We start from the raw sequence: 60,948 nt of genomic DNA on the forward strand, positions 1-60,948 counted from the left end.
TAAAGATGAATACCAGTGGCGGATCCAGAACTTTTTGTAAGGGGGGGGGGGGGGGGGGGGGGGGGGGGGGGGCTGACTGACCTAAGGGGGCGGGCCGCTCCAGTGATGCTTCACTTATTCCCTATATAATCAACCAAATTTTTCCCACAAAAGGGGGGGGGTGGCCCCCCAGGGTCCCTCCCCCCCTGGATCCGCCTATGAATACTAGTATTTAATATTGACAAATTTACTACAATAGACAAATGTGATTATAAATGTTTTATATTTCATACTTGGAAAAAAATACTATACATATCATCACTTTTATTCTTAGCTGTATGTTTATGCGCATTTAATTAGTGGACTTATTAAGAATCAAATACTTCTTTTTTGTTACTGGGGTGTTAAAGCGATGACCGAAGCACATTTTGGATGAAGATCGGAGGTTACAACAGAGGCATTCAAAGCGTTATTACATTTAAATGCTTCTTATGGGACAAACGTGTAATGTAATTATTGATAATAAAAAGTTTAGAGAACCAAATGTAATTATTGATAATAAAAAGTTTAGAGAACCAAATGTCATTCTATAACAACTTTTGAAATTGTGCGATTTGATAAAACATTAAACATGTTAAATGTGCAGTCAGTTTTTGACATTATTTTGTATAGTTTTAATTCGTTTATTCTATTTATTTAATTGTACAATGACTAAATGAAGGGTGCTGCTAGTGAGAATCCTTCTTATTAGTATAAATCCTCGCTTAAACATACGCATCCACCCAAAAGAATTGAATACTTCTGCAATCATATGCTCTTATTTGTAACTTGCAGGTTCAAGTATAATTGTTCATTTTGATAAACAAATCATAAAAACAAAAAAGAAACAAAAAAAAAACAAAAATGCAAAATAAACACAAACTATGAATTTTACATGATATTTAACGAATCATTCGACAACGACAGGAAAGAGAAACCATTTTTCGTCATCGCTAGTATCCATATCATAATTACAGATGAAAAAAAAAATGTTCCATATTTCATTTCACCGTGAAAGAACCAGCAGTTTATTCAGTACTCAGTCCTAACTTTTTTTAATCATGTTTCCCTGGCTTCCAAGAGGAAATGAATGAATACATCATGTTTAACTTAAGTATTCTTCTTCTTCTTCTTTTTATGGATTTTGTTCTCATACACACTTGTCCGAGCCGACACTTATTTAATTTTTTGACATTGACTTATAATATTTGGCATAAAGTGTATAGCCATGAGATATCAGTTTAATATCATTATGACCTTTACCGTTGATCTCAAGGTCAAAATAATCGATGTTTTGTTCTTGACCTATGACTTTAAAGGTAAATAATCGTGTTTTATATGTCCAACCCTAAAACCATATATATATTCTTACAGGCTACGTCAAATCCTCGTTATATAGTGAATCGTTAATTATCTCCAAAATGGTTTATATCCCCACCCATTGCCTTAATAAGATATTTCTAATTCACCATAGGTTTTGTACCCAGGGGACACATTCACATCCCCACCCCTACATCATATTAATGATTAATTATAAAAAAGAAGATGTGGTATGATTGCCAATGAGACAACTCTTCACAATAGACCAAATGACACAGAAATGAACAACAATAGGTAACCGTACGGCCTTCAACAATGAGCAAAGCCCATACCGTATAGTCAGCTATAAAAGGCCCCGTAATGACAAATGTAAAACAATTCAAACGAGAAAATCAACGGCCTAATTAATGTACACAATGTGAACGAAAAACAAATATGTAACACAGCAACAAACGACAACCCCTAAATAACAGGCTCCTGACTTGGGACAGGCGCATACATACAAAATGTGGTGGGGTTAAACATGTTAGCGGGATCCATACCCTCCTCCTAACCTGGGCCAGTGGTGTAACAGTACAACATAAGAACCAACTATAAAAATCAGTGGACTAGACATTTTTATTCCGAACGAGGTCTGTTTGTGATACAAGCCACGTCTCTTTCATTTCATTAACTGTTGAATATCTTTAAAAACTGTTCAGACCCACCTCTAATTAGTAAATCCTCTATCATGTCTATATTCTTGTTTTCATGAAAAGATCTTCACATTGATACATATGTTTTGTAGTTGTCTTTAATTTTAAAAAAATTGCTGTTGCTAAGCAATATTTGGGTTTATATGCTCGATATGGACTTCGTCAAAAAATATTAAATGTACTCTAGATGTTTGTATTATAGTGTTACGCCATACGAGGAAGTACATTCTTCCAAAATCACTAAACTCATACTTCAGATAACATTAGGAACCCATTATTGAACGGTTGCTATGCACTTGTTATGTTGTTAAGTTGTTCACCATCTAATGAACAGAGGTATACTACTGTTGCCTTTATTTTTGTTGATAAGCATTAAGTGAACTACAATTGAACTAACTTTGCATTTCTAACTAAAAGTTGTTCATCAACAGACTTTCTGCAGTACATTTAATTTAATTTGTTCAATAAAATGAATAATTGATTTGTAGTTGTCTTTAATTTGAACAATTTTTGCCGTTGCTAAGCAAAAATATTGTTGATATGCTCAATACGGAATTTGTTAAGAATAAAGATATATATGAGAGTATATGGGAATGAAACACCATATGGAAAAGAAAAATCTTCAAACAACTGCTAAATGCATACTTCAGAGGGGAAAGCATTCATTTTTTAACCGTTGCTAGGCAACATTTCTGTTGCTAGGCTGTTTTCAAGCATATGGTAAACGAAATCAAAGGGACTTTTCATTTGTGACTTTAAATTCTTCTTGGACAAACAATATTATTAGGATTTATTTAAATTTGTACTGATGAAGCAATTAATATGTGATATTTTTGATACATAATAAAACCCGTTGCTAGTCAACCTTCATTTCACCGGAACACAATATAATTATTATGTTTTTTAAGGTTCTATACTATGAACATCAATGATATTAATATAAACTTATTTGGAGAGGGGGCCAAAAACACCCCTTATCATACCTTGTATTTTGCGGAAGCAAATTTTTGTTCTTCCCTCGCCGGGATTCGAACTCCTGCTATTGGGATATCGAGACAACACCGCCTGCACCGTGTCCAGCGCTCTAGACCACACGGCCACCTAGACTGAACTAATAATTCAGCTTTCGGTGGCCTAGTGTTACCTTTCCTCGTTAGTAGAATCTAGTGTTGTAACACATTACATGATATATTAGGCATGAAGATGGAATTGATTGCAGATTAGCTAAATATCTATCGTAAAGGATCGTAAGATACAGTCACAGAAATAATTATTTTGATAAGTACGTCTAAACAAGTGACAACTCTACGACAGATCCATCCATCGGTCACCAGTGAAGTTGATACACGGCTGAAAACACATATCATATTCATAATTACTCTAAATATCAGCACAACAATGTTAAATCTGCAAATTTGCGGAAGCAAATGTTTGTTCTTCCCTCGCCGGGATTCGAACTCATGCTATTGAGATAACGAGACAACACCGCCTGCACTGTGTCCAGCGCTCTAGATCACATATATATGTAACACTCAGAAACGTGTCCTTCCCCCCAAACGTGTCCGATTCCCCCAAACGTGTCCACATGACGTCACTGAACTGCAAAACAAGTCTTAATGTAAAAGGGCGCCAAAGCGTGTCATTTGTATGAACGCCCAAACGTGTCCATTTTTTAATAAACACCTAAACGTGTCCAATCCCCCAAACGTGTCCATATCAACCTTCATTTTTTTTCTTTAAATGAACTATCATTCGTGTCCATATTATAAATACGTACGTTATTTGGTTATTGCTTTTTCATTAACGTAAACTCATTTTACTATTTCATTAAAAAAAAAAAATTACTATAGGTCTTTTTTTAACATATAACGGTTAAAGTGGGGCGTCTGCTAATCTATGTAGGATGTAAATGTAAGCAGCCACGCTCAGTTAATTTCTGGATATTAAATCAGATACTTCGTGTAGGTAGAAAGTCCCTTTCTCTGCAGATTAAAACCTTTCTGACAACTCTTTCATGGTGCCATCCGTTGTATTTCGGAAGGCAACAATTTTGTCCCTATTGATTTTTTTCTAGTGGCAGTTAAGATTTCCGCAACTTTTATTTAAAACGGCCTCTAATACAAAACTGAGATTGAAGAAGTGTTTTACTGAAGTGATAAAAAAAACGGTCTTTACTCGCTCTTAAATATTATTAATATCCAAACTAGTGTTAATCCCGAATACCCGTAAAAATTAAGGCCCAATCATAAATTCCCTGTATAATAATAGAACCTATTTACAGTATTAATTGATTGTTAATTGATTGATTGATTGATTGCTTAACGTCCAGTTGCAAATATTTCATGCATATTCAGGACAAGAACAAATTAACAATAAATAAAATAGGCAGGTTCTGTAATAGAGGCGTCCGGGAAACGTTATGTCTCTCGTTTGTGTGTCTTTAGTGATGCTCGAAACCTAAAAAAAACCCCGAAAACCAGTTAATGATTTGGAGAGCTTTTAAAATATCAGAACTGTTGAAAAAAGGGAAGTCAATTTTGCAAAAAGCCCGCCGTATAACACAGGATTATTATGAAAATGCATCGTCTTAGATTTTATTTGTACAAAATAATTCACTTAGTAAACGATTAATTCAACTGTACTAAAATGATTTGTATGTTCGCTTTAAATATGCATGAATTACTTGCAACTGGACAATAAACAATTATAGTCAAAAGTTAATTTATGTGTTACTGATTAAATTTGCAATTATGATAATCATTAACAAACGACGTTGAACAAACTAATGCTAATAAATAAGCACTTCATCAAATGTGTCCCCCATCATGGAATTGCCGTTAACATGTACATACATGTATTAGCGCTAATAGACGTGAGACGTTCTGGCGTTTAACAGTGGACACGTTTTTTGGCGCATAACAATTATCGGACACGTTTTGGGGGTTATAAAATCGGACACGTTTGGCCAACATTTAATATTACGGACACGTATAAACCAATGAATTGCAATGTTTATGTTTTTTTTCTAATTACGCATGACATATTTGCCACTGGACATTAAGCAATCAACATTCAATAGTTAATTATGTGTTGCAAATTTAGCTTGCAATTATGCTTAATAAAAAATAACTGGCGTTGAACAAATTAATGCTAATAAATTAACACTTTATTAACAGTGAAGCACCGTGAAAATTTACGGACCGTGCGATGGCTGTATAGCCAGTCAAGGTCGTTAAAAACTCCCATCAACAAAATTTACAAGATAAAATGTATTAAATTTTTAATTGTGAAATTAAAATTATCTGAACTTTATATAAAAAATTATTAATTCCGCTGCAAGTAAAAAATAACTTTTTATTGTGGGATTCTTTTTTAACCTGATGTCTATTTATATGAAAGCAGAAATGACTGTGCACAGTGTAGCTTGTCTTGGACATTTATCGATACGGATTACTAAACTTTCCTCAAGATTTCTTTTGGTAGCTACTTTGATTTTTTAAGAATTCAACCGAACTCGACGTCTTTTATCGTATATAATTGCCGTAAACGTTTTTGACTTCACGGAGTTATATTGGCGCTAAGAGTTTTGAGACGTTGTGACGTTTTTATCTGGACACGTTTTGGCGAATAACAATTATCGGACACGTTTGGGGATGTGAAATCGGACACGTTTGGGCGATTTATGATTTGAAGGACACGTTTGGGGAGAATAGACACGTTTGGGGAGAATAGACACGTTTGGGGGAATCGGACACGTTTGGGGGGAAGGACACGTTTGGGAGTGTTACATATATATATATATATATATATATATATTTGATTTTCAAAATTAAATGCAAGACGTCAAAGTTGTATGCATTTTTTTTCCAAAATCTGTGACATAACTCATTTTCTGTATCTTGACTTAAAGTATTTTCAGGCTGCAGTGTCCATATTTCTGTGGTACTTCAAATGTAAGATTTTTTCATCCGAAACCTGAATTAATGACGACAAACTCTTGATTGCACACCTTTTTTTTCTCTGTCAATGTAGTCCCTGTTTTTAACACAAAGTTCTATTTTACCCAGAGAAAAGATAATATATTTTTGGCGGAGACTGAATTAAACCATCGGTTTGTTTTCTCAAATATTAAGATATACAGATAACAACTGGATTAGTTTGTATGTAGATGGTTTCTCCAATGATACTTTTTAATATACTTTTCTCGGGTTTGTCTATTTTTCTTTACATTTAAGTATAAAGTGTTATTCATTTTCAATAGAGCTAGTGTTACTGTTTGATAATCTAATATTTTTATCAACATTATAATATATGCCTGCTTCTATGCTTATAGTTTAAGCTGATATACGATACTTACAAATGTATGAGTTGTATATATAGTTTACAGGTCTTATCTAATTACAATTGCAAAGCATCTGTACTATACATATATCTATAAAAATAACATTTACTTGAATTCTAAAAAAAAAAAACAAAAAAAAAAAACGCCTATACTTCACTAATGAATGCACCAAACACTCCTTCTTTCAATTGTAATAGAAAAATATCTGTACAAACTACACTTTGGCTTAACCAAACACAAGTAAATCATTTGAACAAAATATATCTTATCTTACAACACCAGATTTGTTAATCATTCTTTAACTACAACGTCTTTCAAACATCTCATCATGGCAGTTCCATAATGTACAATTTTATGTTCTCACAATTTTCAACCAATATTTCACCATTTTAATCTACCCAATTCACAACAAATCATATTAGTTACAGTACCCATTTTTACTTATAGAATACGTATCAAATAATACGAATGAAGTTTTTCGATATTTTGTACCAAATGAAATCCCCATACTTCCGAGAAGCAGTTTAGTATGCTTGTTCCATAAGTATCAAATATGCCACAACAAAGTTTCTTGGTTATAATGATTGTCATGTAATTTATAAAATAGGCTAACCACAGCCTTTTTACCCTGTTATGACGATTTCTGCTGTGTATTTACAAAATTTCTAAATACATAAACTCGTTACATATATCAATAGATTTTCCATTTATATACCATTGCTCTTCTGGTCTAGTAATACCTCTGTTTTCGAAAGCTATTTGACAAATTTATATATAAATCATACTTATATGAATAAACATTAACAGTATCGATCATCTTTTTGAAGATCTGTTATTGTTTCACTGAATAAGACAATAAGACAATATCATCAGTGTACATTTACAAATAAAAATTTAACATAAATGGTACTAGTTTTAATGCATTTGATGCACTTTTCGAAATTAATGTCTCTTCTGCTATGCTTCAGTGATGCCCGAAACTAAAATATTTGAAAACCCCCGACCTATTAAAAACATTGCATAGCTGATCAAACCAAAAAGGAACTTAAGTATAGCCAATTCCGAATCAAAGCTCAGCTTTGCTTGAAAGAGATATAGTCCTTAACTCAAATTATTTCCAAAATTTTATAATTGCAAATGTTAATCAATCAATTACTGTGTGTTCATGCCAGAAACAAATTAACGGTTACCTGGCAGGTAATGTCCTGTGCCCCGATACCCAGCCCACCAGAGGAAATATTGTTCCAGTGGTACATATAACATGAATTATACCAATGTTATTTAACCAGATGCGCATTTCACCAATTTACGTCTCTTCAGCGATGATCGACGGAAAAATATTTTTGAAAATTAAAAAAAAAAAAAAAAAACTGCATTCTTCGTCTTTCTTGCATATTTTAACCATGTTCCGTTTTCCCAGAACGCGATAGTTAAAGTTTAATGTCTAAAGAGATATCTGGTTAAATCATTGACAGATTGAATGTGTTTTACTAATAAATCTTTTTCAAACTTTCTCATATGCCCTCATTGACTCAATGAGCTTTCTTTCAATTACTGCAATCATTATTTGATGCTATTGATTTGCATATACTTAACTATCTAATTTTTTTAGCAACATTAAAAGTGTTTTTATTTCATATATCCTTTTCCAAGGATCCTTAAAAAAGGTAGGAATGGGGATGAAAAAAATACCTTGTGCATGTGCCTGTACAAGGTAAAGGTTATCACAAGCGGCTGTCGTCTGTTATATCTCGTTATATCCGGTATTGGTATTAATGGCCGAATTTTGATATTCTTCGTTGAATTTATTTACATCTTTTTAAGAATATGGGCACTGTTGAACTTTTTATACTATCCAAACAATTGTGTTTTTGTTAAAAAGCATGTGTCGACATCTAGATAGCTCTGGGTTGGTGTCACTGACCCCTTGATAGCTTTTTATTGTTTTTTCCCATTTAAGAATATTCCAAATCTCCCCTTTATTTATTAAGAAAAGTAATAACATGCAAAACACTACTAATATTTCACTTGAACTCAACATTGCATAAGGGGTATCGGGGACAAAAAGTACAAATCGAAAAAGTAGGAAGGCATCATTGCAAATGATCAATCTTACACCAAACACTAATGCTGGGGCAAGATGAAATTCATTTGAAAACTATGGCTTTTCAGTGTCGTGTATATTTAACGTAGTTGCCTCGCATTTTCAAAATTCTCTATGTCTCCTGTCATTACTAATTTTCAGATTTGATTAATTTTGTTTACACTACATACAACAATAAGTTGTATGATTGCCAATGAGATAACTATACATTTAAGATCAAATGGGAAAGATGTGATCAATTATAAGGGAACAATAACAGGTAACTGTACGGCTTAAACAATACACAAAACGCATACCAACTCATGTTACTTACAACAGCTGGTATGTTTTTATGATAACATAATATAGCTACCTAAATGCACATTGAGTAGTAATAGAAATAAATTAACATTTTAAATAGCAACAAAAACCAAAATCAAGTTTGCAGTAAAACAAAAATAATTGAACATGTTTGATAAATATAAACTTCTGTCATGTAATTACTTTTAATGTGATAATAAAAAAATACCTTCATTATAACTCAACTAATATTGTAGAACATAAGTGCTTAAAGGAAAAACATGTATCAATTTTTTTGTTCATAGAACACTTTGATAACGTAGCTTGATATAATAAACTTAACACAAGCATTTAAGACGTGTCTTAATTTAAGCTCACTTTCCTTTGATTCTCTGTTCGTTAATTGTTTGTTTTTTTTTTCCATTTTTTTGTGGTTTGTCGGTAGTTTTTAAGACAAAAATATATAACTTTTAGATTTGTTAACAAAAGTTTAACTCCAATGTAAATTTTATTAGAAATACCGCAGTAAAAAAAGGCATGAGCGATCGCCAAGCTGTCAAATTTGATCAGTATTAGAAACTAGTTTTTTTTCTAAAATCAATATGAGAACAACTAGTTGCTGGGACTGGAATAAACCTTATTAACGTCATTGAGTGATAGCCCTGTCCAATCAATGATGTTTAACAGTAGATGTGTATAGCTAGCTCGATTAGAAGTATATACGGTATTTAAGTAAGAATGTAATAGAGAAGCTATAAAAGTTTACACGAACTCAAAGAAATTAAACACTGGAAACACACTAGTAAATGAATTTTAGTTTTGAACGGTAATTATTAACTTAAAAAATTCTGAAAAGTTTGAACAATCAATTGTTTAGTCATTGTCAGTCTTTAAGTCAATGTTTAGACTTATCCACTGCGGTAAATCTGGTATTGGTTAGACAGTTCACTTACAGTCAATTTAGTACTGATCAGTAGTTGTTAGTATGTTGTTAATGTGTACAGATAAATTACAACTACTGGCCAGTCTGAACATAAACCGAACATTCCTTAACTGACTACAAGCAAATAGTCTGAACAGTATTGAACTTACCACAGTGGATAAGTATGAAAATTGGCTGAAAGACTGAAAATGACCCAATAATTCAGTGTTCAGTTTTTCAAGATCTGTTTAGATTAAGATAACAATTTCAGATCAAAATCTGTTTACTACAGACAGTTTGGATCATTGCTTAATAGATGTAAAGCAAAACTAGCGGAAGAACTGCAGAAAGGCATTAGTGACTTGCTAGATATAAAATCCGATATGACCGAAACAGATAACATCACAACCATGAAACCAGGTTTTTAGTAAAAATTCATTTCATACATAAAGGCAGGTTAGAGAGACAGCAACAGTCTAAACATTTACACAGATATTCTAGAGAGCAGCAAAGAATAATCAGTGCAGCAAAGAATAATCAGTGTAGCTTCACATATATTGAACATTAACATCAATGAAGATGGATTCATCAAATTACATCGAGGTATCGTTCCGAAAACCTCATTGGTCGACCAAATATCATGTAAATGTGGAAGAATCCGCAAACAAAATAGCATCATATTTGAGACATTTGAAAAATAAAACACTGATTTATGAAATTAAAACACCTCGCCATTAGGGAGTTATCAATGGTTCGATAGAGTCGTAGTAAATAAGAAGACAAAAGTCCTTTGTAAATGTAGAAATTCCATTTTGTTGACATTTTCCTGATTAAATTAAGCATATTATATCGTGCAGTGTTATGCAAAAAAGACTGCGAAAGACTATACAACGCATACGATATTAAACATGCAGACTGTATGGAATCAATAATTGCTAATACTATAAAATGTATTATACTGTTTAAAACGATAGGTTAATTGGCTTGCGACATCATCAAATGAAACTTTACATCACATTTGTATTTCTTACCAAAGGTGCCACATGTGGAGCTGGATCGGCTCACCTTTTGAGCACCTGAGATCACCCCAGTGTTTGATTGAGTTAGTGCTGATTAGTCTTTAGATTTTCGGAATGGCTTTCGCCGTTTTTAGTTTTTTGTCATGATTTTGTCTGTCTCAATTCTACTTTTGAGTTTTAAATTCTCTGTTATCTTCCACCTTTTTTTTTTAAATCATTCAGTTTGGCTTAAAGTCATATGATCGTTCAAGTAAAAAAAAAGTGTCGTATGCTTTGTATGACAATATTTTACTATAACAAAAGTGTGCATATATTTTCTTTTCGAAGAACATTAGCAGGCAAAGGTTTCGATCAACGATCACCGAATTAAATTATTGCTTGTAGATTAGACGTTATTGATTCGTAATAACGATAAAGGTGCACATTGTCCTTGTTTTATTATATATGCATGCATTAGTTCAATATTATCCTTTTCATTATAATACCAATAATTTGTTTGATTTGAATGCGGAAATGTCCTGTTTCTGTAATCATTCCAAATAATAGCACTACCATACACATATTCGTTATTTCTCTTTAGTGGTGATCGAATACAAATACCTGAAAATCCAACAGATGTACAAACTCATCAAAGATACAAATGATGAAGGTAAATTCACTTGAACATCATCAAACCATTTCACTAAAAAAATATTATATATGTCTATTTATCCGGAGCAATTGACTTCACGCTTAATGATTTTATTTGGCGGTTCGTGTTTTTTTTTTTTTTTTTAATCTTTTGGTTTCTATGTTTGTTTTATAGATTGTTTGTTTATTCGTCGTTTTACTTTTTGCCATGGTGTTGTCATATTTTCTTCTAGTATCTTCTTCATAATTGTTTATGTTCGTTATTTCATTTCACCAACGTCCACGTTCGATCATGTTTAGGGATTAATTATATATATATATAATATATATGTGATGCTTTAGAATAAATTGTATAAACGAAAAAACCTAACTCTAAGGTAAATTCAAAAAAGGGGAAGTCCACAAAACCTGACAAAATCAAAAGTTCGTATATATCAAGAAAAGTAACGAATGGAAAACAATTGTTATACTCCTGACATAGTACAAGTATTTTCCGAAGAATACAAATGGAATTTATTACTGTCTTACAGTTAGACAAGATACATCTACCAACTCGTTATGATATTAAGAAATAACCGATAAAAAATAATGTTAGTTTAAAGTATCAGAGAGAGTAAAGAGGAGACCGAGGTACCTTGGGGATTTATACTAGGTAAACATAACTGTTTAACTGTATATTAATTCCACGAAATTGCTGACAAGTTTCCTAATTTCCGGTATAGCGATACTGTTAGAAAAATGTTACAGAAATGTAAAATAAGAAAATAGATACAATTTCCATCATGATTTGAAATTATAATACTAGAATTTAAGTTGGCATGAGCCCAGATCGTGCGAAAATTATTTATGTTAAAATTAAAAATAATTCAAATGCCAATGAAATTACACAATGACAGTTTTAATTTAGTTAAGCTTAATGTCGATATGAGATAATAACCACTTATGAAGTGCATCAAATTGTAACAGAAAGGTTTTTTTTTTATATTACGAAGAGGCAATATTTAGGTTATCACATTACTATATATGTCCAGAGTGCATGATGTGCTACACAGCAGACTGGATTGTTCTCCAATTATTATATGGCTATTTATGTGAGTATAAATTTCAGTCTAAATTTTAAATTGTACTATAATTATAAACTTCTATTCGGTTTAGAGCGTTCCTGATGAAGGTACGTCTAGAAAAGAGCTTCGGACGCATCCAATTTATATAGTGTTGTTTTCATTTTTTTTCTGCACTGGGTCGATATCGCTGCTAGCGGACTATCATCCCCGATGGTATCAGCAGCTCAGTAGTTTATACGTCGGTTCTGACATGATTTATAACTTTACTTTCTAATATTGTCTGTTTATAAATTCATAAAGTATAAAGAAACTAAGGTTTCAAATCTCTCAGCCATAGTTGACTTAAGAAGGATTTGGCTATTCTTTTTAGGTCCTTGTCTGTCATATAACTCTTCTTATACATCATTAGCTTTCAAATATTCGGCGTTGAACTTTGCTAGTAAAGGTAAATCCAGAAAAGCGCTCCAGACGCACGAAATTTATAACGTTGTGTTATTTGCATGTATTTAGCACAGTGTCAATACTGCTGCTGTTCGTCTATAGATTTATAAATTATTACAAAATTGAGGTTTCAACTCCCTCAGGTAAATTTGACCTAAGATAGACTTGGTTATCATTTATATGTCCTTATTTGTGATATAGCTCTTCAACCGTTTCGGTACTTATACATCCTTTGGCTTTCATAATATTCGACTTTTAGCGTTACTGTTGGAGGAAAAAGCGCTTCAGACGCATGAAAAGTGTTCTTTTCATATTTTTTTTCAAGGTTCACTTTCAAATAGTGTAATTCTGTACATGTAAAAAGACAAAGGAGATATTTAGGCATTAATTGAAAAGTCCAATTAAAACAGACAACACCGTGGCAAAAATTTAAAACGGCGGAAAGAATCAAAAACACAAAATCATAGTAGACTTAAAAGTAATCCTTAGATGTATTTGACTATTTTTTGTAGGTCCTTGTTCACTGTTGTTGTTAAGTTTCTTACGTATTTACACATCCCTGACTTACAAATGTTAAGATTTGGGCGTTCCTGGTGAAAGTAAATCCGTTGATTACGTGTTATTTTCATATATCAACACGAATCTCTACTTACACGGGAGTGAAACATGTGCTGCGGAAGGGAAATAGTTTCTGCTCCACAATTGGAACCCATCGTGATGCAAACAAAAATGAACTAATTTTAATAATTTTATTTTTACCAGTAGAGCCTTTGTACCTAAAGGGAGACTCATAAATTTAATTTTACTGAAATATGCTTATTCATGAAAAATACATTTCAATTAACAAAATTTGAGTTTTTGAATTTGATAAACAATGATGACAAAAGAAGACCTTTAATCTATGCAGATTGATGTGTATAATGAACGTTAATATATGTGAAAAATCTCTAATGTGTGACCAATAGGTAAACCTATCTGAAGAGTACACTTTTCTTTCATTTCCAGTTTACATGCAAACTATGATATATTTTTTTAGATTTTATTTTTATTTTAAATATCCCAAATGTAACTGGATTAGAGTTCATATCACCTTATTTCAGTAATTATGGAACCGGGGAAAACAGTAAAATAATTCTTAGATGTAAAGTCAAGACTTATGCAGAACCTTATTTCGAGGTAAAGTTGTATATGCATTGAAATTACTGGAATCTATCGCACAACAATCGGAATCTATCTCACAACAATCATGCAGAAATATGATAAGTAAGTTCAGCACACAATATTCATTTCAAATGAAAATTGTATTTGTTTCACCCACATGATCAAAATCTTATTATTTTTTGAAACAATAATATGCATCAATACATATATGCGAACTTCATTCGACGTTAATACTGAGAAATGGGACAATGACAAAGAGAAACTGAAATCGTTAAGACAGCAATCTAACAACACGATTAAAAAAAAGGTCAACATATGATCTTTAACATAAAACGAGCAATGTATTTATCATGTGTAAGGCTTTGGTTTTCCCGAATCTAATATAATACTAAGTGACACCAAATTTTCAAAGTAAAACCAATTAGTAAGTCCAAGGACATATTACTACATGAGCATTTTATAAGATATCTGGCTTTTTTGTTTTGCTATTTGAAGAATGTTACAACGCAAAATTGATGCATTGTTTCCTCTTTATCTACCTACCCATAACTAAAAGAACCGTTAAATTTAAAAGCAAGCAAACCATCAAAATATAAACTGCTGTTAATTGATTCATTAGTTTTTTTTCAAGTATTGCTGATTTGGTAACCGAAATTACGAAAATCATATCAATTTTGGAACTGATTCGTATCCTACATAATATTGTTTCATTTAGTTCCGAAATCGTTAATGAAGTGGAAATTCGGATATTTCGTCAAGAGACGGAATGTCATGTCGAATAATTAAAATTTGTTTTCAAATGCATACTTACAAATTTAAATTTTCGCAACGTGTACGAAGAGAACGCATGCGCATAACTCCACAAGGAGAGAGACCAAACAATTACATGTATCGTATATGAATGCATGTGAACCAATACCCAGTCAACAAGGTACAATCTAAAATTAAACACCATCGATTTTATATGAAAAGCAAGATGAAACTGTTGTATGATTTTTGTTTTCCCCTTTTTTTTCGACAATACATTCAAACGATCTGTCAAATTACTGTATGTTGTAGTTTATTATCATTTAACAATCCTAAAAATATAAAAAAAATTTACTTTGTTTATTCTTTATTCTATCGGTCAGTGGATGAGAATCGATAATACAACATCTGCAAAAATCAAAATAAATGACACCGATGATGGACGATATTTGATCCACACAAAGAAAGTGGGAGGTAGACGATACATAAGTAAACTTGTTATACGAAATACGATAGCATCAGACTCAGGAACTATTAGTTGCAGTGTCAGAAGACTAACTACTATCATAGAAAGACAATTCAAAGTTCAAATTCATGGTAAATATACGATGTATATATTTTGTTAATGGAAAAACATATGCCATAAAGATGTAGAAAGATGCTATTTCACTGATAATTTCAAATTTTGGTCTATATGCAAATCGCATCTATCTCACTATTTCTTATCGATAAAGGACTACATATATACACACACATTCAGGTCTGCTTCATATTTAGACTTAAATGTTAAAATTTGAATTAATTAAACTTTATCATGTTTGATGATGTGCTTTGTCTATAGAGTGTCAATATGTCATTTTGTTTTTCTTATTTGACATAGTTGTTTGTTTTATGGTGATTCAGATTATAACACAATGTTGACTGTTGTACCCCAATTTTTGACATTTTTTTTCATATTTTCTATTGTGAACTTTCCATTTTTATATAACAGCAATTTACAGTTTCTACATCTGCAGCATATATCCAAAAGCTGATACAAATTATAGCGATCGAGTTCCATATCAGGCAATCATTTTGTAAAGGGTTGTTCCTTACAAGGAATCAATCTAATCAAAGAGTCGTTATTGTAAAGTTAAGGTTTTTGCAGAAGATAAAATCGGGAGGTTATAATCAGTCGTTATTTGATTATTCCATTTCTCGCTTTTGTGTTAATAACTTACTAAATGCAATATATTATATTACCGAACAGGACATGGGTGGTACTTGAACTCGACAATTTCCACCAATTGAGGAGGAACTGCGTTACGTTCTGGGGTACCTAAGTTGCCCAATTAATAGTGTTCTGTTTAGTTTTTTGCACACAGTTGTTAGTCTTTGTGTCTTAGCTTTACTTTGGCTGTGGTCTTGTAACTCTTTCCCTGACATAGTATTTTTGACGACCCTTTTGATATATATTAACTCTGTAAGAACTTATAAAATGAACACTGTTCTTTCCGCATTTCTTGTTGGGATCCACACAAACATTTTCTGTAAATTATTGTCTACAGAAGTAGCATTAAAATGTATTGAAAAGTAGAAGATGATTAGATAACTCTATAGTCCCCACTTGTAACGATTATAGGTAATATAAAGTCGGATTTAGCATTGGTTGGTTAGATTTCTTTGTTGTATTTTGTGGAGTGAGTTCTGTTCTTTTTATTTTAATCAGAATGCATGTTTATTGTTTTATTTTTGTGTTTTAGGTATCCAGATTAATATAGAGTACCTTATACATTAAGTTCGTAGTATTTAACGTGACCTATGGATTAAATTTTGTTTAAAAAACTTTAATCGAGTTTTTATAATTGTTTCTTCAAGAAAAAAGACTAACCCTGTTATAAGTTAATTATATAGAAATTCCGATTTTATTTTAACGTTTGATAAAATTGAGAATGGAAATGGGGAATGTGTCAAAGAAACAACAACCCGACCACAGAACAGACAACAGCAGAAGGCCACCAACAGGTCTTCAATGCACCGAGAAATTCCCGCACCCGGAGGCGTCCTTCAGCTGGCCCCTAAACAAATATATATACTAGTTCAGTGATAATGAACGCCATACTAAACTCCAAATTGTACACAAGAAACTAAAATTAAAAATAATACAAGACTAACAAAGGCTAGAGGCTCCTGACTTGGGACAGGCGCAAAAATGCGGCGGGGTTAAACATGTTTATGAGATCTCAACCCTCCCCCTATACCTCTAGCCAACGTAGAAAAGTAAACGCATAACAATACGCACATTAAAATTCAGTTCAAGAGAAGTCCGAGTCTGATGTCAGAAGATGTAACCAAAGAAAATAAACATAATGACAATAATACATAAATAACAACAGACTACTAGCAGTTAACTGACATGCCAGCTCCAGACTTCAATTAAACTGATTGAAAGATTATGTCTTCATCATATGAATATCAGGCACAATCCTTCCCGTTAGGGGTTTAGTATCATACCATCATAACATATATGAGAAGAACATAACCCGTGTCATGCCAACAACTGGTTTTTAAATAAATGTGTTTAGTGCCGATGCAAAGACCCAATAAGTGAATCAATATTAACGCCAAAATATGTAATCTTTAATGACCTGACAACAGTATCGTAACTATATCCCTTCTTAATAAGTCTATTTAAAGGTTTTGTTAGTTTCAGAGGTGAATACTGACATTTTTGTGCTTTATAAAGAATATTTCCATAAAAAATTGGATGTGAAATACCTGAACGTATAAGAAGTCTGCATGTTGAGCTATATTTACGAATGATGTCCTTATACCGATGATAAAATGTAGTAAATGTTTTGACTAGTTTGTGATATCGAAAACCCTGGTGTAATAATTTTTCAGTAATACATAAATTTCTCTCGTTAAAATCTAAAACATTGTTACATACACGAGCGAATCGTACAAGTTGAGATATATAAACACCGTAAGATGGTGACAAGGGAACGTCACCATCTAAAAATGGATAATTAACGATAGGAAATGAAAAATCATCTCTTTTATCATATATTTTAGTATTAAGCTTTCCGTTAATGATATAGATATCAAGATCGAGGAAAGGGCAGTGGTCATTGTTAGTATTAGCTGTATATTATAATGTCGTTTCCGCATTCTTTTGTGTGACACTTTTTAATCGCAAAAAGATCTTAAACAGTTGATTTATATAAAAACACACTACATGAATGCTACCGTATAATAAGAATGTCAGACTGAAGATTGAAGGGTATACAAATTAACAGTCATATCAATTTCAGAATCAGGATTGAACCCGACAAGAATAGAGTCATATACACACGTAGGAGAGGGAGTAGTGGAAATTCTCCAACGAAACAAATGGAATCGTTTTACTTGCTGGGGCTTCACTGCAGTAGAGGCATCTGTTGTGTGCCATTCACTTGGATATCCGTACGTATATCATTCTCTTTAATTCTTAGTTAATGTATTTAAAGTTATATTTGTATTTTGATTCATTCAGTTGTGTGAACGTTTCTTTTAACAGTCTTACATTAGCATATAGGCTCTTGAAGGCAACACTTTCTTCTCTTTTTAATTTGTAAAATTGTGTATGCCCTTTTGAAAGTTAATCTCTTCCAACCGTGAATCGAAAATTCTAGAATGTTTCACGTCACAAATATTCATACTGGATAGTGTCTTTTTTGTTGTGGAGATGTAAAAATACCCTGCCACGTCCGGTCTGTGTTTTTGTTAAATGTATTTCTACTTTGTATCGATCTGATATGTTAAGCCTTTTTCAACTGATTTTTATAGTTTGTTCGTATGTTGTACTGTTACACCACTGTCCCAGGTTAGTGGGATAGTTTGTGCGCCAGCAAATATGTTCAACCCCGCCACATCTTGTATGTGCCTGCCCCAAGTCAGGAGCCTTTAATTCAGTGGTTGTCGTTTTCTGCTGTATATCATACTTGTTTTTCGTTTATTGTTTTGTACATAAATCAGGCAGTTAGCTTTCTCCTATGAATTGATTTACATTTTTCATTTTTATAGCTGACTATGCGGTATGGGTTTTGCTCATTGTTGAAGGCCGTACGGTGACCTATAGTTGTTAACTTATATGTAATTTGGTCTCTGGTGGACATTAGTCTCATTGGCACTCATTCCACATCTATTTATTTTTATACGTAGATGCAAATACGAATTCAATCATGTATGACTCTTGTCTGTAATTTCAATCTTCCAGATCCGTTTTTATTTTGTGTAATCAATGATTACTGACAACCAGCAAATAAAGGACTCACTTTTTGATGAAGTATTCCAGTAAGTGGTTTCTAATATGATTAGAGTTTACCTTTGCCCAGTCTATCGGTAAGATTCAAACATACGAGATAACAAACGATACTTAAACAAAACAAAAATTACCGAAATAAGTTCTTTGTCTCATGTGGTTATATAAATATTATATAAGTTAGATAAAATTACTTCTAGATAATGTTGTAAAAATCTGCTGGATTTTTGTAAGTACAAATGTAATAACACATGAATAAGATTGGGACTATTTGCATTTTTTTCTATTATAATAAATTTTATTCTTATGACAAATATTGATTGATTAATGTTTAGTTTGCCCATCGCATAAAGTGATGAAACTTTTGATAACAGATTATGTTTTGGCATGTTTAAGGTTCCCTGCAGCAAAATTATCTGGTCAATATATTTGGGAGTTGAAACTTTCAGAATATTTTCTCTTGTGGGAAATGAGGCCAAATTTCTTTATGGCTACTACGAAATCCAACAGATAAATGATTTTGTGACAAATACAATAAATCTGCTTTGAAAATGTGAGAATGTTTTCATTTACTAAGCTTTTCTTTAATTAATCGTATTTGAAATGAGGGGATCACATTGCACTTATACCTTGTAGTTTCCCTTTACTTTTGCAAATGTATGTGCAACAACATATTCATTATACAGTAAGACTATTCTACTGAACACGAGGTAACAACAATACATTCTGGCTGTGTTGCTGTCTTTATGACGTATATCATACCCTGACGTATACCTACAAAATGATATAAAAAAACAAAATAAGTGTGAAGTCCACGTTTGTTTTTTTAAACCTGCCACCCCGTCAAAAAAAGTAAAATAACAAAAAAACCGAACTCCAAGGAAAATTCAAAACGGAAAGTCCCTTATCAAATAGCAAAATCAAAAGCTCAAACACATCAAACGAATGGAAAACAACTGTCATATTCCTGACTTGGTACAAATAACTGTAGTATTCTGCTTTGTTCATAAATATTTAAAGTATCCTTCATACTTACGCGGGTTACTTTTTAAGTGATAAAGCAAAAGATGTAGATGAATTTCGCGTATTTCTTGAGTATTAAATGGTTACTTAGCATTCATTGCTCTAGTGGTCAGCATTTAAAAAACCGGCTAAAAACCACAAGTCGGCTATGAAGAACTAGCTTGGGAAACCAACATGAAGAATGAGGCGAGGTTAAAGATACTTTATACAAAAAAAAAATACAAAGTTAAAATACCGATTTATGAGTACTGGCAGTTACTGAAAGCTAATTCAAAACTCAATTTCAACGTATGAATAAAACATTTTTCCAGACCAAAGTATACGCCAGTACACATTTATCAATGGATGGATATGAAAAGAGACGGTATTTGACCGCTGAAAATTGACAAAAAAAATAGTTAAATTATTTTAAGCATTTCAAAATTATATTAGGTTTTCTGATACATGAACAGGTTGATTTAATCTGGACATTTTAGTGCAGAAACAATCATGTGTGAAAAAAGAGACAGAAGACACCAAAGCCGGGAAAAGGGACATTTAAACGAATAAATCGAAGATAAACTGACAATGCCATGGGAAAATAAAAATGCCTAAAAGAAAAACAACAGCTTACAAAACAAGTAAAACAAACAACATCAACAAAGAAAAGTACAACTTTATGTGTTTAGGTGAAAAATCAAACGTATATTTACAAGATAACAGTAATTATGTAACATGGATTGAGATTTTTTTTCCCGATCAGATAAAATTATGACATTAATTGGCGATTCTGATTTTCAGCATCTAAAACTGATATTAGAAACCTACATGATAGTTTATATTGTTTTTCAATAAAAGCATCCAAAGAGTTTTCATGATTTACCTTCATCAGGAACTCTCAAATCTAAACGTTTGAAAGCCATGGATGCGTAAATACGCTTAAACGTTAGACGCTGTATGACAAAAAGGACTTATACATACATTCACTTAAAGTCAACTTTTCCTAAGAATTTTTAATAATTTCTTTATTTATTAATGGGAAATTTTAAATAAGTATGTTATGAATAATTTCAGTATCGAAGTCCTACCTACTGAGCTAATGATACCCCCGGGGACTTAGTCCACCAGCAGCGGTAGTAAATGAAATAAACACGTTATAAAATTTGCCTGTTCAAAACGCTTTTCTTGATTGACCTTCATCAGGAACGCTAAAACCTTAACTATGTAACGCCATGGATGCGTTAATACACTGCAACGTTAAAATCTGTATGACAAAAAAGGACCTAAACATCATAGCCGAATTCAACCTTAACTCGAAATGCCTGAGATAGATTCTTAATACTAATATATAGATACGATTGTTGGTACATCAAATCAATTTAATTTCTTTTACAGACATGGAGGAGAAGCACGCACTCAATCTGATGAAAACCGTGTTTTTTATCTACATTATAAGAAAAGAAGAAATAAAAAAAGAATGTGTATATTTGGAATCCACTGTTTGCTAAAGGATACAGATATCAGCCAGTGTTACAAGCAAAAGAATGATGAATGTGATATTGACCTTGTGGTTGGAGTCACTTGCAGGTTACAACCTTTGGAAGGTCTGTTATAACGATTTCTTCTCTTTTCTACCCTCTGTTGTTGGTTTTATTTTTTTTCTTTTGTTCGTCTTTGCTTTCTTAATTTTGTTTCTAATTTATATTGTTTGAACATACGTTGTAAGGGAGTTGTTGGTTATACTTTAAAGAGACAGCAACCCATTGACACATATAACCAAAGATATGGTTTGAATATTAACCGGGTCTTTAATATAACAAAAAAAATAGATGAAAAGGTTAATAGACATTTGCAAATAAAGGACCGAACCAAACACCAATAACTCACATTTGTCGTAAAAGGAAAAACACACAATACCAAACAGATTTTATGAAGTCTCCTAAAAGATCGAAACATACATCTGCTGTGAGAGGCCAGTGAGTATTTGAAACTACCAGACCACAATCAGAAAGAACCATTTGTAAAGAATTATTTAGCAATTTCCCATATCGTCTTAATTGTTAAAGGAATTAACTATTTTTTGTTTCAAATATGTAATTATTCATTGTTTAAAGACTTCACGTCAGTTCTATAACATATATTAAGGTATGTACTAATAATATTATCTTTGAAAAAAGGAAGATGTTGATAACGACTGTTAACCCTGTAAAAAAGTCACTCTAGTGTTAAGGCTAACCTTTGATGTCCGTAACTTTAGAACATATTCAAGCTAAGCGTGTAAGTTCTTGGTTTTAAATGATATCCACATTACCGGCAGCGATATGACCACTGGAATGACAGATTAATGGTAAATCCGAACAGTTTCTTGTTGTTGTTTTTTTTATAATTATCATCAATATTTACGTCTGATGTGAAAACTATTTGTTGGAGATAGGTATTCTGACTGAACGTTTAATTTGGCGGTTAACTTCAAGTTTTGTCGGTTTTAGATTTTTTAAAAGATAGCAGTATAGTCATCTGGTCCGTCAAATTACCGAATGTCTTATTCCCGATTTTTCATTTTTACTGAGTGTGAATTCGCATGGCGGGTGATGCATGCAGAGCAGGAGACGCTTCCCCTGTCGATGCACCCGATTTTGCTCGTATTGAAGTTAATGCGATTTTCCTTAGTTTTTGTTTGATAACTTGATTTGTCCCTTCCCAATCAATTTACGAGATTTGAACATCGGTAGTTACTGTAGCCTTAATTTAAAGAGTAGTTCTTCCTTCTCAAAATATTACCGGTGTCAATCTTTGAACCTGACATCTGTGAAATTGCATTGTCAAATCCATACCCTTCATTAGAAAACTGATGATTTAATTTAATTAAAAATTATGACCCTCTTCTTTTTGAATGTGTAGAAACAGACGATGATTACAAAAGGTATATAAGTATTTAAAAAATTGGTAAGATGGACTAATAAACGATATAACGCTACATTTGGTATTGATTTTATATACATTTGTAACTGTGAACTTGGTGAAAACAAAATGTTTTTGATATAAGTAGTATGCATGTCTTTTGGGCTGACTTCTGATCGACCTGGATGAAGTTCCACACTCTTCATTCTTTAATCGAGTTCCACTAAACTGCTTCACAATTTGCTCAAAGCTCCTGCTATATATTTTCAGATGTATCAAAACTCCTTCCACTATTTTATAAGGGACTTTTCGATTTGAATTTTCCTTGGAGTTCGGTATTTTTGTTATTTTACTTTTTATCTCATATAGGCTATTTTTCCCATTACCAATCCTTCATCATTTTCGATACCAATCTTGTAAATCTTACATGGTTAACAATTTCGATTTGTGACGCTTCTAAAGGCAATCATAGTATACAATTTGACTGCCAGTAGCAAAAGGTTGTATGATAACAATGATTTTTTTCCCTGTGAAATATGTTAAATACAGCTAACATCATGATTTAATGGCTTTAGTTCCAGATGTGCCTGTTCGTTTGGTGATACCAGGTTTCGAGGTCCAGAATTCAAGAGAAGGTGTTGTTGAAGTTTTCTTGAATGGTGTCTGGGGCTTTGTATGCCATGACGGAATCGGACAGTTCGAAGTTGATGCTCTTTGCCAAACCCTTGGGTTTAGGTACGTAAACGTTATTATACTGCAGTGTTAACAAATAACAGCAATTTTTCATCACATGATTTAGCGTAATAGTAAAAGGATGAACGCTTCCTTTGCTCATAATTGATAATAAGAATGTATACAAAGAAGATGTAAATAATCATACGAATGTATTAAGGCTGTGATGGCGTTAACACAAATGATGAACATTGGTATGGGTGTACATTGTATAAATACTAGGTCCACATCTAATTTCGCAGATCAAACTTTTTGCTACACACATGTTTAACCTCAATACCAAATATGTTGTTTTCCCCTCAACAAAGTTCAAAACAATATGTTTAGCTTATAAACCACATTTATAAGAGAATAAGGCGTCGACAATATGTATGAATTCCAAAAGATACTCCCACAAAAAGAAAAAACCATGAACAATCATACTAGGTCGATTTAACACCGTTCTTTTATTGTACATGTCAAATTTTTATTTTAACCTTTTTATAAATTATAAACATATTCCTTATCGACAATTTATATCTTTTGAAAAAAAAAACCGTATTAATGTCTAATAATGCCAATACATACTCACTTACAAACCAAGTATTCCCCATTCCAAACTAAAAGACAAATTGAAAGAGTTGGTATTACTTTGTTTCATTAAAAAGAATGGCGAACGTAGATAAAAGTATCTTGTCTTGGGGAGGGATAAATCCTACTTTGTAAAGAATCACTCTGATTCAAACAAAAAAATCTCTGAAACTAACATTATCAAGATGCTTGATTTCTTGATTGACAACATATTTGTTACGTTTGGAGGACATGTTTTTCAACAGACTGTCGGAATTCCAATGGGAACCAATTGTGCCCCACTTCTTGCCGACTTGTTTCTTTATTATTATGAGGCTGACTTCATACAGGAACTTCTTAGGAAGAAAGATAAGAAGTTAGCAATATCTTTTAACTTTACGTTCCGCTATATAGATGATGTTCTCTCACTAAATAATACAAAATTTGGTGACTATGTTGAACGAATCTATCCCATCGAACTAGAGATAAAGGATACTAGAGATACAGTTAAGTCTGCCTCATATCTTGACTTACATCTAGAAATTGACAATGAGGGTAGGTTGAAAACAAACTTTACGACAATAGAGATGATTTCAGCTTCCCAATTGTGATCTTTCCATTTCTATGTAGCAACATTCCAGCAGCGCCTGCATACGGAGTATATATCTCCCAATTGATACGATATTCCCGGGCTTGTATTTCCTATCATGATATCCTTGATAGAGGATTGCTGCTCACAAGGAAGCTATTAAACCAAGAGTTCCAAATGGTGAAGTTGAAATCATCCCTTCGTAAATTTTACGGACGCCATCACGAGTTGGTTGACCGTTATGGAATAACCGTTTTACAAATGTTATCGGATATGTTCCTTATGTCGTAACTACAATACCCTTCCCTTTTCACGAATGTGACCTACCGAATTAGACTATTTACCGGATGTGTAATAACATAAGCAACACGACGGGTGCCACATGTGGATCAGGATCTGCTTACCCTTCCGGAGCACCTGAGATCACCCCCCGTTTTTGGTGGGGTTCGTGCTGCTAAGTCTTTAGTTTTCTATATTGTGTCATCTGTACTTTTATTTGTCTGTTTGTCTTTTTATTTTTGGCCATGGCGTTGTCAGTTTGTTTTCGATCTATGAGTTTGACTGTCCCTCTGGTATCTATCGTCCCTCTTTTACATGAATGATATATATGCAAGTATACAATGCCTTTATAAAGATATAACTGTTTTCTGGAAACGGTACTTAATTTATGACACTGTGTGGAAAATAAAGATATCATAATCGAAAAACTACAGTTTATAATTTACTTCATACTTTAATTTATGAACATTTTGGAAATATTCCTCTATTTCTTTATCTGTTCATTTAAAAGCGAATGATAATGTAGAACCTAGAATATCTGTTTTTCTAACGACAAATATGCATAGCTGTTTCCGGATAACAACCTGATATAATGCAGCATTTGTGGCTGCATGATGAAAAGCTGTAATCTCAAAATATCTACAACCACGTCTAACTTAACCAATAGCTTCCGCCAAAAGTTTGAAAATAGAACATAAACTTTCTGCTTTTAAGCCTGTGGTGATAAAACCAAGACCTTTGTAACTCGTTAAATGTGCAATTACAGTTATCTACTCTGTAAAAGCACCAACTAGATTAATTTGAATAAGCTTGATATATAAAATGTGGGTCTGAAAACCTGAACTGCAAGTATCATTCTTTATACCACAGAAGGTAATTGATAAAGAACTATCTTTATGAAATCTAGTATTTTCTTTTGAAATCGTGCCTGACACAAATGAATTAATTGATTCATACAAATGTTACCTCTTCCTGAAATGTTTGATCGTGTGGTTATCAATGCTAAAAAATCAATGTTATTGTCGTTAGGAACAGTTTTCGCAATGAAAGCCTGAAATTGTCAGACTGCTGTTTTAAAAAAATAAAATCCACAAATCGAGTAATTGGCACATCTTTGGACCGTTTTGTTGCTCGCTTAGATCCTTTGTTCATTCTAATTAACTTTCAAGCAGTAATGATATTGTGTAAGTATTCTAGTTATATTGTATTTTAGATTAGATAGGTAATCTTTTTGAAGAATTTTTTAACCATTCATACTCGTAGTCATAAACAATGTTTATATTAAATAATCTAAATGTTCTTTTCTATAACCAGGATTTAATTCTGATTTCTGATAGTTTATAATCTCATCTTTCAATGTAGGTAGTTTCATATTAACTCTGAAGCCCGCTTTTGACTGTAATCATACAATAACAACATTACGAAAAAGTATCAACTTAACCTCTTTTGTACAAAATGTGCAAATTCACAGGCATGTCTGATCACGATGCTAGCTCTACACACATGTATGAATTATCGATATTACTAACGTTTCAAGTATGAGGATCTGGATTGGGGTCATTCATTTCTTTATTCTAATTTTGTTAACTATTTGTCTATATTCTTTATCCATTTTGCCAATTATTCTTTCTCTATTCTTTATATTTTAGCAGCACATTTTTCTCTATTCTTTATTTATTGTCTAATTTTCTGTATTTATTTATTTTTTTTTGCCCTTTATTTTGTACTTTTTATTTATCATTCTATATTCTATAAACCCCATCCAGACCCTCAGATATTGCAACGCTCAACTACAACTCAAATGATGATCACGATCAGATCGTGTTACTAATTATTTTCATAAAGTAGAATAGTCAACTCAGATACAAATATACTGTTAAAGGAAGGGGCAAAAATCAACAAAAATCAACGCTCCGAATCTAACAAAAAGATCTCTAAAACTGACATCTCTAAAATGTAAGTCTTATTTCATGACGTTTAATCACATTGTTTTCGTCATCCTTTAATTATTATTGATATAGGAATGGTGGTATTAGTTATCAAAGACAAGCTATTTACAAATTTACATTGTTTGACTTATCACGAGCAGTTTTGCAAAACTTGTCGTGCCCAGAGAACGCCTCAAATTATAATGAATGTAGTCATCTGGAGTGGGGAGAAGGCTGCAGATCCTGTCAATGTGATAGTTAGGGTACTAATTTGGTCATTAGATGTTGGACAAAGGCTGAAATAAGTAAGTGTAAAACAACCAAACAAAATATTTGACAAAAATAAAAATAGATAAAACGTCAATAAGACACAACTACACAAATGACAAAAAACACCAATAAAGCACCTCTAGATTCGCATACTAATATATAAGAATCAAAGCATAGTGTCCAGGTGTTGAATAGAACTATATGATCTTTCAATCGTCATGGACTTCTAGTCAGGATATAGATAAAAACATTCTCAGGAAGAAATTCTTTATTCTTGGTATGTACGGAGAGATCCTAATGTCAGCTTGATATCAAAAATATTTTGTGAAAGACTAAAATTACGATGAAACCATCCATTTCTCTTAGTGTTTATAAACGATGACTTGAATTAAACTCTAAAATGCTTCATATCCTATCATATAGAGCTTTGCATCTTCACTGTTAGCTTTATATATCTCGAAAATAGGAAAAAGGTGAGAAAAATGGTGCCGGGCGTGGGATGAACTTTTCGAACTTGAAATGCAGGATAAAGATTAAAATAATCTCATATGGAATTTTATGAATCCTCTTGTCGTTGAACAGAGAGCTCTTACTAGTAGCTTTGCTTCAAAGTATATTAACAAGCTTACCAAAGACAGTAAAATTTACGATGAGACGTTCTAGATACAATTAAACTTCCAGTAACTAGTGATCTGGTCTTAAATATTTATGTTGTATTTTTATTGCTAGATTATTATCTTTTTTTAATATATTTCACATGTTTAAATAGTCATTGCATTTTTACATTTATATAGTAATCATAAAATGATGTTTCACTCGAGTTTATCGATGAATATTGATAAACAAATTGAGCGAGAATTTTGATAAAAGGGGGGGTTTTAGATATTTAAAGTAATTGTTAGGTTCATCAACAGATTACCTACATCTCTTCAATCATATCAAAAGATTTTGAATATGTTAACAATGTTAAACAAAACGTATTGTTCTTTTTGCAATAATTTACTGAAAATCAAATTGCCCACAAATGTGGTACAATAATCTCTATTTTCATCCTTTTAAAAGATAAGTCAGGATCAGGAGTACGTGTCCGTTTAGCAGCATCGAACATAGAACACGAAGGACGAGTCGAAATATTACATAACAACATTTGGGGAACTGTGACAAAACGGTGGCTTGGCTACCCGGGAGCAAATATGATTTGCAAAATGATAGGATATAAGTAAGTTTGTTTTTAATTACACCATGATGTAAAAACAGTGTAGCTACACATAATCACCATTCAAGAAATTAAAGACGGTTAACATGGCGTGAAATGCTAGTGGAGCAATATCTGCTGACCCTTCTAGAACACCTCGGTAAACCTAAGAATTTTGGTGGGTTTGTAGCTCAATCTTTATAAAAAAATTAAGAAGATGTAGTATGATTATTGATTAACATACTATTCACCAGAGACCAAATGATGTAGTTGTTAGAATCTAAAAGTCAGTTGTTTTCCATTCGTTTCATGTGTTTGAGCTTTTGATTTTGCCATTTTATAAAGGACTTTCCGTATTTAATTTCCTTGGGGTTCGGTATTTTTGTTATTTTAATTTTTGTTTAAGCCTTATCAAATCGTAAGAACCTTTGAAATATTTGCTATTAATATTGACAGAACATTAGCAGCTGTACGACACTGTCACAATTAACGTTTGCCCATTCAATAATAAAATAGTTTGTTTCTTAATTGATGTTCCAATGACGCCATTGAATCTTTGAACTACTCTTTAGATTGCACGGATATGTGAGAGCATTTTTTAAAATAGAAAAGAATGTTGTTATTGTTGATGCATGTGATCAAAGTCGAGATAAAAAAGAAATGAAATAAAATCCGCAAATTTGCATATCTTACATTATTGGACTAAATGCATGACGGAGTTTGTAGTTAAAATAGTACGATATTAAAATATTTGACCATCGGTTGAATGTTACCAGTCTTGACACGAAAATAAATGAATTCAACCAAATATTATCTAGGTATGGAGGAGTGCCGATATTTGATGCAATACCGCACACGCCAGGGCCAGTGTGGATAAATTACATACAGTGCCCACTAGATGCAAATGATTTACTAGACTGCTACTTTGTATGGAGAAATCAGGATAGAGTAGTTATGGATGGGGATATTAGTGTGAAGTGTAGGACAGAACCCGTTGAAGGTTTTTATTTAAGTTACTACTGCTCGTAACCATTTCAGATGTCTAACTAAGGTGCTTGAAGTTATGAATGTTCTCAAATTGACATTTAGGTTGTTTTCGTTTTGTGTTTACTACATTTGCTACGGTTAACAGGTTTACTCAACTTAATTTTTTTTTCAAAAATCAATGTTTACATACAATTCGTTTACTATTTTAATGGTGGTCATTAACAATAAATGTGAACTAACACATAGAGACACGGGGGCAAGGTAAATGAGACAGAACCCCAATTACAAAATAATGCAATAAAATATGTTTATTGTTTAGCATAAGCTTTCGATTTATTCTATACTGCAAACATGCAAATTGTTACAACCACTACATTGAATAAAGAGATGCCCTACTCTTTAATGAAGAACCTTCAGGTTTAGCGCGACCAAAAAGTCAGGAGAAAGGAGGCCATGTTTATACCGACAATGCAAACAAAATTTTAAGTAATAAACACTTCAATATTTAAACATTGTTATGCCTTTGCGGGGAAATGTCTTTGTTACCTATACTGCACAGAATATTTTGACCAGTGGTATAAATGAATCAAATTCGGTGTAAAAAAGGTCATCTTAGGAAATTATGTTTCTTGTCATTAAGGATACTTTCAAAGAATAATGGTTAGCCAAAGGTCCGTCAACTCAAGGGGAACCTTCTAACTAAAATACATCTGCATAAAATGTTGATGTAATTGTTTCAGGGACAGTAATATTGTTATATATAAACAGCATGTAAACAAGAAACATGTTTTACAACGAACTATATGACCACAAACCAATATTTTGTAAAATATTTAGTCCCAGATGTAAAGTTCAGACTCATAGGACCTAGAAGTGACACCGGTAAAGGCAGACTGGAGTACTTTAGAGATGGATACTGGGGCTCTGTGTGTAGTTTTTATATGGGAACCTCTGAGGCATCGTTGTTTTGTCACATTCTATGGTTTACGTAAGTAGATTCTAGTTCATCAATAAAACAATCATATTCATTTAGATCACAGGGCTCATTTTGATATCTTAAGAGTCATTCTGTTATCCCCCAGAACTAGAAATTAAAGAAACAATAGACACGGCTTCCTCTGCCTTATTTTTAGATTTATACCTCGAATTTGACATACACGGTCATCTCAATGCCAGAATCTATGACAAACGACACGGTTTTAATTTTGAAAATATCAATTCAAATACCAATTCAAATATCAATTCCCCCCCACCTTAGTAGCAATATACCAATTTCATTTGCATATGGGATATACATTTCCCAACTTATTCGGTATTCAAAAGCTTGCAGCTCCTACTCAGACTTTGTAAAACGTCACCAGTGTCTGAGCAGAAATTTGATTATCCCGGGGTATGTCAAAGGACGTCATGTCCTTTTTCTAAAAAAGTGTCCTTTTTCTAAAAAAGTTCATCGGAAGGTACCAAGACCTTGATGATAAATATTCCGTATCAACTTCACAAATAAAACACGATGGTCTTGAAGTATAGATTCTGGGTACTGACGTTGTTTATCATCTTAATAACGTGTTATAGTATTCTTTTATTTGTCTTTATGAATATTACTTTTACTGTTTAGTCTGTTTTTTTGTGATATTCATTTGTCATGATTGTGTACTTGTACATCCCGACATTGTGTTATTGTTCTATGATAATTTTTGTATTCTTGTCTTTCATTTTTGCTAATGTGCTTTGTCTATATGCCTTTTTGTGTTTCTTTGATACATATGACGTGGCTCTGTACTTATACATCCGTCATTGTGTTATTGTGCTATAGTAAATTTGTGTATTCTTGTCTTTCGTTTTTGCTAATGTGCTTTGTCTATATATTTTTGTGCTTCTTTGTTACATATTTGTTTGTTTTTATAGTGATTAAGATTATGATACAATGTTGACTGCTGTACCCCTATTTTTGACATTTTTACATATCATATAAAATAAAATTGAGAATGGAAATGGGGAATGTGTCAAAGAGACAACAACCCGACCATAGAACAGACAACAGCAGAAGGTCACCAACAGGTCTTCAATGCAGCGAGAAATTCCCGCACCCGGAGGCGTCCTTCAGCTGGCCCCTAAACAAATATATATACTAGTTCAGTGATAATGAACGCCATACTAAACTCCAAATTGTACACAAGAAACTAAAATTAAAAATAATACAAGACTGACAAGGGCTAGAGGCTTCTGACTTGGGACAGGCTGTCTGTTTGTTTTGTTCACACATCGTTGTCAATATAATGGAATTTGATACGACTGTCATACAAGTGAGAGGTTTAGCTAGCTATAAAACCAGGTTCAATCCACCATTTTCTACATAAGAAAATGCCTGTACCAAGGCAGGAATATGACAGTTGTTATCCATTCGTTTGATGTGTTTGAGCTTTTGATTTTGCCATTTGATTAGGGACTATCCGTTTTGAATTTTCCTTGGAGTTCATTATTTTTGTGATTATACTTTTTTCTGTAAGCATCAAAGAATTTCAAAGAAAATGAGAAATGCAAACTTCAGTATTTCATTTCTTTACATATCAGGGGTCTGTTATGGTTCACTGTCATTAAAAATAATATTTACTTCAGAAGATGAAGTGCTGGTTGCAATGGAAACAAGTAACTTTAGTTTGCTTGAAAAACGGTTTTGTCATGTTTTTAAAACTATTACTGTAACAGAATCTGAACATATATTATCACTGTTTCGTTTGCTTTTTAAAATGCCATATATAAATGCAAAAGAGTTTCAATTTAACCCTTCTAATTGTATTTTGTATATTGATTTATCATAGGTTCAACTATCAAAAAACTGTTTACAAAGTGTGAACCAATCCTGTAATATGTCATTTCCTCGCGTAATGTTAATGCTTACAAAGAATGACTCTTGAGGGTCTTTTTATAATTAAAGTGAGATTATTCTTCGTTTAATGCATTCATTTATTCATTTCTATAGGAGCATCCTAACAATTAAATACCTTAAGAAAAAAAACGTTGAGCTTCCGAAAATTTAATTTTGAAAAAAAACAAGTATGCATAGTTGGCTTTTATTATCCCTAAAATAATTATTTCTATTTTTTTATTTTAACATTGATCTGAGAAAGGGAAAGTTTAAGCCTAAACTTTGGAAGGGGGAGTATAAAATACCAGCATTTCACGGATGCAAACAACAACACACTACCTAAATGATTTAGGAAAATCTCGATTCAAGCTCGCATTTGCACCCAGGATTTAACAGCGGTATACTACTATTGCCTTTATTTACCAACAGATATAATATTTAGTGTTTATGAGAAATAAATTAATGAATTCTCTCGTGCAGCGATTTAACTGTGCATTCAATAGGATATTTCAAACTTCAGTTATTTTCGTCGAACCAGCTGTGTTTGATGAATATTGTATTGAATTTAAGATTCTTGAGTTAAGATTAATTCAAGATTGTTTTTGAATTATATATTACAATACGAATAATATTTAGTGCTCCAACGATTGGCCATTGTCTGTCTGTCTGTCTGTCTGTCTGTCTGTCTGTCTGTCTGTTTATTCGTTATTCGAGCACCACTCTAGAGCTGCGATCTGTGTACACAATTTACCATTCAACATTCTAACACAAAAATACAATGTACTTGTTCATAATTATACTTATTATTTATTTATTTTATTCTTTTAGTTATGGTGGTCATATTTTGATAAACAAAACGAATTATGGAAGGTCAGATTTAGGACCAGTATTATTAGGCGGTATAGAATGCCCTTGGAATTCAGAAGACCTGGACCAGTGTTCCGAACGTATGTGGGCTTTCGAAGATTTTAGAAATGTCTGTTCTTTTCTTCACCAATATGATGTAGAGTTAAAGTGTAGATCAGACCCATTCCCAGGTAACTACAATAAAATACATATACTCGAGGAGGAAAAAACAAAGCAATTTGCGACATGCACATTTTAAAATAAATGCGAGCAATGGTAAAAAGTTAAGCCTTCGTTATGTTTATCAAATATAGTTAATATTTCTAAATGGAATAAGGATATGTGGTTGTGATTGCCAATGAGATCACTATCCATTAAGTGACGTTGATGTTAGAAACTACAGGTCCACCGTACAGCCTTTAACAATGAACAAACACATACCATATAGCAAGCTATAAAAGGCCCCGACATAATTAAATGTTAAACACTTCAAATTTTAAAACCAAATTTTATATGTATAAACCTTTTAGTACTGTGATATGTTTTACTTAATTTTCAACCATGCTGCAGTATAATAAATTTACGTATTTTTTTTTAAGTAAATGTTATTACATTTTTTAAATCACAGTAAACAAGCAAAACATAAATCATTTACTTCAATCATGGAAGTATTATATTGACAGGAACTCCAACAAACTGACTTCAAACGTTTATAGTGCGATGCCGCAAAGTCGTTTAGTATCTGTTAATTGACTCGATATGTTATATGGATGTATGGGTTCAATCAAATTTTTGGAACCTCGTGATTGATCGTAATTACGAAATATACCGAAATAACCGGATGTGTACTTAATTGTCAAGGAAATGACATTTACCGACCATGTCACTAAATGACAAATATGTCAGTTTTGGCGGGTTTTGCTGCGTGAAAAGTAATAAAAAAAAAGAAACGAAAATCCCGCTACTGTTTTCACAAAAAAAAAACAACTACAAAAAAACTGAAGAGTAAAAATACTCACAAGCCATAAACATTTCAGTTTCAGTTACAATCAATTTAAACGGCTTTGATCGATAAAAAACATCATATTTTGGCATAATGTGAAATAGCTCATGGTCAATCAATCATATTATATCTCCTTATCTCCTCTATATATATTTTAATATTAGCTTGAAAACAATAAATTCCTTGTGTAAGGAAAAAAATAGTTGTAATCTGCATCTGTAATTGAGATTTATTGCTAAATGTTTTCAAATAGTTTGATTAATTGTTTACTGAAAGTCCAATGGCAAATATTTCATGTAATTCAGCAAGAAACAAAAAAATAAATTGCTTAACATACGTTGTAAGATGTTTCAGAACTGTTAAGCATATACACACAAAAATAAATTCAAATTTGGTTCCCATGATAAAATTTTAAGAATAAAAAAATATTATACTGCTTAGGGCCCATCATGATGATCGTTCTTTAAATGCATCCAGAAATATTTAAAGTTAAGCCATTCCTTAAAAAAAATCTGTCAGACGTCAGAGCAGTCTCGGACTAGGTTGAAGGTTGTTTTTAACTTTTGAATATTGTAAAAGGTGTAATAATTCATCTGTCTCGTTACCTGATACATGCTATGCAGAGGTCATCACGTGCGTGTAATTATTAACCTCTTTTAGTCTTAAAACCCTATTTGATTGATACGTTAATTACATTTTTCTACATTGAGACGATAGAGAAAACCATAAATATTCTAGTAACATTCGATAAAAATTTACATCCTTTAACTTAAATTGAGCTATCCTTCGCCATCCAACACAACACGCGCATTACATTATTTTCCGCAAACACCCGACTTCAGGTACATGTAATTTTTAATACCGGATATTTCCCGATTTTCACGTTCCAATGAATAAAACAAATTAAACAAAACTAAAAAATAATCTTGCCCTCTTTACGAATGCAGTTAATTTTCTTATGTCATTCTGTTAAATATGGACCGATTTTTTTAGATCGTTTCAGCCTTTGGCTTTATTTATTGAACTGAAACAGGTGTCGTTATTCATGTGACGATTCACAAATAACCACGGGAGTTTCCGTGTTTATTTATATTGGCAGGTAGATAAGACACTTGATACCAAATCACGTGATAAGACCAGCTTCAGTTAACAGAACAGGCAAAGGCGACATTGCAGATACCCCACAAAGGAGTTATCATGTACTTGACAAACTGATTCGGAACCTTTTATTTTCTTAAGGAAATCAGTGGGATGGGAATGTGCTATTTTTTCGTTGGAGTTCCTGTCAATATAATACTTCCATGCTTCAATGAACATAAGAATATTCACGTGATTATAAAGTTGTATTTTCCGTATTCACACTTAAGCTGCATCTGTACAATTAGAGGTGAAAAGAGTTTCTTTGTTTTAAAATGCTGCTATATATATTTCATTCAGATTTACATTTTTTTAAGAAAAACATTCTCTTTAAATAAAGGCAACAGTAGTATACCGCTGTTCGAAACTCATAAATCGATAGAGATAAAAACAAATCCGGGTTACAAACTAAAACTGAGGGAAACGCATCAAATATAAGAGGAGAACAACGACACAACAAAAACACAACATTAAAATGTAACACACACAGAAACGAACTATAATATAACAATGGCCATTTTCCTGACTTGGTACAGGACATTTTAAGAAAAAAATGGTGGGTTGAACCTGGTTTTGTGGCATGCCAAGTTATTTCTTGGATGAATTGAATGAATTTTTTCCATTAAGTACAGAAAATGTATACAGTATCTAGTAATGATTCTGAAATACATGGGTTCAGGGTTATATCTGGTCTATATACCAGCTTTGATAAGTGTTTGGTATTACTATAAGTTTTCACTTCGTACTATGAACATCAAAATTATTTATTTTGTAAAAATTTTTCCTTTCTCTATTTGAACTGGACACGTATACCTAACAACAAAATTATTTTCATTTACTTGTGTTTAAAGTAATTGCAAATGGCTGATATTTTTGTTCGAGCATATTGTTTTTCTTAAATTGTTTAACATTTCATTGCGGTATTACATGTTACTTTTATTATTCTTCCCTTAGTTTATTTATTTTGTATTTACATTGTATCATAGGTCAAATTTATTTGTTCAGTGTATGTTCACTGGTGTTAATATGTCCTTTGATTGAGTTAAGCTATTTCAGTTGATATTTTATAGTGTGTCTTTCTATGTTGTGATGTTACACTATTGTTTCGAAAAAAGGGTGAAGGTTTATTACCATTAAAACGTTTAAACCCGCTGCATTTGTTTGCACCTGTCCTAAGTCAGGAATCTGATGTTCAGTAGTTGTCGTTTGTTGATGTGGTTCATAAGTGTTTCTCTTTTCTCGTTTTTTATATAGATTAGACCGTTGGTTTTCCTGTTTGAATGGTTTTACACTAGTAATTTTTGGGGCCCTTTATAGCTTGCTGTTCGGTGTGAGCCAAGGCTCCGTGTTGAAGACCGTAATTTGACCTATAATGGTTTACTTTTGTAAATTTTGACTTAAATGGAGAGTTGTCTCATTGGCACTCATACCACATCTTCTTATATCTATGATTTATCTTTGAAGACGACTATAAATTCCTGCACAAAACATGTATATAAAATAAGGAGATGTGGTATGATTGCCAATGAGACAACTTTCCACCATAGTTTCATGTGGCTATAAAGGGATAAAGCATGCTTAATTTTAATTTTTCTATCGTGTGCAATGCCAAAAGGTTTGTTAACAGTATGGATAGGATATAGGATATTGAGTACTCATAAATTTACATATATATCAATATAGATTTATATATGTTCCAATTTTCAAAATCAAAATCAATGTTCGTACCGATAAAGAAATGTTTAAGAATGTTTCTGTGTTAAATTGACAACCTTTAAGAACAAGTTTATTTAAAAGATCAATGGAGTTACATGGATTGTATCTCAATTTACGGGCTCTATAAACAACGTCACAGTAAAATGTAGGATGAAATATCCCGTGTTAATACAGTCAAACTTCCTAACCAAAACTATGTTTCTATGAAAGAGTTAAATAAATGGTGCAATTAATTTGTGATAATGAAATCCCTGAATTAATGATTTACCAGTTGTACATAGATTACGTTCATTGACTTCTAAAAGGCGACTACAGACACGGGCATAGGGAACAAATAACAGTTGTAATTAATTTGTGATAACGAAATCCTTGACTTAATATTTTACGAGTTGTACATAAATAACGTTCAATAACATCTAAAAGGCGACTACAGACACAGGCATAGCGAAAAATGAGTAATATGCACGCCGTAGGAAATGTCAAAAGAGAATCGCAGTGCAAAAAAGAAAAAATAACAATCGTAAATTCGTGTACATAGTTTCATGTGTGAAACTAAAATATCTAGATCTAGACCAGGACAATTTTAGTACTCTGTATTTGATTTACAAACCATAGAACGTACCATATAACATCTATATAGTCCGGTGTTAGTACAAATTAGCCCTAACATAAAAAATATAGTCATTTTTTTAAATATGAATACATAAATAACTGAAAATTTTTATAATAGAATATGGGGATAAATATTTAAGACATCAATAACATTGACAAACCTTCGTATAATTTTATGAAACTTTGACAGACATTTTTTTTTAATTAAGAGAATCACCCTCAGCAAAGGAACATCATATGGCGGTGTAAACAGTAAAATAACAAAAATACTGAGGAAAATTCAAAACGGGAAGTCCCTAAGCAAATGGCAAAATCAAAAGCTTAAAAACATCAAACGAATGGAAACAACTGTCATATTCCTGACTTGGTACAGGCATTTCCTTATGTAGAAAATGGTTGATTAAACATGATTTTATAGCTAGCGAAACCACTTAACTTGTATGACAGTCGTATAGAATTCAATTATATTTACAACAATGTGTAAGCAAAACAAACAGACATAATAGGTAAACATGTCAAAGTAGGGGTACAGCAGTCAACATTGTAATATAATCTTTATCACTATAAAATAAATATCTATTTCAACAAAGAAAAATAAAATGGCATATAGACACTCTTTAGACAAAGTATATAGCAAACATGAAAGCCAAGAAAATAAAATTGACCATAGCCCAATAACCCAAAATTGACCATAGCACAACAGCACAATGGCGGGATGTATGAGTACCTAGCCACGCCTAAATAGATATAAGAAGATGTGGTATGAGTGCCAATGCGCCAACTCTCCATCCAAGTCACAATTTGTAAAAGTAAACCATTATAGGTCAAAGTGAGGTCTTCAACACGGAGCCTTGGTATATTACAAGAATTTGGACTAAACGGTAAAGGTTAAAAAAGTACAAGGACAAATGAAAAGAACACTATAACACGTAATTAAGATGATACACAACGGCAGTACCTATAGTCTATACTTAAGACCATCATGTATTATTTGTGAATTTGATAAGGAATATTTATCAACAAGGTCTTGGTATCTTCCAATGATTTTTTTTTACAAAAAGGACGAGACGTTCCTAAGCCTAACCTTGGCTCATCAATTTTATACTCAGACACTGGTGACGTTTTATAAAATCTGAGTAGCAGCTGCAAGCTCTTGAATACCTAAGGAGTTAGGAAATGTATATCCCATATGCAAGTGAAGTTGGTATATTGCTGCTAAGGTGGGGGGCATTTGTAATTTCAAAATTAAAATCGTCTCCTTTGTCATAGATTCTGGTACTGAGATGAATGCTTATGTCAATTTCTAGGTATATGTCTAAAAATGAGGTAGAGGAAGCCGTGTATGTTGTTTCTTTAATTTCTAGTTCTGAGGATATATTAATGGAATCCAATCAGAAAAGTTTGTTTTGTTAATAGTAAAAACATCATCAATATATCTAAATGTGAAATTAATGATCTGACTTCTTTGATCTTCTTGTTTTTGACAAGTGTCTGACGGAATTCCGACTCCTATGAAAATAAGAAGAGGTCGGCAAGATGAGGCGCACAGTTCGTTCCCATCGAAATGCCGACAACTTGTTGAAAAAGTCTATCTCCAAATTCAACAAATATGCATCAATAAGCATATAGATCACTTGTTCTTCTTTGTAGCAAGTGTTACCTTTTTAGCTCACCTCGCCCCAAAGGGCCAAGTGAGCTTTTCTCATCACTTGGCGTCCGTCGTCCGTCGTCGTCGTCCGTTAACTTTTACAAAAATCTCCTCCTCTGAAACTACTGGGCCAAATAAAACCAAACTTAGCCTTAAACATCCTTAGGGTATATAGTTTAAAAAATGAATCCGATGACCCCTCACATCAACCAAGATGACCGTCATGGCTAAAAATAGAACATGGGGGTAAAATGCAGTTTTTGGCTTATATCTCTGAAACTAAAGCATTTAGAGCAAATCTAACATTTGGAAAAATGTTCATCAAGTCAAGATCTATCTGCCCTGAAATTTTCAGACGCATCAGACAATCTGTTGTTGGGTTGCTGCCCCTGAATTGGTAATTTTAAGGAAATTTTGCAGTTTTTGGTTATTATCTTGAATATTATAATAGATAGAGATAAACTGTAAACAGCCATATTGTTCAGCAAAGTAAGATCTACAAATAAGTCAAATGACCAAAATTGTAAATTGACTCCAGAAAGACTTATTGCCCTTTCAAGTAAATTTTTCGTTAATTTTTGTAATCTTTTACAAAAATCTTCTCCTCTGAAACTACTGGGCCAAATTAAACCAAACTTTGCCTAAATCATCCTAAGGGTATATAGTTTGAAAAAATATATTTGATGACCCCGCCCATTAACATGATAGCCGCCATGGCTAAAAATAGAACATGGGGTAAAATGCAGTTTTTGGCTTATATCTCTTAAACTAAAGCATTTAGAGCAAATCTGAAAGGGTAAAAATGTTCATCATGTCAAAATCTATCCGCCCCTGAAATGGTAATTTTACGAAATTTTGCAGTTTTGGGTTATTATCCTGAATATTATAACAGATAGAGATAAACTGTAATCATGCAAAATTGTTCAGCAAAGTAAGATCTACAAATAAGTCAACATGACCAAAATTATCAATTGACCTCATGAAGAGTTATTGCCCTTTAAAGTTCATTTTTCACAATTTTTCTTAAATTTTTTTTCAAAAATCTTCTCCTCTGAAACTACTGGACCAAATTAAATCAAACATCTTAAATTTTTGTAATCTTTTACAAAGATAGGTAGACTGTGACTCTGTGTAGGAGTGTTTGTCTTTAAATGAGGATTTTTTATATCCTCTTTTGTGCTTTGAGCAAAAACTAAAGAAAATAGAGAGAAACTAAACAGGCTAAATGATCAGCAATACAAGATCATCAAAACAGATTTTTGGCATGAATTCTATTCCTGTCTACAATGTTGGATTGTGTTCTTTGTTGAATATGCACATAGACCAAGGTGAGCAACACAGGCTCTTTAGAGCCTCTAGTTCTTCGCTATTAACAAAATATTCCGTATGGTATTCCCATGGCAACAAATTTATAGCATATGCTATTACTTTTGTATTGAAACGCATATGGATTATTTCTTTTAGACTACTTTTCAATTTCACAATGGGATGGTGGTATACAGGGTTGAAAACTAGAAAGTTTTAATAGAATTAATTTCAGAGAAAGATCGAGATTTAAAATTATCAAGAAATTCTTAAGGGTTTTTAGAATCCATAATATGGTTAATAATACCACTACTCGAGTAAGCAGTTTCACAGTATTTCTGAAGACCCTCTTTCACTGTGGACAGAATTTGTTTCAATCGTATGATCAATTCCTTTGTAGAACATGCAGATGAGCCGGTTATGTATTGTTGTTTGTACGGAATTTTTTTAAGCTTAGGTATCCAATTAAAACAAGGTTAGTCCTCATATTTGCTGTTCAATGTTATGTTCATTGAAGCCATGAAGGACTTATAATTCGCCAAAATCTCATCCTTGTCAAATGATAAGTTTTTGTATGTGAGATTACCTGAGTGCTCATTTATTCCTAATGCTTTTACAAGACACTTATAGTAGTACGATTAAAATACAATGACAATATTAGTTAAAGCTTTGTCCGCAGGAACAACAACATATGTATTGTAAAGAGATGATAGACATTTCACAGCTTTTTTGTCTCTGAAAACGGACTTTGGTCGATCATTCACACAGTTTTTCAACTGATGAATTCGACGATTTATCAGAAACCTGATGGTTTGACCCATTCTGACAAACTGTCCAGTTCAACTTAAAGGAAGACGAAACGCTAATTGAGCGTTTTTCTGGATTGAGGATAAACAACTTATCAATCAAGATTTATAGCTGTATGATTTACTGATCCAAACAAAAGTACCAGACTGATTTCAATCATATACCAAAGTACACATTTTAGTTTTAATCACCTGACAAGCAAATATAAGGAGATACAAAGACAAAGTAAAATAACCAGTGCCAAACAGCAACTGTATTTTTTTTTTTTTTTTGTATTTTCGTTCTTTTCTGTCATTAAATGGTAGAAATGCAAAAGCAAAAATAGAACAAATATAAACAAAAATATACAATAATAAACTGCAGATTTGGGAGAAAAACATCAAACAGATGAGGATCACATATTTTGAGTCCTCAATGCTCATTTACTTCGTATTTTTTAGACCTTTTTACTTTTTGTACTCGAGCGTCAAAATTATAAGCCTGGTATCTTTTGTGATTATTTTATACTATTGAAGTAAACTAATAATTCAAAAGATAAATCAATAAAATAACCAATTTAAATAAAATATATATCGAACATCAAGTAGACAAGCAAAAGATACCAACCTTCGCCTCTTCGTGTTATTTGATTCAGTATACTGAACGTTCTGTTATTATTGCCTTATACATTTTAAATTGAAAGTAATAAACTATAGCATGAGAAGCCTTCTAATTTCAGAAGCCTGCTATAAAAACAAAGTAGTAATTGCACAATTTTACATATCTGTTCTGGATGTATAATCTGCTTACGATGTTGTGCAACCTGTTCTACAAAATTATTCATATATTCTAATATTTATGTTAGAGGTGTTCCTGTTCATGCGACGTTCAGACAATGACGAAAAACAAGCTTCTCCGTGCAGGGTGATAAAATATTAGTTATGGGAAATAGTAGATTGTCTCTGTCATTGTAACTTATCAAAGTCTGTCATTTTAACGTGAAGTATGATAAATATTGTTAACCCATACAAAGTCTGTATGATCACTACCACGAGTGACTGGCTAAGATTGGAAGAAACATAATGATATATATATCAAGACATGTTTTAAACATTTTGGATGATAACTCAGGTATGCCATTATTGGTAAAAAAGCATTTACTGAAACTTGAAAATTACTTATAAAATGAATATTTTCGTTATTTTTTCCCATAAGGATATTGTATTTTACTCTATAAATACAAGACAGTCATACATTGGACTCATATTTGCATTCCCCAATAAAAGTGTGATTTGGGGAGCATCTGCTTGTATTGCAAACTTTTTTATTTATTGTTTTTAAGATTATGAAATACAGTTATTTGGAGGAAATTCAAACAATGAAGGACAGCTTCTTTTAAAATATCATGACAAATGGTCTACAGTATACTACGATCATGGTTTTTCAGCAACAAATGTAGCTGTTGTCTGCAAACAGTTGGGATACAGGTATGTTTTTTTCATATAAATCAAAGTATTAGATAAACAAACAATATAACGTTGAAAGTACATATTGGTGTAATAAATAAAGTCCTCATAGATACCAGTATTGCAATTTTATATATGCGCCAGACGCGCGTTTCGTCTACAAAAGACTCATCAGTGACGCTCAGATCAAAAACAGTTAAAAAGGCCAAATAAAATACGAAGTTGAAGAGCATTGAGGACCAAAAATTCCCAAAAGGTTTGCCAAATACAGCTAAAGTAATCTATTCCTGAGGTAGAAAAGCCTTATTTTTTAAAAAATTCAAAGTTTTGTAAACAGTTAATTTATAATTATGACCATATCAATGATAATTCATGTCACCACAGAAGTGCTGACTACTGGGCTGGTATAAAAGTATGAAACATATCTTTCTACAATAAAACTTTAAGCATACTTTGTCAGTTACACTGCTTATGATGTATAAACAGAATTGATTGTTTAATTTTTTTACAAATTTGTGGGTTTTTGATACAGGAAAATGCAAAAGATATGACTTTTTTTTTTACAATGAATGGCAAATCTGTCAAAGAATCTTCATCTTAGAATTCCTGAACAGATGATAAAATATGCGGTTTTTGTCAAGATTTCTGTCAAATATTTCTATAAGCAGATTGAAATTGATATTTTCCTAGGTTGAAATATTATGTGTTTTGTATTTTAAATAAATTTGTTAAAACGTATCTGCGAGTTTCATGGGATAAAATTGAGAATGGAAATGGGGAATATGTCAAAGAGTCAACACCCGGCCAAAGAGTAGATAACATGGATGAATAGAAACAAGCATACGAGTTGTGCATGAATTATGAATTTACATTTAGGTGCATATTGTTAATACAACTGTTTCATAAACCGCGCCTCTTTTGGGGAGATATTTGATATTCTTACTAGATATTTTGTTTTGTTTCCTTACTGGTTCCCAGATATTATTCTATTTTTCTTCTCATAGAGACACAACTTGGGAATATTACCAGTATAAATACACATGGATAGATATCAAATTGAATTCTGAGAAAGACTGAAAGTTTTAAAAGTGAGGTAGAACATAGTTTTAGTATAAGTTTAAACTCTTAGACATTCGTGGCATATAAATGTTGAAAATATGTCACAGAGCCCTATGTTTTGACCTTTGAAAAAAAGAAGTGCATATAAACTGTCAATTATAGGGTTTAGTTGTTTTACGAAACTTCATAGTAAACGTTGCACAGTTTTAGCCATAAAAGGAGAGACTATGGGAAATTGCATTGTCTATATTTAAAGAAGTGCAACGTTTACGGTTTTATATGTATATTGATAGTACACTCTTTTTTCTGTTCATTTAATTAGTATTGGTATATTAACAAACTTAATAATATCTTCTCTTGATGCTTTTATCTTATCTTATCTTATCTTATCTTATCTTATCTTATCTTATCTTATCTAATCTTATCTTATCGTATCTCATCGTATCTTATCGTATCGTATCGTATCTTGTTATCTTATCTAATCTTATTCATTATTTCTTATCTTTTCTGTGAACGTCTATCAAATATATTTCAAATATATACTATGTATATTGCAGACATGGCGGAGAAATGCACACTAAGCAATCCGTGTATGAAAATAGTCGACGAAAGTGGTTAATACTGGAATGTAATGGGAAAGAACAAAATGTGGGACATTGTAACACAGTGAGAGAAGAAGATTATCATTATAGTGAAAATGCAGTATTCATAAAATGCTATGAAACCAGCGATACCGGTATGTTCGTGTCCTCATTGTTTTACAAATTATTGCCTATTAAACAAATCATCACATCAAATAGCTTGATATTGAAAACTGATAGCGTATGCAAAGCGGTAGTAGCTTGAAATATCATGAAAAATATAAATATAGAGCAACGAAATTTAACGACAGTATTTCCCAACACTAGCGGCAATGATAAATTGTAGCAACTTTTGTGTTGTTTATTTGATAATCTTGCAACGGGAAACAATTAAACAGATACTTGAGGGATAACAATTCGAGCATATATTCAATACATAGAAGGGATATGAATGATCTGTATATGCAACATTGTTCTAAAAATAACAATTTTTTGTAGAACTCCAAATGACGGTCTCTTTAGAAAATGATGGAAAAGTTATTGTCCATCGACAGGGAGAAACTTGTAAAATATGCGCCTACGATTGGGAATGGGATGATGTAGGCGCTACCACTGTCTGTCGTATGCTAAATAATAGGTACAAATTATTGTATTCTTAAATAGGTCTCAAACCCAAACATTTGAAAGAGTTATTAGGGTTATAGTATGTCATGCTAAATTTACAAATACCACAGGATATCCACCAATAACTTCCTCTGAGTAATTTGTTTAATCCAGAAAACCCAAAATTCATTTAAGTGATATTTTCATTTATTAGCACGTCTTGATGGACACCGATGGTGGTTGTTTGTTGACATGCTTTATAACATCATTATTCTTTAATGTTCCATTAGTAAATTTAGAAATTGTTAAGAAACTTAAATTCCAAATCCTTCAGTCTAAATTGACCTTAGTAAGATTTGGCTATTCTTTTTGTGTGCATTTAAGCACAACACGTATTCTGGTACTTCGACATCTTTTTTAAGTTGTAAGCATTCCTTGTACAGGTTAATCCAGAAAAGCGTTTTGGACACACCAAATGTATTGTGCAATATTCATTTAAACCGAGCTTGTTGAAATCATACTTGAAAGAAGCGGAAAGATAGTTCATCGAATTATAAATCTGTAACTATATCATACTTAGAATATCATATAATTGAGAAGTAAATCACTTTGCACAAAACTTGATCAAAACAAATTAAAGACAGCAGGTTTTTAGATCATTATACAAAATTCTTGCCCTTTTGCCAAAATAATAATGCACTCTGAGACTTACTGTAACCTTAATTTGATTTAAGATTAATTAAGATTTGCGAATGTCGTAAAATGTAATGTTAAATTGCTGGCGTAATACCACCATTTTTGTATCCCGATAAGTCTTTGTTAAATTAGCATTTGCAAAAAATTATGCAGAATTTATCTTTGTTCCATATAAAGAGTTACTTGGCATGAGTATAGCTTATCCTGTGCAGTACTATAGTCAATTTTACTTAACAAGTCATTGCATATAAGATAATAGGCATCACTTGGAGTTAACCAATCAAATTTTCACCCCCTTTTCCCTGTTAACAAGCTTTAGTAACCATGTCTCCTCAAGTCTTCATAATATATTATAGAAACACCAAATAAAAAATAATGGTGTTTTAGAATACCCGAGATATATTTTTTTATGACTCAAAAATTACTGTCAAATTCAAGGGAGAATTTGTTTTCGATCCTTTTTCGTATGAAACTGGATGTGGCGTACTACATGTATGTTTCGATTCTATTACACCTACTGACGAAACATTTAAGTAACGAAGTGTGACTTTAACTAACGCTTATGCACCACATCAAACAAGAAGATCGATATGTCACACAGTACTATTTTGTATGTGCTCCTGATGATACATGTTCAAGGCAGTGAAAACAGTACTTAAGCTTTGATGTTCCCAACTATTGACAATTTCCGTCATAAATAATACTTTAAAGTAGATACCTATATTTTCAATATTCAAAGTCATTTTAAAAACAAAATAATGGATGCATTTGTTTCCTTGTTACAGAACAGAGTGTATATATATATATATATATATATATATATATATATAAGAAAATTAATAAAAGATAATAACGGTTTCAATTCATCAATTTTACTAGCGCTTTCACTGCTTTAACAGATCCTTAGGTAATGTGACGTGTATACATAAGTGTTATACAAAACAATTGATTGAACAATAGTATGACGTTAACAAATTCAAGGGAGACTACTAATTTCATTTTAAAATTTGAGTAAAGTCTTTAAAATGTTATTTAAAATATCATTTATCATTTAATCTCGAGTTGAGAATGTTTATGAATAGTTCTTCTTTCTTCTTCCGGAGAAAATCCTTTTGGCGAATATATAATTACAAAGGTTAATAAATCTTCAATGAGTTTATTAAGATTTACAATATATATTCAACGTTAACTTCATACAGCTATATCCTTTATAGAAATAAAATAATAAGAAATTTACTAGTTTCAGCAATGGAACTGCAACACACTTGCCATATGAATTGTCTTCTCAAAATGATCCAGAAATGGAGAATAGTATACAACTACTTTACTGTCCAAGAGGAGTTTCACATCTAGGAGATTGTTTCTACGGGCGTGATCCCGACACCAGGGCTAGGTGGTTAGGTCCATGGGGACCAGGTGATTGCGCTAATGACAAATACGAAGTACTTCGTGCAGGTGTTAGATGCAACATTTGAAATTTGAAAAATAAGTTCAATAAAATAGAAATAATGTACATCTTAACAAGAGGTAGAACATGAATCTAAAATGTACCGTTAAAACATCTTATATAATTTTTATGCACAGTCATTTTGTTATTTAATTATCACAAATTCCTCCTATTAAGCAGAATGATGGGATTAAAATACAATGTTCAAAATGAGTCATAACCGAATCAGGGATGTTTAAACTGCTCAGTGGAAAACGGCCAGCTAACATCAGAGCCGCTATAGTTTGGGATATTAGATAACTAAAGAGGTATCTACACACCCTAAGGCCAATTCATTACTGCCTAGTACCACTCCATTCCTCAGTTTGTTGGGATGTAATTATCTAGGTTGTCGAAAAAGAGAGGCGAAAGATCCCAGAGGGACATTCAAACTTACTAATAAGTATTCCATTCCAATCGTACTATCATTTTAGAGGTTTGATTAATATTCCCATGCAAGTACATGTAGAGGTGGCCACATGGTTGGGATACTGGTATGACAAAACCAATGTGTCTAGTAGATTTGTCTCCCCAGTAGAGATATCTAGCTACCTAGTATCCGTAGGTACATGTAGTAGAGGTCCTTACTCAATACTGTGCAGAATATCTACTCTGTACATTGTACATGCCTGTGTGATTGCTATATCCAGTAAGCTCGGCTGATGACTTCCACCCTACAGAGCCGACTGTTCAATACTCACCATCGGAGAGGCCCTCACAGAGAAAAATAAAAAGACACTGAAGTCTACTCCCGCCATTCGCCCGCACCTCTTTCTTTTTTTTTTTCTTCTACTTTTTCAGCCGCTTCCAGGTTCCTTCCCGGCCAGCTTACCAACAAATACCGATTTGAAAAAGAAAATTTAATATGATTATACTCTACGCTTGCTTTCGGAAACTGCGACCATCATTATGTGTTTATGATAAAATTACGAGATACGGTATGATTGCCAATGAGACAACTATCTAACAGAAACCCAATAACGTTGATGTTTGCAGCAATTGGTCACGCTGAAAGTAATATTTCTATACCAAATTTCCCAAGCAATGCTATGTTAATTGTTTTCCGGGTTTCGAACTAAAGCAATATGTTATTTCTTTGGGGTATTACGTCTGGCGTTCGAGATTGTGCTTCATTTTCCTTGATACCATTTAATAATTACTTTTAGACGAGGTGGTTTAGGTACTGATTCATGTCGCAGCAAATCTGATGGTTGAGGTGAAGCGGCTTGACAAGAAAAACATACGTCTTCATTTTGGATTAAACGATAATCTCTCTTTTAGGATCAAATGGATCGCATGCTGAATTTGAACTTGTCAATATCTATTCTCCGTCATGATGGAAGGATGTAAGATTGCCAATGAGATAACTATCCACCAGAAACCAAAGAACGTGGATAAAAGAAACTTTGTAGTTATTATTATGGAATATTTACACAAAGGTTGTCTTGTGACGGTTAAGTAGAATTGCAGTCTGTTAGATGAATTATACAAGTTATAGGTTATGACTAGGACGCAAAGTTACCTAGGCGGAAGAACAGGAAACATTAATAGTGTGGACCAACACACGCTGATGATATTGCTATGCTTCAAAACAATGAAAATGAAGTCTTTACTAGACAATGTACTAGTACATAAAATGATTTTGCGTCATTCAAGCCAAACAAATATGAAACTGATTTAGATTTGGCTTCTAGTCTTCGTTTCCGGTCCCTATCTGATTTAGAGTTGGCTACTAGTCTTCGTTTCTGGTCCCTATCTGATTTAGATTTGGCTACCAGTCTTCGTTTCTGACTCTATCTGATTTAGATTTGGCTACCAGTCTTCGTTTCTGGTCCCTATCTGATTTAGATTTGGCTTCTAGTCTTCGTTTCTGGTCCCTATTTGTTTTGGTCATATAGCTCCTCACATTATAATAAAAAACACCATTGGTCTTGATTGTTCCTGGTGTAGGTAAATCGTGAAAAACACTTTGGACGCAACTAATTGTGTTATTTTCATTTACCAATATATATAAATCGACAGTGATAGTTAACTAAGACCTGCATTTTAAGACAAATAAACAATTCAATTTCCGTACTCTGAACTTTCCATTTTTGTGTAGTAATATTCAAGCAGCGCCTGCATATGGACTACATATTTATCAGTTGACGCGATATTCTAGAGCTTGTGTTTCATATAATGATTTCCTTGATAGATGGTTACTGCTTCCAAGGAAGCTACTGCATCAAAGGTATCAAGTATCAAAATTGAAGTCGTCCCTTCGAAGGTTTTACGGATGTCACCATTTTTTATTGCTTGTAATGGAATAGCTGTGCTGCAGATGACCACGGATATGTTCCACTTATTGTAACCACAATCCCGTCCTGTTTTCGTCGATTGTGACATTTCCGGAAGTGAATGTTGACAGGAATTTACTTGCATGAGAAAACGACAGATGGCACATGTGGAGCAGAACCGGAGTTCAAACTAGGATTTTAGTGGGGTTCGTGTTGCCCTATTTTGTAGTTTTCTATGAAATTATTTTTTTTATTCTTGCTTGTTCTTTTCGTCGTTTTTATGTGTGATCATGATGTGGCTGTGTTATTGACTTATGATTGTTGAAGTCTCCTTGGTTTTGAAAATCCGCTTTCAAATATGGACTTCCAAAAAGCTCAGGCTTTAATAATTACTTACTCCAACTACGAACAAAATGTGCCATTCAACAATATTGAACAGAACCGTGGTTAAATCTGTGAAAAAAATCTGCAATAATAGATAAAAACCGATAATATCAAGTCAAGGCCATTTAAGAATCCACATCAAATATGGAAGCTTGTTTTAAACAACAATCTCGAAGTTAAAAAGGCCGAGATGAATGCAAAGCTTAATACTAGAATGTATGTCTCACAAGTAGAGAGGACCAAATTCAGCAAGAACTTGAAAAGCGATGCATGTGCATCATATGGACTAGCTAAGGAATATATTGTACACTTTGTGCTAGAATCTAAGGTACTGCAAAATAGAGAGAATCACATTTAACAACGCTCAAATATCAAGAACCCCACGGGTTGAATGGGCTGTAGATCTATTGGTCATACCTGGACATTTCACGTCCGCAAGTAAAATCCTTGCTGAAGTAGTGCGTCCGTTTGGCTGTAAGGAATATATAAATATTAATCCATGTCCGACTGAACATTATGGTGACGTTAATTCCGATTCCTTGCATTACTGTGTAAGGAGAGTTTCACTTTCTCTGGAAGTTTGAGAAACATTGCAACATCTCTCTGAGGGATTCGTGGATGACTTGTTGTAAAACCAAACATCTGTCCGTATCCAACATATACTCATTTTACATTGGTTATCCAAATTTCCCGGCCTTTATCACGGTGAGACTACCTACTGGTATTTATTCATTGTAAATTAGTCTTCGTCTCCAATAAAAAAGAACAATATTTGTCCCATGATGTTAAGTATTAAATCATTAATCGGTGAATCAATCGAATGTTAAATTGGAAATAATTTTGCTAAAGATATTTTAGATAGAATTGTGAGACAGACTAATAGACCTTTTCAAAAACTGCCCACACGTACAAGTGACAACGACGCCGACAGACAAAAGAACGTAAAATGTAAAGGAATCGTCTTAAAAGAAGTAATTTTAGTATATGAATATTACAAGTTACAAGTAGATTATTGGCTTGAAAATGCTTGACTTTATATCTGCTCTACTTACCACTACGGTATTTTTTGTTGTTGTAAATCATTCGTTAATTTTTTTTATTGAGTGTGAAGAAAATGCCGGAAGGGTCTATAAGTTTTATTTCATCTTTTTGAACGATAAGCTTATAACATTTTTTATGTGCCTGTCCCAAGTCAGGAGCCTGCATTTAGTGACAATCTATTTCATTTTCGGCTTTTTTCTTCAAATTTTCTGGCTACCGATTGATTTAAGGTGTCGTAAATATTGTTACCACAGGGTGGCGATTTGGAAATTTTTCACAGTCTTCTGTGAAATATAGCGGACCATGTCTATCAATTCGCTGGCAATATTCTTATCAACGTTCAATCAACTCGTGATGATTACCATAAAACTCACAAAGGGATTACCTCTGAATATTTGGACAACACACCACTGTTTGAGATAGCAGTTTGGTCCTGTCCAAAAGTTTCTGTTATGGTAACAAACTTTCTAGTTACGTATATATGAGTTGAGAGATATAAACTCCTTAAGCAGGTGCTGCTGGCATTTTGCTACAGAGGAACGGGAAGTTGATTCCAAATTGTTTCCAATCCACTAAAAAATTAATACTCATCATCAGAAAAGGTTAAGCAAATAGTGAACATCGAACATCTAGCATAATATAAGAGACACTAAGAGTATAACAAGACAATTATGCTATGGTCTGATTAAAACAACGCACAAGCCTTATGTTAATGTAAGACTGTATAATTGAACTTCAGTGATTTTGTTTACCTTAAACTGAAATTAATCCGCCAGTAATTTGATGAAAGTAAGCATTTCTTGGTTTATGGTGTTACTGTTCATGTTTTCATTGACCTTGTTTGTTATATAATGTATACATACATTAACATTACACGTATGTGTCACAAGAGTCCGTTATCTTGAATGGCAGAAAACGATCGCAATGCATTTCAAAATTATGTTTTATTCCCCAATGAAAAGCAACATTTAAGACAGCACGAGCTTCCCGTGACAACTTCACAACAATGCAAAGGAAAACTAACGAAAACATGCATATAACTCGAAGCATAAGACTGTAATTATACGAATTGAATGCTTCTAAATTCAGGGCCGTAACTAGGCATCGGAAACAGACGAGGCAGGGGTCTGAGGGTCGCCGATTGAGGCCCCCATGTTAATGGGGGGGCCAAAATTGTAATATAAGTGTCCAAAATAAAACTTGTTACATACGTTTTTGTTTCATATGTTCCAGTACCGTATGAAGAACTGCATTAGGCTATCAGAGCCGGCTGACAGATACTTGCCTTGAATTTTGTACCATCCAACATATATCCATTTCAGTAAAGTAGGACACATGTTTGATAGTAGAAAAAGCGGGACAAGTATGTGTGGTCAACGTTTCATTGAAAATAGCACATTTTAATAACACTTTAATAAAGTCCAAAGAGTGGAACCTAGTCACTGTCTCAATCTAATTAAAATAAAGTTCTCTGATTTCTTTATACTCATATATATATACGAGCACGCGAGTTAATATGGATCAGAATTTTAATCAGATTGGTCTCTGTCTGCGAATGCTAGTTTGACCTTTCCTGTGCCACTAAAATCCCATCGTTTGAGAACAGCTTCTACGTTCACTTCTCTCATCAGTAGCTACGGCCCTTTTCTTTTTGTAAGTTTAAAGTGTGATAAAAGCGTTGATTGATCGTGAGCATAATAAGTATATTTAGTAAGAAGCGATTCCGCACTTCATACTAAATGTGTTTCGCTTTTACACCCCAAAAAAATTACAAAAGGAAAAATTCAATTCTTAAACATAGTTGAATCAAACGTAATTTAATCCTATTAGGATTGGTCCTTGGAAAGGATGAATCTACCAAACAGGTACAGGTACTGTACATGCGTATATCGAAGAACAAGACCTCAAGAACATATTTAAAGTAAATTTTCATCTTAAAATAACTGAAATAACTACATGTTTGTTTTAAGCTACGTGTTTATAAATGTCAACATTAAGCTCGCACATTTATGACATATTTAATGTTATAATGTGTCACTTGTTTGTTGTCACGAATACTTAAAAATAAATAAGTTAATTAAAGCAAACCGTTTCAACTTATGTTTAATCTGCATGCTTTGAATTTTAAAATACTTTAGGTAAAGCAGCTCATTAAGAAAAAATTAAATAACAACACCCTTGTTTTTAAAAATCTTTCTTCCCATGGTATTTGTTCGCAATAAAGATAAGAACTATCATTTTTCAAATATATATATAACAATTTTGCTATTTCTGGCATAATACGTTTTCATTATTTATTGAATAAAATAGATGAAGTTATCAGCATGTATTTCACATTAAATATTATCCTAATTTACATATTGTGTGGTAATTAATTAATATCAGATTTTTTGGCATTCTTTCCCGGTAGTACGCATTAAGGCGTTCTCAATTTTCTTAAATGGACTGAACGTTAAATTTATGAATTACTATGAATAATTCTTTGGGATTGTGGATATCTTTGTTTGTTTTGATACAATTATCATGCATATATGGTGAGTAAAAATAAAAAGTACATTTAAAAGTATTGTCCATTTACATAAAACTTTTAGAAACATTCGTTTAGACCGTATGTCACAGGGCATCATTCTTTTTAACAAGAGAAAACATAGGTTTCCAGTTTAGTACATTTTGAACGTTCGTATATAATTTTAGATAGACCGGTTTTGGTCAACTCTCTTAATCTAAAAGCTGATCCAAAAAAAAACTTGAGATAACAGAAAATTTGAGATATCAGGATTAATTTTTATGCAAATTTTTCAATTGGGTATACATTTTTTTTTTGAGATAAGAGTTTGAGAGAACGAGAGTTGAAGTATATTACAGAAGAGACATCAACAGACTAAAAATGTTTTACTTGGTCGAGAGGTCTAGGGAGCTTGACAAAATGAAGGCGTTGTCGCCTTTCATGTCTCAATTGTTCTTATGTTCCCAACTTGAGGGAATGATATAAATTTGCAAGTGTTAACAGCTGACATGCTACAATGCAATTGTCTAGCATATGTTCCTGCTGCCAGAACTGTTATCGTCAAATTATTGACTTTGTTTTAATTGTGATAACGTGGCACAAAACTACATATTATCTAACACATGATACAGAAATTTGTTCTTTCAAACCATATTCATAATTCATTAATAAATTTGCTCACTTTGTGTCTATCGATTGTAACGACAATACTTATGATGGTTAAGTGCAGAAAGTTCTCCATTACCGAACATGTATCCAATGTAGAAAAAAAATGAGAAGTAAGTTTCATTAAATTGATTTTTTGTTTGGCACATTACAGATAACACTAATTGAGGGAATGTATTTCTCTTCTTCGGATTTTTTTTTTTTTTTGTCTACTTTTTTTTTAATTGAACCGCCACAAGAAAATTACGTTGGTCATACCATCGCACATCAACGCACTTTAGTTCATTAAATTCGTAGGACAGATATTTGAGGAAAGGTCATATAAAGTTAAATTATTCAATATTTTGGCGATATGTAATTAAGTGTATTTAATACACGTGCATTTGCTTTATCTTTGTAGGAATATCATTAAGGTGAAAGATTAGAGCATATGTTACATATATCATTAAGGCAAAATATACGTTATTGGCCGGTATTTCGGATTTTTATATAATTTTGTATACAATTAAAAAATTGTTAAAATTTATCAGAATACCGAAAAAAGATATATATGTAGCATTTAATATACTTCCAGAGATACAATTAATTAAAGATTTGTGAAACAAAATATAAATGTACGTAAACATCCGTAGAAAAAATGCCAAATAGAACAGACTATCGGAAAAAGGAAAAGAACATATCTATATCTGTCCCAAGTCAAGGCTGTCTTTGTTTACATGTATAAGATGTTTTAGTCTTTAGATGGCAGATCTTTCGTCGACCCTATTAAGCTATTCTATTACTTCTGTAGACTCATAGCGATTTTGATATATTGTAAATCCTACCTCCCGATAAATGAGGACGACTGTATGCTGATATCTAGTCAGATTTTGTTGAAGACAGTATATTGACCTCTAGATATCTTTTGTTGAAGACTGTATGTTGACCTCTAAATGTCTTTTGTTGAAGACTGTATGTGACCTCTAGATATCATTTGTTGACAACTGTATGTTGACCTCTAGATATCTTTTGTTGAAGACTGTATTTTCCCTCTAGATGTCTTTTGTTGAAGAATGTATGTTGACCTCTAGATATCTTTTGTTGAAGACTGTATGTTGACCTCTTAGCGTCTTTTGTTGAAAACTGTATGTTGACCTATAGATATCTTTTGTTGAACACTGTATGCTGACCTATAGATATCTTTTGTTGACAACTGTATGTTGCCCTATAGATATCTTTTGTTGAAGACTGTATGTGACCTCTAGATGTCTTTTATTGACAACTGTATGTGACCTCTAGATGTCTTTTGTGGTTTAATTATGTTGTTGTGTGTGTTTCTTTCTCATTGATGCAAATCTTACTTGACAGTGTCATTTGTTCTTTAAAATAAAATTACTTTCAATGTTAGTCGAAAGGATTCAGCACAGACAAAGTATATTGTAGTTTTATTTAACCGATTCTAAAAGTATAGAATACGTTTGTGATATATTTCATTTAAAATACAAAATAGATTCTAGATCATTTTTTCCTAAATCTTGTTTTAGGTTTTAAATGTTCTGGGACTGGCTTGGGTCATGGGGTGTCCCAACTCTATGTATAAAAAATATTAAGGACGAATATAGTATGTTCAACGGAATACATTTCTTGTGTGTATCATCAGAGGATAATCGGTTAATACAACGAAAATTTTCATTTGGTCATTTGGTCATTTAGGAATTTAGGAATTCAATATTATATTGCTTATATGTTGGAAAATGCGATTGTAAGAAAAAAAAATGTGTCGCCTATTTCTACTTTGACGTCCCCTGGCACACTGCGTCACCCTGATCAGTCAATCAGAAGCCGTCGATCTATGACGAGATCATAAATATTTAATCTCTATCGTCTTAATTGTCTACAAAGCCTCTTTTCTTATTTTAAAGACAAAAAAGTTTCGTTTAGTGATCATTTTGTGTTACAACTTCTTAAAAAATATTTTAATTCAAATCTTGTAGTTGAGAAAACTATTATATACAAAACCGTGATATGATTGTCAAAATTCTTTTCAAATTTATAAACTAGAAATACAAGGCTATGTTATGATCTGTTATATCTGAATAGTTTGTAAGTATTTCAGATTATAGATATAAGTATAAAAAAATATGGAGATGTGGAATGATTGCCAATGAGACAAGTATCCACCAAAGTTCAAATGAAGTTGATGTAAGTAATAATAGACAACTGTTAAACGTTAAGCTTTGGGCTAGCTGTCAGTAACTGCGAGTAATCTCAGGTCTTACTTTTTTGTTGTGGTGATGTATAAATAACATGCCACGCCCGGTCTATGTTTTAGTTAGATGTATTTCTGCTTTGTATCGATTTGATGAGTTAAGCCCTTTTCATCTGATGTTCATAGTTTTTACTGTTACACTACTGTCCCAGGTTAGGTGAGGGTTTGGCGCCAGCAAACTAGTTTAACTCCGCCATATTCTGTATGTGCCTGTCCCACGTCAGGAGCATGTAATTCAGTGGATGTCGTTTGTTGTTGTTACAGTATATCATATTTGTTTTTTTGTTCATTGTTTTGTACATAAATCAGGCCGTTAGTTTTCTCGTTTGAATTGTTTTACATTTGTCATTTCGGGGCCTGTTATAGCTTACTATGCGGTATGGGTTCTGCTCATTGTTGAAGGCCGTACGGTGATCTATAGTTGTTATTTTTATATCATTCGTACGGCCTTCAGCAATGATAAAAACTCATACCGTAAAGTAGGCTATAAATAGCATCGGCATGAAAAATATTAAACAATTCATTTGAGAAAACTAACGGCCTAATTTATAACAATACAATTAACGAAAAACAAATATGACAGACATGAACCAACGACAACCACTGAACTGCAGGCTCTTGACTTGGCATAGACACATAAACAATGTCAGGAACATCGTTAGTATTTGTTGTTTTGTATATCATGTCATAAGGCTAATTAATTACACATGGAGTCTCTTCTTGCTTTCATTTTGTAAAAACTACTGGTAATTGTATTTTAAAAAAAAGCTTGACATATTTGTGTGGACAGAATTATCTGTGAATTTCAAAGGATAACAAAAAACGATGCGTAATACTATGTTATATGTAGTGAAATACAGGGGGTTAACGGTAATACATGTTATATGTAGTGAAGTACAGGGGGTTACGGTAATACATGTTATATGTAGTGAAGTACAGGGGGTTAACGGTAATACATGTTATATGTAGTGAAGTACAGGGGGTTTACGGTAATACATGTTATATGTAGTGAAATACAGGGGTTAACGGTAATACATGTTATATGTAGTGAAGTACAGGGGGTTTACGGTAATACATGTTATATGTAGTGAAATACAGGGGTTAACGGTAATACATGTTATATGTAGTGAAGTACAGGGGGTTTACGGTAATACATGTTATATGTAGTGAAATACAGGGGTTTACGGTAATACATGTTATATGTAGTGAAGTACAGGGGGTTTAACGGTAATACATGTTATATGTAGTGAAGTACAGGGCGTTAACGGTAATACATTTTATATATGTCGTGAAGTACAGGGGGTTAACGGTAATACATGTTATATGTAGTGAAGTACAGGGGGTTTACGGTAATACATGTTATATGTAGTGAAGTACAGGGGTTTACGGTAATACATGTTATATGTAGTGAAGTACAGGGGGTTTACGGTAATACATGCTATATGTAGTGAAGTACAGGGGGTTTACGGTAATACATTGGGTTCATTTCAAAAAGAACTGTTCTGGCGAGGCGTTACCCGAGTTTTGTTAACCCCGTTGTGTTCCCGTATATCACTGCAAGTCATTAAATAACAAATGCATCTCGCTTATAACTCTCCGTCTGCCGTGACATGATGAAAACTTTTGCTGAGTTTTTTTTTTCGGTAAAACGTTTTGGACAAAGATACTGTAAGACAATTTGCAGATCCTCACAATTATTAGTCGTTTTACCTCTGAGTCGATAGAGTTTCATATTGTATTGTAATTTTTGAGATTTTAAGATATGTTTTTGATCGCAATGAGATCTTTGAAAAATTCATAGACAAAAACATTGCCTAGGTAACCGTGCTCGATTTTGATTGATTAATTAATGCTTGCTTTATTTCGTTGAAATCTTCTCACAAATTTGAGATTTTATGAAACTGGTATATTTGGCAGTAAATAGACAAATTAGTTTTATTTAAAAGCAGCTATGATCAATGGACATTAATGAAATTTTGTAAAGTATTTTGTTTCATTCATCGTAACAAAATATGTTTTGACCTTTTCGTGCTGTTTTACAAGTTTTTTTCATTGTCATTTTTCTAGTTTTTATAGTAGTTGGAATTCACTGTGAATTTTTACATATTCACATTAAAAGTATGTGTTGCCGTGATAATTGTAGAGAAAACTATTTCAGTTGTTCCTGAAAATATTTGTTTTAACCAATTGTCGCCTTTTTTGTTGGAAGAAAACTAGAAATAATTCAATTACAGTAAAAATATAGGACCAATTCTGACAAAATATGTTAGAATGTCCTCTGTGTCATTTAGAAACGCCAAAACATTTTTTGTAACTCATTCTCTGTAAAATTTTGTGCATGGTATTTTAGTCATATGCTTAGATGTGGTTACTACGTTGTCATCATAAACAAGATTAATAATGTTCAATCGGGTTATTGAACGTTCATTATCCTGTTAACAGCTGTCTGTCCTGAAATCGACTCCACTCATTATAAAATAAGGAACTGATTTACAATGGGTCAAACTATCCACCAGACACCAAACGTAGATGTCAGCTCATGATTTTTTTCTAATGAAATATTAAAATGCTGTATGCAATTAACTTTACATTTTATTTAATCTTGTCATTTTTATTTCAGGTCAACGGCGAAGAGCAGATGGACTTGGATTTATACCCAGGACTCCACAAAACGCAAAACGGAATGAACAGCGTTTATCTGCCATTAAACGAATCAAATACATGAATGAAATGGCATTTAAGAACAATAATAATAATATGAATAATGGCAAGACTGGAATGAATATGTTTCAAAACAGTATGCAAGCCAATAACAACATGAATAATCGTCGGATGGGAATGAATAATAACAACATGAATAACCATCGGATGGGAATGAATAATAATAACAACATGAATAATGGTCCGACTGGGATGAATTATGATAACAACATGAATAATGGTCCGACTGGAATGAACACAAATGGTGGACAAATGAATGTAGCCCACATGAATCCAGAATATGTTGAATCTATGATGGACTTGCCGGGTGGTATGCAGATGCTGATGAATGCGAGAATGGGAAATGGAGGAATGACATCTAGCGGGGTAACTATTATAAACACAGAGATGAGTGAAATGGGAATGATGCAGAATGGCATGATGGGTAACAATGGCAGACGAATGGGCAGAAGAGGACAACAGAAAATGAGGTTGCCAATGTGTCAACCTTTATCGGAGTGTGCTGAAAGATTTATACCACCACAATGCCGGGCGTGGAGATACGATACTATGAACAGCGTGATGTGCCGCGCATGCCCAACAAACAGATGTGAAGGCGGAGCAAAGGAGTACTTCAATACGATGTACAAATACCATCCGTCAAGACTTATGTTAAAAATGTTACAGTAAATCGCATATATATATAGATTCTACCACTGCATCGAGTGTGATACGATATTTATCCACTCGAGACAGTTAAATTTTCAAATTTAAAACGCGAGGCTCGCCGAGCGTTTTAAATATTTAAAATTTAACTGTCGAGAGTGGATAAATATCGTATTACACGATATTTGGTGGTGGAATCTGTTTCTCTAATGATTTTTAAACAATACGCAGGCAAATTTATTCCTTCTTTTCGAATGATCTGCAAAAAGATGTGTTCTTTCTATGTGACGTCATCAGGCATGGTCGCCTTTTTTCATGCCGTCACAATAGGAAATTTAGAGGAAAGCAAGAAAACTCGACGTCATAATCGGATTTTAACCAATGAAGAACTGAGATTAAAAGAACCACACGTTGATTAAATTTTTTTTATACAATGGGTGCAGAAAAGGATAAATTGACGAAGAATTAGAGAAACATATATATATGTATATATGTATCAGCTGTTATTTTTTTAACTGAAAAATAACTTATAAATCTTTTATTCATTTCAGTACTCTGGTCATAACTTTTGTTGGATTTTTTTTACTTTTCGTCCAAATTAGTTTACTCGAACATTGCATGGTAAATGCAAGATATAAACATAACTGATCAAGTACGTTAACGAATGTTACTTTGTTTCTACAGATCAGAGCTGAGATTCATAACGATTGATAAATATCACGTTTATAATTCATCGAGTACTTGAAACGTTGTTTCTTCTTTCTACAGGTGTATACGGAAAATATAACGTATAATATAAAGATGTCTGGTTACGTAGTACTAGTTCGTAACGAGATGTTTCATACTAGATTTTTTTAATTACATTTTTACATGCATTTGCGTCTACATTTTATAAAAAATAAAAAACCTTCGGACAAAGTTAACCTTACAATTTTATCTTCTTTTAAAGCAACGTTCTGTCTTAAAACGTCCAAATTTTATTTTTCCATCTTTTGTTGTCCATCGTTTTATTTTGGGTTTAAAAATATTGCAGTTTAGCACTTTTTCATATTAGATAACCTTACGTTCAAGCATAAATATTAAATAAATAAACATTTTCCTTATTGAAACAGAGATGTTATAATAGTATTACAAGCATCATTTCTCCTAGATCCACAACAAATTACCTCAGCGTCCGCTTCTAAGTTGTAACCTT

The 60,948-nt window shown here is 32.6% G+C and overlaps 1 protein-coding gene and 1 long non-coding RNA gene across 2 annotated transcripts; both read left to right on the forward strand.

Annotated features, from left to right (window-relative positions):
* The first annotated feature begins 13,889 nt into the window (after positions 1–13,889).
* On the forward strand, positions 13,890–47,361 carry LOC127705218 (scavenger receptor cysteine-rich domain superfamily protein-like). The gene is made up of 14 exons (XM_052209532.1): positions 13,890–14,010; positions 15,126–15,339; positions 18,036–18,186; positions 21,422–21,630; positions 23,503–23,662; positions 27,098–27,309; positions 28,337–28,493; positions 29,288–29,469; positions 30,294–30,444; positions 33,151–33,359; positions 42,718–42,862; positions 44,458–44,636; positions 44,980–45,118; positions 47,021–47,361. Exons 7-14 carry the CDS (start codon positions 28,468–28,470, stop codon positions 47,253–47,255), a joined length of 1,266 nt encoding a protein of 421 aa, XP_052065492.1. The 5' UTR covers positions 13,890–14,010; positions 15,126–15,339; positions 18,036–18,186; positions 21,422–21,630; positions 23,503–23,662; positions 27,098–27,309; positions 28,337–28,467; the 3' UTR covers positions 47,256–47,361.
* Positions 47,362–53,346: 5,985 nt separating this feature from the next.
* Positions 53,347–60,676, forward strand: LOC127705206 (uncharacterized). Its single transcript, XR_007983744.1, has 2 exons — positions 53,347–53,501; positions 59,008–60,676. It is a non-coding gene; the product is annotated as an uncharacterized LOC127705206 (long non-coding RNA).
* Positions 60,677–60,948: the final 272 nt, after the last annotated feature.

The sequence above is a fragment of the Mytilus californianus genome, unplaced genomic scaffold (assembly GCF_021869535.1).
Source record: "Mytilus californianus isolate M0D057914Y unplaced genomic scaffold, xbMytCali1.0.p SCAF_6, whole genome shotgun sequence".
Lineage (NCBI taxonomy): Eukaryota > Metazoa > Mollusca > Bivalvia > Mytilida > Mytilidae > Mytilus > Mytilus californianus.

Excerpts from the sequence above, each read along its gene's own strand:
- LOC127705218 (XM_052209532.1), top strand. The coding sequence starts at position 28,468 with ATGATTTGCAAAATGATAGGATATAA. Across the intron at positions 33,360-42,717 it reads TAGATCAGACCCATTCCCAG|ATTATGAAATACAGTTATTT; the intron begins GTAACTACAATA and ends ATTGTTTTTAAG. Across the intron at positions 44,637-44,979 it reads CTATGAAACCAGCGATACCG|AACTCCAAATGACGGTCTCT; the intron begins GTATGTTCGTGT and ends AATTTTTTGTAG.